This window comes from Schistocerca piceifrons, chromosome 7 (assembly GCF_021461385.2).
Source record: "Schistocerca piceifrons isolate TAMUIC-IGC-003096 chromosome 7, iqSchPice1.1, whole genome shotgun sequence".
Classification (NCBI taxonomy): Eukaryota; Metazoa; Arthropoda; class Insecta; order Orthoptera; family Acrididae; genus Schistocerca; species Schistocerca piceifrons.
This window is the reverse complement of record NC_060144.1, coordinates 17,835,569-17,907,657: the sequence shown is the minus strand read 5'-3', so window position 1 is coordinate 17,907,657 and position 72,089 is coordinate 17,835,569.

Below are 72,089 nucleotides of genomic sequence, written 5' to 3'. Positions count from 1 at the left end.
GTACTAGGTACTGACACAGATTGAGGTTGTGCATCAGGTGTCATTTCTATTATATTCACATTCGGATATTGCCTATTATGATCTCCAAACTTTTGCGGTTGTTGTTGCTGTTGCGCATTATAACTTACCTGTCGGTCGTAAGGTATGCTCCAATTTTGTCCTGGTGGCTGCTGTGGTAAAGCAGAGTTTGAATGAAAGTACTGATCGTTACGAGTCCAACCTTGATGCTGTCTTGGCTCGTAGTTATTATTATTTCTATTTCTGTTTGTGTTTTTGTTATTACCTTTGTATCCGTTGTTACCGTTGTAGTTATTACCGCGGTGCCTTTTGTATGGATTGCCGCATGAAATGTTATTACTGTTGTAACTATTGTTTGTATTGGAATACGCGTGTTGATTTTGATTTCCGTACTGAGACGGCATGTGAGTTTGCTGTTTTTGTTGTACCGCGTAGCCATCTGTGGGCGCGCCAGAATTGTGTTGGCAAGCCTGCATGTCTTGCATACCACTAGTGTAAACATTGTGGCTGCTGTTTTGCCGCGCGAAGCGCTGATCTTCAAGTAACATGTCAACCGAATCTAAAGCTGTTAAAAAATAATCTGAATCGTCATCCGGGATATGTAGAAGTTTTTCCTTAATGTTGAAAGGCAATTTGGCCTTCAACGCTCGGAGTATATCACGCGTTGCGACTGGTTCGTCTAAAAAGTGTCCCATGTTCAAGTATTTTTCAAAATATCTGCGTAAGTTACCATTTTTACTGTTAAAAGTTTCAGGTTCTAAAATTTGTCTTCTGAGTCGCTCCTGGACGGATTGCGACCAGAATTTGTTCAGAAAAGCACGCACAAACTCACTGTACGTGGTACATACGTCAGCTTGACTGTAGGCCCAGACAGCTGCATCGCCTTGGATGTAACCGACAATATATGAAATCTTTTTCCGGTCACTCCAAGTGCGTGGAAATGCGTTACTAAAAGATTTAAGAAAAATCACCGGATGAATGGTTCGTTTTTCTGGGATAAAAATCTGAAATTGCCTGTGTTTCATTAAGCTTTCATCTTCCTTCGCATTGTGATATGGACTTATTCCACTGTAATTACTGGTATGTTCAGCTGGCGAGTAATTACGATAATGTTGCTGTGGTTTACCATGATAATAGCTTGTGTTTGTGTTTCCACATCGTGGTATGTGTTGTAGTCGTGGTGTGTTTTGTTCTTGTGTATTTGTCGTGTGCGGAATGTGTGTATCATACTCGAATGTATATTGGTTTCTGAACTGTACATTTTGACTAATATTTTCGTTACATTCAGACTGTAGTTGATCGGTGAATTGTCTCATGGGTTCAGTGACGGATTGTACTGCGTCACTGATCAGCTGTTTGTTATTAGTAATGTATTGCGCTACGGAGTCGTGCACAATTGTTGGTAAATTTTCACGTAAGCATCTATCAAAATGTTTGTCTTTGTTCTCAACCCAATCATGAAATTCTTTATTAATATTTTGAAAATGAGCTGTGGCATCTGATTGTAAGATGTCAGTCAGGTGTTGTTCAACATTGTCAAATTTATTCTGTACGTCAGTAATTCGTTTTTCAAGATTGTCATGTACTGAAGGATATGTTTGAATTTGTTCAGTAAGAACTTCACACGTGACATTAAGGTTTTTTACTTGTGTCTGTAAAAGTGCTACGTCAGTTGTAGTCTTTTCTTGTCTCGTATTGAGCTGGGAAAATTTAGTACTGAGTTCGGTCATCTGTTTGGTCAGTGTGGCGTCTATAAGTTCCACACGCTTACATAAAGTGTCATTACCTATCTTGATTGCTATGAGATCAGATTTGATTTCGTCATTTTGTGTTTTTAACTGTTCATTTTGTGTCTCTAATTGTGCCTTTAAGGTTGCCATGTTTTCGGCGTTTTGTTTCATTAGCATTTGTAACATGTCGGCAATGTTTACCGTTTGCAAGGTCTCTGCCCCCGCCGCGTCATTAGACGTGACGTCATGCATTAACATGGGCTCTGATTGAGATTTTGAAATTTTTGTATTGGACGGCCTATCGTCAAAATTTTCGTCAACACTTGCGTCAATGTTTGATGAATCGTCACTACCGGTTGCTGTCGTAAAGTCATTTTCTAACACTTGTCTCACGTCCGAGTCGGATTGCGTCTGAATAGTACGTCCTTGCTGTTCCATTTTTGCGTATTGTTTTCTAGTTATTACCATGCCACACGTGATATATGTTTCAAGAAAATTTTTGACACTGATTTTAAAATAAAATGTAGTTGAGCATGAATCGCTCGTAGCAACAATGGCTGTCTGTTAATTTAAAAATATAAACTGAATTTGAAATTATTGGTAATGGCTGCTGGCCATGTTACATGATATCGTACAGAAGTCGGCCATATTGTACACTCGTGTATTGGTATTGTTGCATACGTTATTGTTTAGGGAAAAGTACTGAGAATGAAATTTATCACTGAAACTGTTATGCAGAAAAGAAACACTACAGAATTTACTGAAAAGCTAATACACTGAATTATACGTCTGGTCAAGCCTACCAATGCAAAGATGCTGCGTCTTACCTTATTTTGCTGGAAGCTTCTTTGCGTCTTCCGGCAAAAATTTCAGAATTGGAAAATATCTTCAGATTTTGTTATCTCTCATACATTGACGTCCAGGTCCAGAAAGTTGATTTTTTACATGAAACAAAGAGAACAATGTAACAAATGACAAAATAACAAGTCCGACACGCAGTCGCCAATATAAAATAAATAAAATAAAATAAAAAATGTTATTTTAAATATGTTAATTATTCTATCTGTATGATGGTGATTGTGATTGCAATTGTATTTGCTTATCTGGAACGTGGACGTTTAATTATTCGGTATCAGACGCTTGACAATGGCTTTTTCGTAAAGGCAATGTTACTCGTAGTTGACCGTGAAATAAAACTGAATAATCGGACTTCATAATTAAATCGTTTCCAAAGACTGCTGCGGTAGGTGCGGACTCATAATCTAAATCTCAATATTACAATAATTTGCCAGCCATGCCAATACGTCGTACAGAGGTGATTGTCTACTAAACATAAAAAAGTTACACAGTTAGTTAAATCAGATATATTCAATGAATAAGCCTACAGTTCATAATCCTACTTACTTTTATAAATATAAATTCCTTACAGAATCGAGTGCCTAGTGTGGTTGCAACTCGCAGTATTCTTCTATAACATGAAATATGGCGGTGTGCCAGACAATAAAATAAAATACGTGCTTCTCGCACCACTTCAACCAGAGCTCTCTCTTTCTTAATCAAACATAAGAGTAACGTAATTGTGCTTTTGTTTTATCAGCGACACAGCGCTGCAGTTGTGTGCCATAGGCTTTTTTTATTTGTCACTGATTATTTATTTAATTAATATTTCGCGTTTCCGAGGAAACTCACGCTCGGCATGCAAATGTGCCTTTATAAGCAATTTCTAGGAACTGTTTCCTTAGTTCTAAGAAACCCCTTCTTTGCTTTAACTTTTTGATTTTGCCATTTGAGAAATACTTATCTTTCTTTTGGTGTCATAGTGTCAGTACAATAATACACAGTATCAGAAATTGGTCCAATATAACTTTCGTTTCTTGCGTAGTCAAGAAGTAACCTTTCCTCAGTTCTTTCAAATCTAATGTCTTTGGAAAACTACTAAGTGGACGCTGTACAAAATTACTGCTGTCTATAATTTTTAGACCTAATTGTTTTATCTCCAGTAACATTAATTTCGGTCCTGTGTAGATGCTATGTGTTTTGATGGAATTTTCAACACAGTACTTCAGAATGAATTGTGAATCATAGCCTTTAGTGAAATGAACTATGAATGTATAATTCCTGTTTTGTTCAGATTACCAACCAACTACAAAATTCACCATTTGTCTTACATTTACAAACAGTATCTACATAATAACTGTGAGCTATTATGAGATTCGTAATCTGTATACCTCTTTCCTGTTGAGCTTCATAATGAAACCAGATGTATCTTTCTGTATAGTTACAATTAAATCTTTTTGGGAATCTGTTTCTAAAACATTTATGCTCTTTACATGAACTATTTTATAGCATTCCCAGCATTGTAAAACATAATACTTTTTCAGTTCTTCATTAATACAACAACTGTCTTTATTACAGTTTAGACAACCACTGACTATAAATTCCTCACTAAATTTTGTTTTGCGTATAACGCCCTTTTTGCTTATTTGTATTGCAAGTAACACTTATCATTTTTAATTTTTACTACTTATTTACAGTCTTTGCAAAATTCAAAGCTACATTTATGTTCTTTAGATCTCAAACATAATTCTTAGTGATAGTTCATGCATTCTCATTATTACAGTATCTAATGCAGGTTTGGCCGTATATCTTATTTTCCACACTACTGTGTTCTGCACCACTACACAATATACTGATTTTTCTCTCTATTTTACATCTAAGTTCATTCTTATTTTTGTATTATTTGTTACATTTATTACAGAAATATACTGATTCTAAGAAATCTGCCACATTGTTAACAGCATCAAAATGGTTGTGATTTTTATACAGAAATATCTTTATTGATGTCTGAGGACCATGATACAGCTGCACGGGATTAGCTGAGTGGTCTGAGGCACGGCAGTCATGGACTGTGTGGCTGGTCCTGGCGGAGGTTTGAGTCCACCCTCGGGCAGGGGTATGTGTGTTTGTCCTTAGGATAATTTAAGTTAAGTAGTGTGTAAGCTTTGGGACTGATGACCTCAGCAATTAAGTCCCATAAGATTTCACACACATTTGAACATTTGAAATTCTCAGCACATACAACATTTATTTGAATATCCAATAGTTTCTCAACATTTTTAATATCATCTAAAGGAAATCCTTCTTTGTGGAAAATCTTATTATGTAATACCTCTGTTAACTCTTTTCTTTATTTAAACTTATCTCCTTCTCTAATTTCCTTATCTTTGCATGCAATTACTTCTCTTCCTAAAATAATGTTGGTGTGATATATTAATGCCACTATTACAGCTCTAGGACAACACAGATTACCATTATTATTAATTTTTGCAATACACCTTTTCCACTTTTTGTCTTTAAAAACTCCTCCCAAACAGGCCTTGAAGGGCCAACGATACCGACCGGCCGCCATGTCATCCTCAGATCACAGGCATCACTGGATGTAAATATGGAGAGGCATGTGGTCAGCACACCACTCTCCTTGCTGTATGTTAGTTTACGAGTCCAGAGCCACTACTTCTCAATCAAGTAGCTCCTCATTTTGCCTCACAAGGGCTGAGTGCACCCCATTTGCCAACAGTGCTCGGCGGACCAGATGGTCACCCATCCAAGTGCTAGCCCAGACTGACAGCACTTAACTTCAGTGATCTGATGGGAACCAGTGTTACCACTGTGGCAAGGCAGTTGGCACCTTTTGTGTTTGGCTAAATTTATTATTTTTCTACGTTTACTGCCTCTGTGCATTGATAACATTTGAACATAAAATGAGGTATCTGCTATATCAATAGAATCATCAGATGTTAATTTATCTTCGATTTTATTGCACAAAACTCAAACAGATTGTTGAGTATTATGTGATGATTTATATCAAGTAGAAAATGGGTAAAACATTTATTGATTTGCAGGTGTTACATTCAATTTGTCTTCTTTTTGAGAATTAGTTCTATTTTTAGCCAATTTTCCAATTTGCAAATATTAGCATCATTAAAGACAATTTCATTAGCAACTTCTTCAATTATGAAATCCAAAATGCCTTTTGCAGAAAATTTCTAACACAGGATTTATGAACAAATTTTACCATCAACTCATGAGCATGGACAATACAAAACAAGAAAATAAATATTAGATTCCACTGGAAATCAAACAGAATACAAAAATTATTTTATAAAACGACTACAAGAAAGAAAGAAAGTGGATGAAAAATGAAGAGAAAATTTGAAAGAAACATTTGATATTGCTTCAGAGGTAATAAAGGAAAGAAACAAATGAAATGTTGCTTTTTGGTTAATTGATGAAGTATGACAAAACGTTTAATCAATGCTAAAAGACATTGGGAATAAATTTTCTATGTGTAAATAAATCTGTAAGTAAGGAGGAAAGGTTATAACTTATCATAAAAATGTATTTCTATACTGATAATATAAAGAACATTCTGGAGAAATGTTAACATATAGAAACTTGATAAAAAACGCTCTGTAAAGCAAGTTGAAGGCAGTCACTGTAGTTTGTTTTGATGATATAAAAGCAGGAGCTGTCATCCTTCTCTCTCTCTCGCTTGTTTTTGATTGCTCTGTCATAAAATGTTATTGTTGTTCTTGTATCTGTAACTTTTGGTTAAATAATAACATTAATTTAACGATAACAGCCATGATTGAATTAAGAAACCTGCTTTCACTACCATTAATGACACATCTCAGTTTATTGTGTTCCATTTTAAAACTTTTCCAGGCTGCAGTGAAGGAAAGTTGCTGATGAATCATATGGTGGTCACAGCCAAATGCTACTAGTGTTCAATCGGCATTTACTTTACCAAACTTTTATTTCAGCCTCTGTGAGCTCTCATTTATTGATGTTTTCTGTGTCCAGGCAAGGTAATTGTGGAAAATTCATGATTTTGATATCGGCACTGGCCTCTAGACAAAGCCATCGGTCAACATTCTGATGGAAATCTGATGCTGGCTGGCAGAACGAAAATTCATTATTAAGCAAGAAAATTTCTATGCACCACCTTACCACTTCAGAAACTTTGCCACCTGCAGAAGTGATTCAAAAGTTTTATAGCACTATTTTCTAAATATCAGTAATATTACAAGGAGACATATATCTACATTATTACTCAATGATGTTGCTTGAACAAACAAGCAGAATTTAAGCCCAAGTTTTGTTATTTTATTCTCTGATAACTGTGAGTATAATTATTACATTATTAGAGTAAACACAAGAAATTTGCAAAAAAATTGAACATTACCAGAGGTAATCATCCAAATTTTGAAGAAATATTTAGACTAAATTATGATCCAAATGCAATAAATTAATACCAAAGAATGAGAGAAACTTACTAGTTGGCATAATTATTTTAATCTTATGGAGGCTTAGACACAAGAACAATTGATTAATGATATAATGAATCTTCAACTATAAACGAGGAAATCCAACTGCTTTTTTCATATTTAAATTTTATGTAGCATTCATTACAATTATAATATACAGCTAATAAAGAAAATGTACTGACTCCATCAAATTCCATTAACTGAACTAAAAATCTTCAAATGTTTCCGACTTTCTATAACTTTTGCTAACCGTTATTTTAATATCAAAGTATACTCTGTCATCTTTAATAAAACAATTAGTGAAATCAATATTGTGTTTAATACTGAACATATTTAAATTGACATCTTGGGTTGTCGAGTGTTCTGCCAGATATCAGCGTCGTACTTGCACGATATTTCGGTCATGTAGCTTGTGACCTTCATCAGGTGCGACATGAGACTGCTCCTCGAGTTTTTTTTTTTTTTTTTTTTGCACTTTTCATTCCCTTCTCGGATGGAGAAGGGCGGGCTGTTATAGAGCATGCGTTGGACTCTTTTCAGCCATGGGTTTTAGTTATTCTGTTTTGTCACCGTTTATTATTTTTGTTGCTGGGGTGTGGGGAAAGGGGTGGATATCTCCCAATTGGGAATTTATTTGCAGGAGTTTGTAGGGGACAGTTCCGGTATTTACCTTAGCGGCCAAGGAAAACCTGCAAAACCCGGCCAGAACTGCTTGTCATGGTTCTTCTCTTTATTTACCGAGACGGAGTCGCCATCGTAGTTGGCGCTGTCGTTCACGATGGGCAAGGGCGGCTTCGTGTTCCGCCTCTCGCTCTCTTCTTTTTCTTTCTTCTCTTACTCCGAGGTCTTCTACCTCTGGGGAGGGAGATCTCGGAATGAGAGGTTTGCTGCTCGTTGTCTCGATCTTGAGCAGCTTCCATGGAGACCTAGTGGGCTCCATGGCTGCCACTTCGGTTTGCGTGCCGATGGACTCCGCATCCGCCGTCTCGGTTTGGGCGCCTCGATGGCGCTTGTACCGTTTGGACGACGTCTGGGTGCCCTCATCGACACGCACGCTGGTTTCTGTGGGGATGGTTGAGGCGCTGTCGGTGGTCTGGCTGGCGCGGTTGATCACCATCCTCTTCTTCTTTGTGGTGTCTTCAGTCTGCATGGCCGCGGACGCGCTGGTGTGTGCCGTCGGCCCGTCACGTTGAAGGCGGAGAGCCAATGCTTCCCTCAGCAGGTGGCAGGCAGCCTCCATCTCCGCGTGGAGGGCCATCCGGAAGCGTGACTCCGCTTCCTCCATCAGCGCGTCGATGTTGCCCACACCGCTGCTGCTTGCTGAGTGGCGTCCCTCCTGCTCGCGCGAGGCCCCCCCCCCCCCCCCCCACCACCTCTGCCACTGGCGGGTGGAGGGGCCGGCCGCGCGTTGTAGCGAGGCGCTGCTGCTTTGTTTGCCTGCTCTGAGGCTTCAGCGCTGGCGCGTTTGCGCCTCCTCCTCCTTCTCCTCTTCTTCGATGTCGTCGGCTTCTCGCGGCGGCCGTCTTCTGTGTGGGCAGAAAATGCCCGGCAGCCTCGCCAGCTGGCAACATGGTCGCCGCCACAGCGAACACATGCTGGCTTGTCGTCTCGAAGCAAAGTGCACTCGCGAGTGTCGTGTCCAACACCGCATTTGGCGCACTTCGCTTCGAGTCGGCAGTGCTTTGCCACGTGGCCCTCCCTCTGACACTTAAAACACTGAGGTTTCGTGTCGAGGTCAGGCGGAAGTGGCTCGATCGTCACGTCTAAACCTGCTAGGGTGGTTAACCCGCACATTCCGACGTCTTTGCTTCCTTCCTGGCTGGAGTCTACTTGGGGCGACTCGACAGCCAGGATGAACAGTGGCGGCCTTTTCTTGTTCGTCCTGTTGTGCAGCTTAACTATGGCATCATAGTTATACTGCAACAGGACTTTGCGCACCGCGTCCGTCGTCATGACCCAGGGTAGCCCCCTTAATAGGACCTTAAGAAGCGGCTTCCTCTTCTTTGGTCCACTGTAGGTAGTCGGTGGGTCCATGAGGTACGCTTTCAGCCGGTCGCAGAGAATCTTCCGATCCTCCTGTGAACGTGGCTGGATGGACAGTGCGGCTTCATTGTCCAGCATCTGCACTTGTGGATGGTAGCGCTGGTCCATTGCCACCTCGTCGTATGTCTCCACCCAGTCTCGACCCGTGTAGCGTATGCACACAGGGAGAACTTGGGCGGAGGGCCGACAAGGTGTTGGTGCTACCATCTCTTCTTCTGTGGGGGTGGACGGTGCGACGGAGCAGCTGCGTCGGTCTGACGAGACGCTGCGCTCGTTACTGTCCGACCGGAGAAAGTCTTCGCGAGTTAGCCTCTTTGTGGGTGAGTTGCACTTGCCGCGTTTCCCTTTGCCCATGGCGAGTGCGGCGTCTCTTCACGACAATTTGCTTTCGGAAACACGACAATCTTGCCGAGACGCGCGCACTCACCACGGAACCGACCTCTCTTATTCTTCACGCGGCAGTTGCGGAGCGTCCGACTAAACACACCCGCTCGCCACCGCTGCCTAACTCGGAATGCTCCTCGAGTGGACCTGGTCCAGTATTTATGCCTATGGCCTTCCCCCTCCACCAACGGCTGCAGGCGCTTCCTCTGTGGTCTGCGCCCATTCCCTGTGACCTGCTGGAGCGTTGCTGCTCCGTTTTCCGTCCGCTGCGGTTCTAGGTGTTCCATCTGCGGTCCGCGCCCACCAAACCCGCTCCTGGGGGTTTCATCTACGGTCTGGGGTACCAAGCATTCCCCCTGAGATCCGCGCCCGCTCACCACGACGTGTTGGAGCGTTGCCGCTCCGTTTTTCGTCTGCTGCGGCTCTGGATGTTCCCTCTGCGGTCCGCGCCCACCAGTCCCACTTCTGGGTGTTCCATCTTCGGTCTGGTGCGCCTGGCAGTCCGTCAGGGGCTCGTTTTCCATCTCCATGTCTCTGGTTCTTCTGCTTGTGTAGTGTTGCAGCTGGCCCCGTTGCCCCTTTAGCAATTCCAGAACCGGATCCCAGGCTCTGCTTAGCTGGTACCCTGTGTCACAGTTCATAAGATCATCAGCCATTTTAATTTCTATCGATTCTCTTATAACACTGTCCCAAAATCTGGGTGTTTGTGCTAGAATCTTGGTATCATTTAAAGTGTCAAAACAGCTTCCATTAATGCAAAAGAATTTTTTATTAATAAAATTTTGCAATGAAAATATATGTAGACCCTGGAACCAGAAAATCTAAGTTCTAATGAAAGTGAATTAATCCATTTTATATAAACAGTGTCTGCAGATGGGGTTAAAAGATAATAAAAAATCATCAATACTTATTAATAAATTAAATGAGGTTGAGCTTTCATAAAATAACATTTATTTTTCCTAACCCCACTATTATGTGAATTGTCAAACCCCAACCACCTAATATATACTTTATCTAATTCTTTATTAACACTTTTTGAACTAGACATGCATGGATATTTTGTCTTCTCTAGTTCTTGTGCATAAAATTTCCTTCGATATCTTTCAATTTATATGTGACTGGTTTAGAATAAATAACATCTTCAATTTCAAAAATATCCATTGACCAGTTGGCTGTACATCCTTCCTTGAATAATCCTTTTAATTTACTAATTCTCACTTTATGAAATGCTTTATATTTAACATTAGTATCTTTCCAATTTCTTACATAAACAGTATTCAATAAGATTTTTCATTTTCTTTGGTTACATATTTTGGTTTCAATTTTTGTTATCAAATGCTTCGTGTTATTATATTCATCAACTAGATTTTTAACTAAATCGATCCATTTAAAGTTTCGGATAAAACCAAATTGTTTTCACACTTTTTCTTCCAACGTTCTATTCAATCTTTCAACAACAGATGCTTTTAATTCAGGAAAAGTTGAATGATGATAAACAGTATATTTTTTGTCAGTTCTAGCAAATATTTGATATAGAATTCTTTATGGTTATCTGACCATAAATTTCTTGGACAACAAATTTTGAATATTTTTGGAAAAGAATCAACCACACTCTTAACTGCTTTACCTTTAACTGGAATAGCCCAAGCAAATTTCGAAAAAACATCAATAACAGTTAATAAAAATTTATATCCTTTATCTGTTTTGGAAACTCCCTTTAAATAACCTGAATTCATTTCTACTGGATCTGCTTTCCATAAATTGTTAGTGCTGAGAGAAATGTAATCTCTTATTTTAAAATTTTCTCCTATTAGGTTATGTAATTAATTAATAAGTTCTTCATGTAAATGTCCTTTAGTACTGTACATGTTACCTTCAATTTTTTAATGACTGATGTTCAATTCTCTGTATTCTATCTTTAGTTGTTACTCTGTGTGGATTATGTGTGTCACCAATTTTTTTACATTTACAGTAGATGTGATTGTCCATTTATATAGATTAAATATTTAATAAATATTAAATTTTAATGGTTTGATTATAAATGCTTCAGTATTTCTAGACCTTTATCAACTTTCATGTAAAAACTCATATTAATTAGCTAATCTAATGACTTAAGTTTCTTCCTGGTAAATCTACTTTATATAATCCATGATGAAGGCTTCTTTTCATATTGCTTATTTCTTTATTATGATGTCCCATGATATCATCATAAATCACATTTCTTTGCTTCAAATCAGCAAAAATCTTGTTTTATTCAAGTATTGTAAGACATTCTTTTTCTAACTATTATTTGGTAACAGCATCATAACCACTCACTGGAACTTTTAAATTTAGTAATCAAAAATTAATATATCCATTAGTTACTTAAAAATGCTCTTTAATTCTTTGTGAAACTATTTGATTAAATTTTCTAGTTTTGGATCTATTTTTGCTGATATTTCATTTAAATTTATTTTATTAATTTCAGAATGGTAACTAATGTATTGGTTCTGCCTCTGCAGCTTATTTCCAAAAATGTCCATTTATTAAATTCAAAATATTATTAATTTTATAATTATCAAATATTAATTTTAAACCAATGACCCCAAATAAACTCAACAAAATTTTGTAGGCTCCAAATATTGTACTACAGATCCTTTTTTCCGAAATAGTTGACAAGTTATTTTGGTATATTGCGCCAAATGAATGAAAAACATTTTTTTTGCTTTGCAACAAATCCAGTGAGTTCTGACTTTATCAGAGCTATCTAAATCAACTATTCCACATTCATATTCACTGTAACGAGCAGGTAATTCATCATTCATGAATTGATCATCAAAATATTTAATTGCTGAGCAAGTTTTTTTTTTTACATGAGAATTACTTTTGGCAACAGAATACATATGGATTATTGCAGATTTTTTACTCTAATTGCAGCTTTCTTCTACATTGCTAGGTTGTGTCTTTTTTCCTTCTAATTCTTTATTGCCTTTTTCTTGTTTGCTGCTGTATTTGCAATAGCTGTAGATCAACCAGCTAGTGAACCAATTATTGCTAGGCTAGATAATGCAGCCTATAGTAATGGAAGAACCTTCTATCATTTTTGTTAGATATTCAATAATTTCTTTATGACAGGAATACCGAAAGTTATCGTTAGATTGCCACCTGCTTTTGGACACTGTGCTAAGACAGCTTCAGCTATCGCTGTATCTCTTTCTTTTTTGAACATCAGTTAAAAATCGATCAATACTATGCAGTTGTTCATTATCCAGTTTGCTTTTAATTGATTTTGGTTTTGTCTTGCTACTATGTAACAAATTGTAATCAGTGCTGAAGGTATTCTTGTATATAGATTTAAAAATTATAAGTATGAATTATTTGGGTAGAAGTGAAATGGTGCTACTGAAATTTTTATAATTCCCAACCATTATCATTAACATTTTCTCTTTCCATACATTATTCCTTTAAATACTGTTTTACTCATAATGAAGCATCAGAAGCAAGCATAATTTCTTTTGCAGGTAACTGAAGTTATTTATCTGCTTTGTATCTTTTTCCAAATTTTCATTATCTGTATATGCAATAAAATATTTTTTACAAGCTGCATCTAAGGATTTATTCCTTAATCTCCTCTAGATAATCTTTCTTCTAGTTCCAGGAAGACAATAATTATAAGCAGGAAGATGCATTTCAAAAGGAGGTTTGTTAATTAATGTATTTACTAATCCTTCACCATAGTTTTCCTTTTCCAGAATCTATGAGGAAGATTATTCAATAATATAATCAAACAAGGAATTCCTTTTGGATTGCTGATGATGAAATGACTAAATTTATTAGTTAACATCTGTGTTAGTCCAACTTTTTCATAATGATAATTTTTATTTCAGGGCAATTCTTCTTCATGAATTACTGTCAATCTGTCAGTTAATTGAAAACAACAACATCCAAACATATAAGACTTGCTTTTCTGTACATTTTTTCATTAAACCTAAACCAATTTTTCAACATAACTCTGCATCAAATCATTAAGATTTTTTATCTCATTGTTGGGAAATAATCATTAACGATTTCTTTTATAAAATCGTTATAATGATACCTTTATTGACTTTATTTTACTATGATTCTTTCAGAGTATAATGCTCCTGACTTGAAGAAAAATATTTACATCATTTGTTAAATTAACATCTTGATATAATGTGCCCATGTCATCTACAGTAATATGTTTTTGAGTTATTTATGTCTTCATAGTCTTATTCACCAATATTTGATTCATCTCTGTCAAACTGTACAGGTGTCTTACTGGTATATTTAAAGGTATATCTTCAGTGTTGTTGGTAAATTCTAACACATTTCACTCATGATTTTTTTTTGTGCTTTTCCTTCATTTTTCAACTTTTTTCTATCTCTAATCTTTTCCAATATTTATTTAAGAAATTCTGTATTTCTTATTCACTTAACATACTGTCAAGCTGTGGAATATCATTAAATTATTCTAAATAATGTTGTTGATGATGATGATAATGCACCATTTATTTTTCAACTTCTCTATTTTATTCAGCTGCTTTCAGAACATTACCACCTAAATCTTCAATCAGTTGTTTTACTCGTTCAATTGTGTCGATAACTAGTTGATCTTCTTTCTTATATTTTTCATATTCTGTTTTTGGTTGTTTTTTCCATTTTTTAAATTATAATTTTTAATTGCACTTTTGCTTTTCTGTTTTGTCTCGCTTGTTTAACAACGTCTGGTTTGCATTTTGTAAACATTTAATGAGCATGAAATCATAAAAAAATAATTTTTTAAAATGTTTAGATTGTTAGGGATACAGCAAAGGAAACACTCATGTCTGGCCGAAGTGGCCGTGCGGTTAAAGGCGCCGCAGTCTGGAATCGCAAGACCGTTACGGTCGCAGGCCCGAATCCTCCCTCAGGCATGGATGTTTGTGATGTCCTTAGGTTAGTTAGGTTTAACTAGTTCTAAGTTCTAGGGGACTGATGACCTCAGCAGTTGAGTCCCATAGTGCTCAGAGCCATTTGAAACACTCATGGGAAACCCAGTGGGCAAGAAGATCTGGTTTGGAAAGGAATGTGCAGATGCCCAGGAAAGGAGAAAGGAAGCCAGGAGCAAGTGACTGGAGGGGACGAATCTGGCACAGGGCAAAGCACAATTTTGAGGAGGTGCGAAAGACTACACAAGCAATTCTGAGAAGAGCAACGAGGAAATACATAAGGGATATCATCGTTGAAGCAGAAACAGACTACAGAGGACAAAAGACCAGGGAAATGTTTCTGAAGGTGAAGTAGCTCTGCAAAGGTCACCAGGCCAAGCAGAAATTTGTTAAAGATTCCCATGATAAGATCCTGATGAACGATAGGGACATAGCTGAGAGATGGAAAGAGTACTTTCGAGAGCTGCCAAATTGTGATGAACCCGAACTGCAGTTTGATTTCTAGTTCCCAATTACAGCCGATGCAGACTATCCCCCACGTACCCTGGATGAGATAAAAACCAGAATCAGACACCTTGAACAGAATAAGAGTCCAGGTGAAGATGGAACACAGGCTGAAATGATCCTGGCAGGAGGAGAGAAACTTGCAGAAAAAATACACCGACTGATACAAGTAATATGGACCAAAGAAGAACTACCAGGAGAATGGAAAACAGCTCTGATTTGTCCAGTACATAAGAAGGGCGACAAATGAAATGTGACAACTATCAAGGAATCGCCCTGCTTAACGTCTGTCCAATTGCCTCACACATAGAATTCAGCCAGTGGCAGAATCGGTGATTGGGGAGTACCAGGGAGGTTTCCAGCCAGGACGGTTAACAGTAGATCACATCTTCAGTCTCCGTCAGCTCACTGAGAAACTGGGTGAATATGGTAAAGATTTGGATATTTTATTCGTTGATTTTAAGAAGGCCTATGATTGCATACATCACAAGTGCCTGCTCAACTGTTTAAGGGAGTTTGGCACAGCAGAGAAACTCATCAATCTGATAAAGATCTGTCTGAACGAAATACGTGCAAAGGAGAAGATGGGAAACCACGTAACTGAGGAGTTTGAAATTGTGGCAGGACTCAGGCAAGGAGATGGGTTGTCCCCTATCCTGTTCAACTTTGCCCTCGAGAAGATCGTACACGAGACCTTCCAAGAGAACAAAGGGATTGAAATTGAAGGAAAGAGACCGGCATACTTAGCCTATGCAGACATCTGTTTACTCTCTAGGTCAGAAGAGGAGTTGGAGCACATGACCAAAGCACCAAAGAAGGCTGCCAGCAAATTTGGGCTAAATATGAACGAAGCCAAGACAGAGTACCTAGTTACGACACGTGGTTATTGTCAGACTGCCGATCATCTACAATCACTGCAGGTTGGGGACCAGTCCTACAAGAGAGTGCAGGAACTCACTGAGAACTCATCATGTGAAGCAGAGATCAATGCCAGAATACAAGCAGGAAACCGATCTTACCACATCCTAGCACAACTGCTTCGGTCCAGATATCTCTCCAGACAGTTCAAGATTCGACTGTACAACACCCTGACCCAGCCTGTTGTTCTATATGGCTGTGAGACATAGAGTATCCGGAAACAGGACTTCCATAAGCTCCTTGTTTTTGAGAGAAAAGTGCTTCAGAAGATCTTCGGTCCGGTTCTGGCTGCAGATACAGGGGAATGGAGGATCAGATACAACTAATAGCTTGAGTAACTATACCAGCAGCCCAACATAGCAGGAACTGTCAAAGTCAAATGAATGCAGTGGGCCGGCCATGTGGCCCAGATGGAGGATCACAGATGGCCTCGGAAGCTCCTGGATTTCACACCTACAAGAAAGAGACTGCCACGGAGACCCAAGAAGCACTGGAGGGATGAACTCCATGAATATTTCAACCAAGTGTCAATAGATGTGAACAGATGGCGGATAGCAGCAATGGACAGAAAACAGTGGAGGAGGAAACTTGTAGATGCGTGTGGTTCATTGGGCCTGATCACATAGTAGTAGTTGTAGTAGTAGTAGTAGTAGTTAGATTGTTAGAGAATCAAGAATAACCATTCGTCACACTCATGTTGTTATAAAATTATGTATTTTATTTCTGAATTACCTTAATTTGGTTTACTAGTAAAGTTTATAGTACAAAATCCAATCTGATCATTCCAGCATTTACTACGCATTTCTTTAAAATTATCAAACTTTAAATCTCCACCAAGCAACTCATGGTAAATGTAACTGAAATTTGTGTTATCCTATCTGAAAATATTTAAAAAATTGAGATTATCTCTTATTAATTGTTTGGTATTTTGGAATATATGTGAGCAAAATAGAAACAATCTAATCCTTCATGTCTTTCTTTAGTAAAATCCTTAAGTAATATCCTGATTTTCAAGAATGAATTCATTGAAAACTTCCATCCAATGGAATAATTTCGACATTATTTTTTATAAAAGAAGCTATTTGTTGCTATTTTTATCTTCACTTTTTTGCATTTTTAATTAATTCTGTATAGTTTGGTCGATCCAAACTTCTGCAATAAGCATACAAATGATTAATTTTATCCCAATTTAGTTATCCTGGGGCTATAATATAATCATCAAACATTAATGTAGTTTTTCTGCAACCACTTGGTCCTGTTGTTGCACATAAAATTTTTGGTTCCCAAGCAGGATTCATTTAATTAAATTTTTTTTAATATAAATGTCTGGAGTATTTCAGTCCAGTGATAAAGCATCTACTCTCAAAAAAAGATTTGCTGGACCTGTATGAGACAACTTTACTAATGTAGCACTCGTTTTTTGTACAATATTTCTGGCTCCAAATATTACGCAAAAAAACTATCCTGTCAAGGAGATACGATCAAAATTCCTGCTGGTCATAGTCTAAAAAATATAGAAAAATTTAATCAAACAAAATGCCAAATATCCTTATTAAAGCAGATGTAATTTTAAATACAGTTATTATTCAGAGTGATGTTAAATTGTTCTGGGAGTGTGCTTGGACTTAGTGATCAAACTACTGATGTTAATAAGCTGTTGCTAACAATGATCTGACATTTATTCCATTTGAATTAATCAATATAATTTTTAATTTAGCTGATGGAATGTTTGTGAAGCATAGTCATCATATTCTAGGAGAAACTAGTATTATTGCTTCATTCAAGCCTAATGCTGAATTTAGTGGACCAATAATTCATGAACCACACTACTTGCACATATTATGATTTTTGACCCCATTCAAGATTTATAAATTACTATAACTGATAAAAATGAGAGTTTCGTTGACTTTAATGGTGCTTTTGTAACAGTTGTTTTAGAATTATCTTAATAATCGTTTCCCTAATAAATGATGAAGACAATGATGAAGACAGCTGCAAAATACTAACACGAATTCTTTACAGACGAATGGAAAAACTAGTAGAAGCCAACCTCGGGGAAGATCAGTTTGGATTCCGTAGAAACACTGGAACACGTGAGGCAATACTGACCTTACGACTTATCTTAGAAGAAAGATTAAGGAAAGGCAAACCTACGTTTCTAGCATTTGTAGACTTAGAGAAAGCTTTTGACAATGTTGACTGGAATACTCTCTTTCAAATTCTGAAGGTGGCAGGGGTAAAATACAGGGAGCGAAAGGCTATTTACAATTTGTACAGAAACTAGATGGCAGTTATAAGAGTCGAGGGACATGAAAGGGAAGCAGTGGTTGGGAAGGGAGTAAGACAGGGTTGTAGCCTCTCCCCGATGTTGTTCAATCTGTATACTGAGCAAGCAGTAAAGGAAACAAAAGAAAAATTCGGGGTAGGTATTAAAATTCATGGAGAAGAAATAAAAACTTTGAGGTTCGCCGATGACATTGTAATTCTGTCAGAGACAGCAAAGGACTTGGAAGAGCAGTTGAATGGAATGGACAGTGTCTTGAAAGGAGGATATACGATGAACATCAACAAAAGCAAAACAAGGATAATGGAATGTAGTCTAATTAAGTCGGGTGATGCTGAGGGAATTAGATTAGGAAATGAGGCACTTAAAGTAGTAAAGGAGTTTTGCTATTTGGGGAGCAAAATAAATGATGATGGTCGAAGTAGAGAGGATATAAAATGTACGCTGGCAATGGCAAGGAAAGCGTTTCTGAAGAAGAGAAATTTGTTAACATCCAGTATTGATTTAAGTGTCAGGAAGTCATTTCTGAAAGTATTCGTGTGGAGTGTAGCCATGTATGGAAGCGAAACATGGACGATAAATAGTTTGGACAAGAAGAGAATAGAAGCTTTCGAAATGTGGTGCTACAGAAGAATGCTGAAGATTAGATGGGTAGATCACATAACTAATGAGGAAGTATTGAATAGGATTGGGGAGAACAGACGTTTGTGGCACAACTTGACCAGAAGAAGGGATCGGTTGATAGGACATGTTCTGAGGCATCAAGGGATCACCAATTTAGTATTTGAGGGCAGCGTGGAGGGTAAAAATCGTAGAGGGAGACCAAAAGATGAATACACTAAGCAGATTCAGAAGGATGTAGGTTGCAGTAGGTACTGGGAGATGAAAAAGCTTGCACAGGATAGAGTAGCATGGAGAGCTGCATCAAACCAGTCTCAGGACTGAAGACCACAACAACAACAACAATCGTGAGTTATCAGTTTTACTCATTCCCTGTGAATGAGATACTAAAAATAACCTAAATCTTCCCAACAAGACGTCAGAGATTAATATAACTACTGGAGATGGTCGGGTTCATCCCAATCATGTTCAACAGTACATGAGCTTCAGTATTATTGGCGCTAGTGATACAGACTATTCAACTTATGAAGGAAGATGCAGTAAAAATTTTATTGACAACTATGTGGTAAAGCTGTCAAGGGTTATCACCATAGAGAAATCAAACAATGTTTTGTCTAGAATGGAACATCTGTTTATTTTTTTCATCAGCTCATATTCAATTAACTTTGTCTCTATCTAACAAATTAACTATTGAAGGGCATATTCTTAATAATGGGAAATAAAAAGTATGAGAAATAAAATACTTTATGCATTAGAACTATTCAGGGGATTTTTAAAAATTACAAAGAAGTAATGTGTGAAGGAGATTTAACTGTTTAGCTGTTATTTTTACATCAGTTCTAGTGCAAATTATGTCATTCTTAGATAGGCTGACTGCAATCAGGCCAGTGCTGAAGATGGAGCCACACTTCCTTAAGGAAGGAAAGATTGATCTGGGATCAATGGAAAATCGTATACTAATTGTTAAATACGAACCAGATTATATACTTGAACTAAAACAAGAAAGATAAAAAAATCCGAATATTCCTATACCGGTATCTTTCTTTGAACTACAAATCATAGAGATTGCTGGATTAAATGGAAAAAGAAATTTTGAGTTAGACATCACCAATTACTATAATTCTGCAGAATTTGATGTGCTGTATTTCATCTTCGTTGTTTTCCAGACATAATGGAAAAATAATCAGCTAACTGATTGTTCGATCACGTTAAGCTACAAAATATACACCTTAAAATGGGATAAACAAAGTTTTTTTTCAAGAAATGTGGAATCTCGATCCGCCAAATAATTATCGAAAGGCATATGACGCTTTTCTAAAGTTTAGGAGACTCACGCAATTATATTGATGTTAATGTAACCCCTTTCAATTTCATTGAAAATTATCTTTTTAATGATAAAATTCTGAATGATACAATTGCCTACATAGACATCTATGGTAAGAAAATTTTAACATATGATTCTCAACATAGGGTTCTGAGCGAAAATTTTTAATCTTATTATATTTTTATTCTACCGTGTGATTATAATCAAACTTTTCTAATTTAACACATTGTAACACATAAACTAATCACTGTGTGAGTACCAAACTTGGTAGCGTTAATGTATAGAATATGGGGCTCATGATTTCCACACACCACAGTACCACCGTCCAGTTCCAACTATGGCAAGCAGATGCGGTGGTCAGTCATCGTGATTCATAGTCTCACATGCCTGACCAGTCACAATGCACTTGTTGACGTGTCTAAATGAGCTTGGACAAAAGGAGCGGGGCATTATTGGTGAAGCTCTGTTGTCAAAACAACGGTAATGGTTCAAATGGTTCTGAGCACTATGGGACTTAACATCTGAGGTCATCAGTCCCCTATAACTTACAACTACTTAAACCTAAGTAACATAAGGACATCACACACATCCATGCCCGAAGCAGGATTCGAACCTGCGACCGTAGCAGTGGCACAGTTCCAGACTGAAGCGCCTAGAATCGCTCGGTCACACCGGCCGGGCAACAGTAATACTGCAGCTGTAAATCGAGACTATCGCCGACTGGAAGGCTTACGGAAGGGTCCTCTATCTCCACCTACTGCACGGACCATGATGAAGATCGAATCAACTGGAGAACTGGGAGTCGCTCCAGGAAGAGGCGGACGACCAGTTGCACCACAGGTGGTTGATGAAAATACTGTTGCTATGGTAGGCAATGTTGCACGCAATTCCCAATCGTCGGGCAGTGTGCATACTGTCACGACAGTTGAACATCCCATGATCCACTGTACGGAAGGTGCTTCGAACCATTCTCAAATGGTATCTGTACAAGATCCATATTGTACAGCTGCTTGCACCTCAGGACGCACAAAGACGTGTTGACTTTGTTCTCCAAGGATTGGACGAGGGCTGGCACTGGAGCATCCTACAGACAGACGAAGCTCATTTTTCTCTGTCGGGTGAGGTGAACACACATAACTGCCGAGTGTAGGGGTCTTCACCTCCAGTCACTGTCCATGATGTTCCTCTGTATGGCGGACGTGTCACCGAATGGTGTGTCTTCATGGCTACGTTCATCATTGGCTTATTCCTTTATGAACAGGTTGACGCTGAAGGACCAAAGACGTGCAATGTGACTGGGCAGCGTTACTACGATATGCTTCGCCAGCATGTCATACCCGCCCTGCAGGAGAGAGACGCATTGAACTCAATAGATTTTATGCGACATGGGAATCCAGCATATATCCCTCGTGAAGTTCACCTGCTTCTCCAAAACAAGTCTGGAAACGATCGAATTATCGGGCGATCGTTTGTAAATGCTTGGCTGGCACGATCACCTGGTTGTGGGGTCACCTGAAGGACAGGGTTTACCAGGGGAACACTCACACGTGATGCACAGCATGTCAAGGGAGGTAGCCAGCGTACCTACGGACATGCTTCGTTCTGCTGTGCAGAACGCAATCCTGCGCTGTCAGACTCTTCTGGACACTGATGGGCGCCATATTGTGCCCCTTTTGTAGCAGTAATGGTACCGGTATGTAATTTTATGATGTACTGCAGAAGCACATTAAAAGTGTTTCAGTTGAATTCATTCTGCATCACTTCTCTTCCCCATGTCCTTGACATTAATGCTACCAGATTTGGTACTTATACGGTAATCAGTTTGCATCTTAGAACGTGTTAAATAGGGAAAGTTTAATTGTAACCACCCGGTATATCAATAGATACTCTAGTGAAGAACCTTAATAAAGCGAGCAATTCTAATTTGCTTATAAAGATTACTGAGTTGCAAGTAAATGTTTTGTATAACATTACTGGCTGTGAATATTTGAATACCAGATATGATGTAAAAATTTGTGTGGAGCTTAGTGAAGAATTTAAGATGATTTTACCACATAGACATCGTTAATTAAATAGTGGTTGGGATTTTCGGATTTTTGAAGATGATAATACTAAATTCCTCCCCCCAATGCGGGTAAGCTACTACAAACAGCACGGCGAGCGCATTGTTGTGGCCAAGATAGACACGAAACCCACGCCTACGACAGTAGTACTAGTCTATATGCCAACTAGCTCTGCAGATGACGAAGAAATTGAAGAAATGTATGATGAAATAAAAGAAATTATTCAGATAGTGAAGGAAGACGAAAATTTAATAGTCATGAGTGACTGGAATTCGGTAGTAGGAAAAGGGAGAGAAGGAAACGTAGTAGGTGAATATGGATTGGGGGTAAGACATGAAAGAGGAAGCCGCCAGGTAGAATTTTGCACAGAGCACAACTTAATCGTAGCTAGCACTTGGTTTAAGAATCATAAAAGAAGGTTGCATACATGGAAGAAGCCTGGAGATACTAAAAGGTATCAGATAGATTATATAATGGTAAGACAGAGATTTAGGAACCAGGTTTTAAATTGTAAGACATTTCCAGGAGCAGATGTGGACTGTGAGCACAATCTATTGGTTATGAACTGTAGATTAAAACCGAAGAAACTGCAAAAAGGTGGAAATTTAAGGAGATGGGATCTGGATAAACTGACTAAACCAGAGGTTGTGCAGAGTTTCAGGGAGAACATGAGGGAACAATTGACAAGAACGGGGGAAACAAATACAGTAGAAAAAGAATGGGTAGCTTTGAGGGATGAAGTAGTGAAGGCAGCAGAGTATCAAGTAGGTAAAAAGACGAGGGATAGTAGAAATCCTTGGGTGACAGAAGAAATATTGAATTTAACTGGCGAAAGGAGAAAATATAAAAATGCAGTAAATGAAGCAGGCAAAAAGGAATACAAACGTCTCAAAAATGAGATCGACAGGAAGTGCAAAATGGCTAAGCAGGGATGGCTAGAGGACAAATGTAAGGATGTAGAGGCTTATCTCACTAGGGGTAAGATAGATACTGCCTACAGGAAAGTTAAAGAGACCTTTGGAGAAAAGAGAACGACTTGTATAAATATCAAGAGCTCAGATGGGAACCCAGTTCTAAGCAAAGAAGGGAAAGCAGAAAGGTGGAAGGAGTATATAGAGGGTCTATACAAGGGTGATGTACTTGAGGGCAATGTTATAGAAATGGAAGAGGATGTAGATGAAGATGAAATGGGAAATATGATATTGCGCGAAGAGTTTGATAGAGCACTGAAAGACCTAAGTCGAAACAAGGCCCCTGGAGTAGACAACATTCCATTGGAACTACTGACGGCCTCGGGAGAGCCACTCCTGACAAAACTCTACCATCTCGTGAGCAAAATGTATGAGACAGGCGAAATACCCTCAGACTTCATGAAGATTATAATAATTCCAATCCCAAAGAAAGCAGCCGTTGACAGATGTGAAAATTACCGAACTATCAGTTTAATAAGTCACGGCTGCAAAATATTGTGATGTCACCGCCAGACACCACACTTGCTAGGTGGTAGCCTTTAAATCGGCCGCGGTCCGTTGGTATACGTCGGACCCGCGTGTCGCCACTATCAGTGATTGCAGACCGAGCGCCGCCACACGGCAGGTCTAGAAAGACTTCCTAGCACTGGCCCCAGTTGTACAGCCGACTTTGCTAGCGATGGTTCACTGGCAAATTACGCTCTCATTTGCCGAGACGATAGTTAGCATAGCCTTCAGCTACGTCATTTGCTGCAATCTGGGATGCAGCGTCGGCTGTTTTACAAGATATGCTTCAAAACGTATTCGGGTCTGCACATCGAAGATGGTTTAATACTTCGAAACAGACGGAGACCATGTTAAAGAGCGATGAAAATGCATACATAGATTGAAAGAAGCGTATTTATTTACTATGTAAATGCATCCAACATTTTTAACAAACCGATAGACACTATATTTTTTTCAGATTGGTAGGCTTTATGACCACCTCAGCATTTCAAATATTTGCTTCATTGTGTATTTTCCTGTACGGAAACTTGTCTGTAGAACACGATATTGCAGCGCTTGTGTTACGACTACATCGTATTTCGAAATAACACAAGCACTGCAATACCGTATTCATCCGCCGAAAAATGGACATGCGACTTTCAAATAAAATGTCTCCACCGTACGGGAATATACGTATGGATGTACAAATACATGTTGTAGACACATGGTTGACGACATAAGGAAGTTTGTGCCTGGTCGTGAGTCGTGCTCGGAAAGCCTACTGGTCAGGCGAGCGCTCACGATAAGCGCGGGAACTCCGGGTTCGAGTCTCGGTCTGGTATAAATTTTCTTTGTCATTATTCATTACACAGCTAGTGGTTATCCATATTCGTAACTGTGAATACATTTCATATGTCCTGTAATCTGTTCAGTCATCTGCTTTTGTTTATCTAAAAGATTTCGTGAAAGGACTTGTTGAATTAGGAAAAAAGCAAGTGTGAGAAATATTATACACGTCATCTAAGAGAAATTTACACCAATATACCAAACACAGTATTAACAGAGGGAAAAAGTTAAATTACGAGGGATGTTTATTAAAGGCTGACACTAAGTTCAGAATTGTTGCTGGTTGGAGGGGAGTCACGTGTCGGCGTCAGAGAATGCTACATAAAGTACAAATACTGCAGATAATACTACAGATACCTGGCAGTGCCGTCCTTGCCTCTCTCTTTGTCGGCTGAGGCGGAAGTGGGTGTACACTTCCACTTTCAGGCCTCTAAGACTTCAACAAGTCTGATTGTGAGTTTCATTAGTAGCGTTGAGCGATAAACATATTGTGTTCGCTTGATTCTTCGACCTAAGACGAACTGAAGACAGCCATTACTCCCAGAGAGCTGACACTATCAGTTTCAACTGAACTGTCGTGTCGTCGCTGTTTATATCGTCCATGAAGAAGCCATCCAATTACGATGGGACGAATGTGACAGCTGGCTGTGGGCAATGCTTCATTATAATTCAGTGTGTTTCGCTACAGTCAAAAGGAGGGGGGGGGGGGGTTAACGCTGTCGCTAAAAGGACTAATCCTAAAACAAATATACATATATTCCCAAAGCCTTCGGTCACCACAGACAAATTAGCGAAATGAAACGGAAACTCAGACTCCTTGCTCAGGCCCTGGCGCGCCCATCGGTACTGACCGCCGGGCCGTGGCGACAGCACGCCGCTCTCTGCCAATCACCGTTGTCAGTTTTAGCGACCTGTAGCCGCTGCTGCCCCCTCAAGCATCTCCTCCACTGGCATCACGAGGCTTAGTGCACCCAATTCCAGACCTCCCACCAAGAAGGAACTATCGGAAATCGAACTCGGGTCCTCCGCATGACAGTCATCCGCGTTACCCACTCAGCTATGGAAGTGGGTAACTGAGACATACGGTGGGCAAACAATTAAAATAAGGAAAAAAGATTTAAACAAAATAGCTTAGGACAGTAATGCGGGATGAATCACATTATTTAGTATTCGAGGGAAGTGTTTGTTTCAGAAATTTGCGTATGGATATATGAATGGTGGCCTTACATAGACGAAACAGACAGATCCTTTAGGTACTTACAGTCGCACATTAACCCATCAAACAACAGTAACAAAATATTGAAGTTCTTCAGTACGGCATCCCACTGACATTCACAACGAAAGCTGAAGTTCATTAATCATCAATGATATCGCGACAAAGAGCTAACAAGTTCGTCGTGCCATTTGGAATAATGTTGTTGTTGTTGTGGTCTTCAGTCCTGAGACTGGTTTGACGCAGCTCTCCATGCTATTCTATTCTGTGCAAGCTTTTCCATCTGCCAGTACCTACTGCAACCTACATCCTTCTGAATCTGCTTAGAGTATTCATCTCTTGGTCTCCCTCTACCATTTTTACCCTCCACACTGCCCTCCAATACTAAATTGGTGATCCTTTGATGCCTCAAAACATGTCCTATCAACCGATCCCTTCTTCAAGTTCTGCCACAAACTTCTCTTCTCCCCAATCCTATTCAATACCTCCTCATTAGGTATGTGATCTACCCATCTAATCTTCAGCATTCTTCTGTAGCACCCCATTTGGAAATGTTCTATTCTGTTCTTGTCTAAACTATTTATCGTCCATGTTTCACTTCCATACATTGCTACACTCCATACAAATACTTTCAGAAACGACTTCCTGACACTTAAATCTATACTCGATGTTAACAAATTTCTCTTCTTCAGAAAAGCTTTCCTTTCCAATGCTAGTCTACATTTTATATCCTCTCTACTTCGACCATCGTCAGTTATTTTGCTCTCCAAAGCGCAAAACTCCTTTACTACTTTAAGTGTCTCATTTCCTAATCTAATTCCCTCAGCATCACCCGACTTAATTCGACTACATTCCATTATCCTTGTTTTGCTTTTGTTGATGTTCATCTTGTATCCTCCTTTCAAGACACTGTCCATCCCGTTCAACTGCTCTTCCAAGTCCTTTGCTGTCTCTGACAGAATTACAATGTCATCGGCGAATCTCAAAGTTTTTATTTCTTCTCCATGGATTTTAATACCTACTCCGAATTTTTCTTTTGTTTCCTTTACTGCTTGCTCAATATACAGATTGAACAACAACATCGGGGAGAGGCTACAACACTGTCTCACTCCCTTCCCAACCGCTGCTTCCCTTTCATGTCCCTCGACTCTTATTACTGCCGTCTGGTTTCTGTTTTTTTTTTTTTGTCATCAGTCTACTGACTGGTTTGATGCGGCCCGCCACGAATTCCTTTCCTGTGCTAACCTCTTTATCTCAGAGTGGCACTTGCAACCTACGTCCTCAATTATTTGCTTGACGTATTCCAATCTCTGTCTTCTTCTACAGTTTTTGCCCTCTACAGCTCCTTCTTGTACCATGGAAGTCATTCCCTCATGTCTTAGCAGATGTCCTATCATCCTGTCCCTTCTGCTTATCAATGTTTTCCACATATTCCTTTCCTCTCCGATTCTGCGTAGAACCTCCTCATTCCTTACCTTATCAGTCCACCTAATTTTCAACATTCGTCTATAGCACCACATCTCAAATGCTTCGATTCTCTTCTTTTCCGGTTTTCCCACAGTCCATGTTTCACTACCATACAATGCTGTACTCCAGACGTACATCCTCAGAAATTTATTCCTCAAATTAAAGCCGGTATTTGATATTAGTAGACTTATTTTGGCCAGAAATGCCTTTTTCGCCATAGCGAGTCTGCTTTTGATGTCCTCCTTGCTCTGTCCGTCATTGGTTATTTTACTGCCTAGGTAGCAGAATTCCTTAACTTCATTGACTTCGTGACCATCAATCCTGATGTTAAGTTTCTCGCTGTTCTCATTTCTACTACTTCTCATTACCTTCGTCTTTCTCCGATTTGCTCTCAAACCATACTGTGTACTCATCAGACTGTTCATTCCGTTCAGCAGATCATTTAATTCTTCTTCACTTTCACTCAGGATAGCAATGTCATCAGCGAATCGTATCATTGATATCCTTTCACCTTGTATTTTAATTCCACTCCTGAACCTTTCTTTTATTTCCATCATTGCTTCCTCGATGTACAGATTGAAGAGTAGGGGCGAAAGGCTACAGCCTTGTCTTACACCATTCTTAATACGAGCACTTCGTTCTTGATCGTCCACTCTTATTATTCCCACTTGGTTGTTGTACATATTGTATATGACCCGTCTCTCCCTATAGCTTACCCTACTTTTTTCAGAATCTCGAACAGCTTGCACCATTTTATATTGTTGAACGCTTTTTCCAGGTCGACAAATCCTATGAAAGTGTCTTGATTTTTCTTTAGCCTTGCTTCCATTATTAGCCATAACGTCAGAATTGCCTCTCTCGTCCCTTTACTTTTCCTAAAGCCAAACTGATCGTCACCTAGCGCATTCTCAATTTTCTTTTCCATTCTTCGGTATATTATTCTTGTAAGCAGCTTCGATGCATGAGCTGTTAGGCTGATTGTGCGATAATTCTCGCACTTGTCAGCTCTTGCCGTCTTCGGAATTGTGTGGATGATGCTTTTCCGAAAGTCAGATGGTGTATCGCCAGACTCATATATTCTACACACCAACGTGAATAGTCGTTTTGTTGCCACTTCTCCCAATGATTTTAGAAATTCTGATGGAATGTTATCTATCCCTTCTGCCTTATTTGACCGTAAGTCCTCCAAAGCTCTTTTAAATTCCGATTCTAATACTGGATCCCCTATCTCTTCTAAATCGACTCCTGTTCCTTCTTCTATCACATCAGACAAATCTTCACCCTCATAGAGGCTTTCAATGTATTCTTTCCACCTATCTGCTCTCTCCTCTGCATTTAACAGTGGAATTCCCGTTGCACTCTTAATGTTACCACCGTTGCTTTTAATGTCACCAAAGGTTGTTTTGACTTTCCTGGATGCTGAGTCTGTCCTTCCGACAATCGTATCTTTTTCGATGTCTTCACATTTTTCCTGCAGCCATTTCGTCTTAGCTTCCCTGCACTTCCTATTTATTTCATTCCTCAGCGACTTGTATTTCTGTATTCCTGATTTTCCCGGTACATGTTTGTACTTCCTCCTTTCATCAATCAACTGAAGTATTTCTTCTGTTACCCATGGTTTCTTCGCAGCTACCTTCTTTGTGCCTATGTTTTCCTTCCCAACTTCTGTGATGGCCCTTTTTAGAGATGTCCATTTCTCTTCAACTGTACTGCCTACTGCACTATTCCTTATTGCTGTATCTATAGCGTTAGAGAACTTCAAACGTATCTCGTCATTCCTTAGTACTTCCGTATCCCATTTCTTTGCGTATTGATTCTTCCTGACTAATGTCTTGAACTTCAGCCTACTCTTCATCACTACTATATTGTGATCTGAGTCTATATCTGCCCCTGGGTACGCCTTACAATCCAGTATCTGATTTCGGAATCTCTGTCTGACCATAATGTAATCTAATTGAAATCTTCCCGTATCTCCTGGCCTTTTCCAAGTATACCTCCTCCTCTTGTGGTTCTTGAACAGGGTATTCGCTATTACTAGCTGAAACTTGTTACAGAACTCAATTAGTCTTTCTCCTCTTTCATTCCTTGTCCCAAGACCATATGCTCCTGTAACCTTTTCTTCTACTCCTTCCCCTAAAACTGCATTCCAGTCGCCCATGACTATTAGATTTTCGTCCCCCTTTACATACTGCACTACCCTTTCAATATCCTCATACACTTTCTCTATCTGTTCATCTTCAGCTTGCGACGTCGGCATGTATACCTGAACTATCGTTGTCGGTGTTGGTCTGCTGTCGATTCTGATTAGAACAACCCGGTCACTGAACTGTTCACAGTAACACACCCTCTGCCCAACCTTCCTATTCATAACGAATCCTACACCTGTTATACCATTTTCTGCTGCTGTTGATATTACCCGATACTCATCTGACCAGAAATCCTTGTCTTCCTTACACTTCACTTCACTGACCCCTACTATATCTAGATTGAGCCTTTGCATTTCCCTTTTCAGATTTTCTAGTTTCCCTACCACATTCAAGCTTCTGACATTCCACGCCCCGACTCGTAGAACGTTATCCTTTCGTTGATTATTCAATCTTTTTCTCGTGGTAACCTCCTCCTTGGCAGTCCCCTCCCGGAGATCCGAATGGGGGACTATTCCGGAATCTTTTGCCAATGGAGAGATCATCATGACACTTCTTCAATTACAGGCCACATATCCTGTGGATACACGTTACGTGTCTTTAATGCAGTGGTTTCCATTGCCTTCTCCATCCTCATGTCGTTGATCATTGCTGATTCTTCTGCCTTTAGGGGCAATTTCCCACCCCTAGGACAAGAGAGTGCCCTGAACCTTTATCCGCTCCTCCGCCCTCTTTGACAAGGGCGTTGGCAGAATGAGGCTGACTTCTTATGCCGGAAGTCTTCGGCCGCCAATGCTGATTATTTATCAAAATTCTAATCTAAAAAATATCTACTCTGAGATGAAGAGGTTAGCACAGGAAAGGAGTTCGTGGCAGGCCGCATCAAATCACTCAGTAGACTGAAGACCAAAAAAAAAAAAAAGTGAAATGTGGACCAAAACAATAAAAAAAGTGTTCAGTAAATATGGGCTCTAAAGTGTATACCTTAAGAGCTAAGAACAGAAGAACAGTTCTTCAGCTACAATAATGTGAAACACATCACTTGTACTGAGCAAGTCATCATAAATCTTACGGTTGCATCTGAGAGCCCATGTTTAATAGACGTTTTTGCTTCGAATGGTCGTTCCTGTCATATCCCTGAATACAAATTATTCCTCCTGGGACACCCTGTGCCGGCCGCTGTGACCGAGCGGTTCTAGGCGCTTAAGTCGTGAACAGCGCGACCACTACGGTTGCAGGTTCGAAGCCTGCCTCGGGCATGGATGTGTGTGATGTCCTTAGGTTAGTTAGGTTTAAGTAGTTCTAAGTCTAGGGGACTGGTGACCTCAGATGCTAAGTCCCATAGTGCTTAGAGCCATTTGAACCACTTTGGACACCCTGTATACTCACAGTCAGATTGATGAGAAACTTCACGAGCCAGCCACGCGTAATATTACACTCTTCCAGAAGTTCAGCGTTTGTGACAGGATGCAATCAGTGACACTTGATCAAAGCGTGAGCAGGTTTCGTCACTGCTACACACCGCATGGACTGGGGTAGGACAGACCTCCAGAGGAGGTGCTTTAGAGTCCATTAACTGCAGTCGAACACTGATGGCAGAGTCAAAATCCTGCGGGTGTACAGGAAGTCGAGACGAAGAATTCGGCAGAGTCCAGTGGAGGGGAGCGCTGTCATACTTACGACGCCAGCAGCAGTGGCATAGCCTACGTGGTGGTGTTCTGCTTGAGTAGGCCGCCCCAAGGCAAACTGTGTCCCCACTGTTGAGAGGCCCGTTACATCGACATTTTCGTATGTTCCCTGGTGACTAACTCGCTTGGTTGACGATCAAGCGCTGTAGTTACCTCCGCTTGTGGCGGAGCCGCTAAAACTTCGATGTCCGTGGTCTCTGCCATCAACGTATGGTAGAACATCGAGGGCAAGATGCAAGAAAAGCAGTATCATGACGATGTTTGTCGCTATTGGAAAGTGTGATACAGAGTGGCAAACGTCAGTATGTTGTTATTACCCAGAAATGAAACAGAATAGCAAAGAATAGAAGCCGCGCGGAATTAGCCGAGCGGTCTAAGGCGCTGCAGTCATGGACTGTGCGGCTGGTCCCGGCGGAGATTCGAGTCCTCCCTCGGGCATGTGTGTGTATTTGTTCTTAGGATAATTTAGGTTGAGTAGTGTGTAAGCTTAGGGACTGATAACCTTAGCAGTTGGGTCCCATAGGATTTCACACACATTTGAACATTTGAAGAAAGAATAGATCCAACATGGGCAGTTACCCTAAAAAGAGCACGCTTACATAATTCTGTATATATGGCCACTGTCATCATATTCTTCTGTAACACAGAGTGCACTGCTGCAGTTCTAAGATTATCATGAACTACAGCCGCAGCAGCTTGCTGCAGACAGGTCTTGAGCCATGTGATGAAGGATTCAATTCTAAAAAAAATGGAAATAGCTTGTTGGGCGCTGGAAGCTTCTTCAGCATTGTTTGGTAGCTCAGTGGCCGGGTGCAATTCAACTGCACGCTACTTCCGCGTCTAGCATATATCTAATATAATGCAATTATCCGAGCGGGGAAAGGTCATCTACAGCTTAACGTATCGTTGCAGGTGACTCCGCACAATGCTGACAAGTGGAAGTTGGATTAAAGGCTGACTGAAAACTTTGGTGGTCCGCCTGGGATTTGGTCTTGCGATGTCTCGGCTTCCAAGTAAACGCTCTATCGCTAGACCAGACTTCATCAGGACAATACCAGGCCTCCCATTGCCCAAACTGTGATGATGTTTTGAGAAGAAAACGCATTTCTACTCTACACCAGCCCTCTTACTGTCCATAAGGACACTGTGTGACATTGTCTTCTAAACCCATTGCCAAAAATGACGTTAAGGAACCTCGGTTTTACACCGAAGCGCTAGCAGTGAAAGCTTTAGGGGCGATTCTGGAGTGCAGGATAACAAGCTGCTGTCGCTACGTATTCCAGGAGTGGTGAGGCGGATGCACTGGCTGAGTATAAGCGAAAGTTGGAGTTTGTAAACTACGTGCTCTTGTCGAGTATCCCTCTTACACGTGCGGTCGTCCCGTTGTGATACTCTTCTGCGGGTGGGCGTGCGGCTGCCCCGTGCCCTCTCGTGCAGGACGCCGCCTCGCCGCCAGTGTTCAAATATTTATCCCCGTTAGCTGAGTGGCATCCCCAGGGGCTGGCCCACCACCCCTGGACGAGACGCCCACGCCGCCAAAAGCTACGGCCGCGAGTCGCCCCCCATCCGGCAGCGCGCCGCCCTGCCTCAAGACGAGCCACCGTCTCACTGCGGCCCACTGCAGACGCTGCGCTCTCGACCTCCGCAGCCGCTGCGCTCTGTTTACTTAATCCTACACGTTTACTCCACACGGTACTGTACGCGGGGTTCTCATCAAATTTCACTTACCACCTACGAAAGAATCGAGCTGCGACCCTTAAACTCAGTGTTGGTCTGTCTCCAAATGTTTATCCCTCACAGCTTTACATTTTTCCCACCGATGTATGATTTGCCGGAGGCCTTACTTGAAAAAGTTTGCGATATGGCTGTGCAGGAGACGTCTCACTTGGAAATTCACCTAGTTATCGTTCTGGAAACGGCTGCCAGGTAATGATTTCCTCACCAGAATGAACAGGAAGAGATTACTGGGTGCCGTGTCAGGAGAGGAGGAACCAAAATTTGATAACCAAAGGTTGGAGCACGCGTGACAGCGTGTAAGGTACAGACCTTATCGTTGGTATCGATAGTTGCGTTAGCGACGCATTTGTGTTGGCTTGCGACCAGTGGAGGTTGGCGCTCACAGAGATCGAGGTGATAATCACTGTCAGACTGCCTCGCCCGCCGGGGCCGCGGAGCACGATGTGACGCCGCGAGGGACGAATTTTGCGTTAAAAAAAGTACTTATTGGTAGTGCATGTACACATGTAAGAGCATCGACGGTTCGCGGAACGCGAAGTTAAGCCCAATCGTGTTTGAGATGAACTCACAATCGCGCATACCTGTCGCGTCACGTGGGCGGAACCAAGAACGCGATAATTATGCTCACGAATAGACGACCGGTAGACTGGGGCGGCACATCATTCAAAGAAAGGCATTTGTCGTTGCGGAGGAATTTTCTCGCGAAATTCCAACTTTGTCCTCGGAATGCGAAAATATTTTGTTGACGTCGGCTTACATAGGGAGAAAAAACGATCACCATTATAAAATAAGGGAAACCATCGGCCGTACGGAAAGATATAGGTGTTCGTTCTTTCCGCGCGCTATACGAGATTGGAATAATAGAGAATTGTCAAGGTGGTTCGATGAACCCTCTGCCAGGCACTTAAATGTGATTTGCAATGTATTGATGTAGATGTACAAGGTGTACAACTTTGCTTCCGCCGTTTTTCCCGAACATTTGAGGCGTTAATGAAACAAATTGATTACACATATATCATTCCAAGTATTTTACATCGTTGGCCACTACTTTCTCCCATCTTTATGGCAGTGTACGAATCTCGCGTCGAAAAAATTGTTCATCTTTTGAAGCGATCCACGAATCGATCCAGTTTGTGACTTCTTCATGAGATCGGAAGTGTTGGTCAGCTAGGCCATGCGCCATTGATCCAAACAGGTGATAGTCAGAAGGAGCAATGTCTGGAGAATACGGAGGGTGGGATAGGACTTCCCATTTTAACGTTTCCAAGTACGTTTTGACCTCTTTCGCAACATAGGGTCGAGCATTGTCGTGCTGGAAAATCACTTTATCGTGCCTCTCGCTGTATTGGGCCATTTGCCTTTTAATGCTCTGCTCAAACGCATTAATTGCGTTCGATAACGAGCACCTGTGATTGTTTCACTTGGTTTTAACACCTCATAGCACACGACACCGAGCTGGTGCCACCAAACGCAGAGAATGATCTTGGAGCCGTGAATATTCGGTCTGGCCGTCGACGTGGAAGCTTGGCCGGGATATCCCCGTGATTTTTTACGTTTAGGATTATCGTAATGAATCCATTTTCCTCCCCGGTCACAATGCGGTGCCGAAATCCCTTCCGTTTTTTCCTCTCAAACAACTGTTCGTAAACACACAAACACCGTTCAACGTCTCTTGGTTTCAGTTCACACGGGACCCAAGTTCCTTCTTTCTGAATCATGCCTATAGCCTCGAGAAGTTTTGAAATGGCTTACTGTATCACTCGCACTAATCGTGCCAATGCCTCCAATTATGCAGCTACGAAAACATTCTCTCTTCCACCACAATGCCTGTCTACAATGTTGAAATCACCGTTCTTGAAGCGTTGAAACCCGCCACGACTCGGTCTTTCACTAACAGCGTCCTTACCATACGTACTTGAGAGTATTCGATGAGACTCAGCCGCTGTTTTCTTCATACTGAAACAAAACAGTAACACCTCCCGCAAATAACGAGAATTGGACTCTTAAACTGACATTTTTAATCAAGAACAACTTAATGATGCAGACATAAATTGACTAATGTTTGAATGCGGTTATGTTGACCGAGGCCCAAGCTAACTGCCTGACGTCTGCGATCTGTTTCTTTCGACCACTACTTACCGTTGTCGCCACCTATCGGCAAACGGCGGAAGCAGAGTTGTACACCTTGTAGATGTAGATGTAGGTAGTGAATAAGCGTGCACACATTTTCTCCTTCTCACTCTCTTTATCCTTTAATTCAGTAGCCTTCTTCCTACTTCTCACGGCAGCTGTAGTTCAGCATTTAGTTGCAATGAACTGGCTCACAGCAGAGCAGACTGTGCCGGGGCTGTGTGAGGAGGCAGGTACCACACTGGACGACCACCAATGGAAAGCACACAGGTTCCAGGTAAACGCCTTTACAAAGCCGGCGAGGCGAAGGCGCAGCGAGGGCGACACCACCCACCAGCACGGAGGGACGGGCGCCGCGGTTCTGCAAGGGACCACGCAGCCCTTGGACGGCCGCACGCAGGGGGCACTCTGTGCTCCTCAAGTATGCGACAGGATTCGGGTTCTGCGAAAATTCTGAACGAACTTCCTCGTCACCGTTTTGCTGCACTCCAGGAGGGAAGAGCGTTCCACAGCCCACACTGGGGAGGCGGCTCCCTTATAACTCAAGATCGTAAGAATTTCGGCAGGGGAATGGTGGAATTCCTGCCACGATCACTACTGTTTGGTTTTGCTCCTTTCAGAGAAACTCCAAAACGAGCGTGAGAACGCTGTGGCTGTAGTAACGTGCAGAAAGAGAAACGGTCATTAGCTTACACGCCATGAAAGGTGATACGAGACGCTTCCCTGGCTAGCATAGAATGTAGGAACATGCGTGACTGGACAGATATATTTTTTCATTTTGTAATACAAACTCTTGGCACTGTGCTGTGCCCTGTGACTGGGTGACGTACGCAAGAAACAGAAGAAACTCGGAGAATGCCAAGTTTCGTAATTTCCTTCCTTATTTCACTCTTTTTGAGTCAGGCGGACTGATTTACGAGTGTAACAGGCATCTCCACATCTGGCTGCCCTGTGTCCTGACAATGGGCAGGAAGTACTCTGCTCGGTAATTAGCAAATGCTGACCGGCCATCTCTTTCAGCACACAACCAGGCAGATAATTTTCTGTTTAGCCTTCAGTTGTGACAGGTTAAGGACTATTCGTACCTGCAAAAGTGGACGGTCTGCTGCTTATGATCGCGGAAAGTGGAAAGAACTCATAAAAATTTTCGGTTGCTGATCGATGTTACGGGTGCTTTTGCTCTAAGTTTTTATTCAAGAACTTCAGTCGGCATCATATGTTTTACTCTTCCGTTAGAAGTTTTTCTTTACTTTCCGTAGAACTTTTCACAAGTATAAGATAGGTTTTGCTTTTGTTCTTGACGCATACCGTCGTTCCCTTTAACTTAAATTGGGGTAGGATTTTTTCGGTAAATTATTTCAGCGTAGGGCAGGTTTAGTTGTGATTGAGTCACCGCCAGACGCGTCTGTGGGCACAGACGCGATATGCGGGACGCATGCCGACCAGCAGCAGTCGTCGTGGCCACCAGGCCACAGTACAATCACTTGCTATGGTAGCTATGGTGAAGTATCGCTCAGCTCTGGCATGGTAGGGAAGACAGGTGGCAAGACTCAGGTAACTACTTTCGGTTCCATAGCTTTTTCTTCTGTTCAAGGCATGGCCAATGTCGTCAACGTCAGTAACGCACACTCATTGTCATTGAGGAAGGACAATTTGTCTTGTGAACGAGGAGTATGAAATCTCTTGGTTTCTATTTCCTCCTTTTTCGTATTCAAACACACGTCAGCTAATTCAATTAAATTCATTGATGTTTAGAAAAACATGGAGCTGGTGGTTCATGTTTAATGTGATCAGCAGTTTTTGAAGTCACGTTCAGAGTCGCCGGCTGGTGTGACCGAGCGGTCCTAGGCGCTTCAATCTGGAACCGCGCGACCGCTACGCTCGCAGGTTCGAATCCTGCCTCGGGCATGGATGTGTGTGATGTCCTTAGGTTAGTTAGGTTTAAGTAGTTCTAAGTTCTAGGGGACTGATGACCTCAGATGTTAAGTCCCATAGTGCTCAGAGCCACTTGAACCATTTTTTTCCTTCAGAGTCCTTTTTTTAAGTGGTGCAAATAAATGGTATTCACTGAACGTAGCATTTCGTTTCAAGTAGTAGTACCATTCATCCCCGAAATTGTACGTGATGAATGCAGTTTGAATGAAGTACAAATTCCAAGTCACGTAAATAAGATGAGGTTATGAAGAAGTACTAAATTTAAATTCACGCAAGTCAGGTACATTATTAAGAAGTACCATATTAAATTCAAGTAAGTCAGAGGCATTGTTAGAAATAGTTTGGAGCAGGAGAAATTTGTACTAAATGTCGGACCTTAAATTGAATGCCACAGAATGAAATTCATTCTTTTTGAATTCGGTTTCGAGTTTCTTGCGTGGGTTTCTCAGACATTTGATGATAGTAGTGCGGCATTTCACATATGCACACAGAAGTCGGAAGACTTTTTTTCGGTATTCTGATTAAAACTTCACGACCGTCCCTCCTCCGTATGTGGCGGAGGAAATGTGGTCTACCATAATCTTTTTCCTCTTTCCTATTCTATGCGCAGATGATACACAGCACGAAAAAATGTTCACTGTCGATTTGAGTATGCCCCAATATGTGCAAATGACATAAGTGAACAAAATGGTTCAAATAGCTCTGAACACTATGGGACTTAACATCTGAGGTCATCAATCCCGTAGAACTTAGAAATACTTAAACCTAACTAACCTAAGGATATCACACACATCCACGCCCGAGGCACGATTCGAACCTGCGACCGTAGCTGTCACGCGGTTCCAGACTGAAGCGCCTACAACCGCTCGGCCACTGAGGCCGGCATAAGTAAGTTTTATTCATTCGAATTGGAACGTTCCCTGTGAAGTGTTACACTCAAAATGTCTTGAGAACTCGTCCCCCAAGCTTGTGCTCCGTGTCTAACCAGCTGATACAAAAATAAAATGGCTCTGAGCACTATGGGACTTCACATCTGTGGTCATCAGTCCCCAAGAACTTAGAACTACTTAAACCTAACTAACCTAAGAACATCACACACATCCATGCCCGAGGCATGAGCGCCTAGAACCAACTGATACAGACCTGGTGTAAAGCTCCGATTGGAGAAGGAAATAGGGCGCCATCTGACGGTTTAGGGGAATCACAGGGAGGCTATACCTCTATAGCCGGACGGGGATTTGAACCGCCGTCGTCACGAGTTTGAGCCCATCCAGTGCCTGACCACTGCAGTACGTAGCTCTCTAATTGACCCTGTACGTGACAATACATTAAAGTCTAGCCCTCCTTCGTTCGCCGTCTGTAGTGCGATCGGAGTTAAATATTCATGCATGAAATCATGCAGACGTCGACTGGTGACAACACAGTACCAGCGAAGCCAAGACTGCTGAACACTGCTAGGAACTGCGACACAGAACCAATACAACACAACAGAGTGCGGAACCTTATCAGTACGTCGAAGAGTTCTGTGTAGAATGTAAGATTTTAGCTAGTACTGTCGCTACTTCATCATTTTTCATTTTTCTTCTTTTTAATTATTATTATTATTACTCTGCGAGAAGTCGCACACCGACAAAATTTCGGACGTTGTTCAGTGTTTTTCTTTTTTTGCATCTGTTTGTCTTATTTCGAAACAAAGTTGTTCCACTCACCCACGGTACTTGCTGTTGAGCACAGTAATGGCCACTTTTGCTCTACGCACTGCCGTTTGTTTTTGGTACTACTCGGTTATGTCTCGGGTTTGTTTCACCGACGCTGTGGATTGTTCGCTAACGATGATACACAGCGGTGTGAGTACATTTACTGATGAAGAATTGGAAAAGTTATAGATGCAGGAGTACCGTGCCGTCGCTGCAGGAATAGCTCGTAATGGCCACATTTGCCGCTATTCCATTGCATTCCGTGAAGCCATACATGAGATGCGTATCGGGTAATTCACATTGATGGATAAACAAACCCGAGACGGAAATAAGCAGCGCTGAACGCATGCCTAAGGGCGAAGGATAAAGTGAGAATTACTGTTGTCCGTAGCAACTACCATCGGACAACAATATTATTGCATTTGACCTCCGATGGCCATTACCGTAACCGCAAGGTGACGTTACGGTAAACAAATATAGTGGTGATTAAGGAAATCGCTCCGCATTGCGAACCATTTCAAGACAATTGTGCGTATACTACCATGTGGTTCAACTTGTCCTCATGAAATATCACGATAAAAACTCAAAATAAGCCGACCGAAATGCCTTTATTCCCAGGTGGAACAATATTGTGGTCGACTAATACCCTGATCGTTAGGAGCTGTGCAGGATTCTCACGAGTGGTAATTTCAGTACCGTTTTATGTAGACTCAGATGGAAACGAACTAGGTCCTCAGTACGTCACGATTCACTTCATGCATCGTGAGCCTTCTTAACTGTCATGATTGTTTTCGCCGCGAATCATAACCCGGCTTTGACGATTCAGTTATTAATGGGAAGTGTTGAATTTTACTTTTGACTATTTCTTGAGCTTAAAGATCGTGTGACGAATTGCACTTCAAGTTGAGTTTCCTTTGACCACCATATCCTTGCTGACTAGCGATGACCGGTACGTTACTCTGTTCATTCGCATGGAGCCATAGGATCAGTATATTTATGTGTCTTCCACGTAAATGCTGTTTCAGGAGTATATGATGTTTCAGGAGTGCAGGAGTACGCTCGATCTGTTAAATAAATGTGATATAAGCCGCTACTTAGTTCGTTAAACTTCGCCACAATGTACAACCAGCTTGATCCTTCTCCTCCTGTGATCTTTAACCTCATGACCAACTGTAAGAGTAAGTTGTATGAAATGTTTATTAGAGTGAAAACCCTGATCGACAGCTCTGGAGTCCCCTAATTGAATTTCTGTTGCACAGTTTTTCGGTGGTATAGAAACTCGGACAGAGAAGCTATTAATATTCATGGAAATTTGGACGATTTGGCACTCAGGGGCAGGCAGATAATGTTAAGCACTGTATTTGTGTAACAGACAGCTCTCAGTTGCGAAAAGTCCTTGGTATTACGTGACAGACCTTCCCACCATGAAACATGAAGAATCATTTACATTCACGGTAAACATTTGTTGAGAGGATCGACGTACATGTGTGAGCGGATTTTCGCTTTCTCGTACATGGATATTTCTACTGCTGAAAATGCGCTATCGTGCAAACAGGGCCTCGTCTGTAAACAATACGAATGTGAGACAGTTGACTGTTTCTGTGCGTTGCTGTAAGAACAAATTTGCAAGCATCACTCGAAATGGGAAGTCTGTTTGCTCCAATAATTGTACCTTCTGTTGGATGATACGAATGCAATTGTTCTTTGTGTAATGTTCTCAAAACATCTATTGGTTTGTGCCCAGAACTCGCGCAACGCGCCAACCACTGGAGACAGGATTGCCACCAGTCGTGTGTAACACGTTCTCTTCCACAACGGGTGCTCTAGCACGCCTCACGTATCCACTACCTTCCATTCTAACACTGGATTCTGTTTCACGTAGGAGCCTACGTACAGATTCAGAAGTACCGAGACGTGGTTGTAATCGGTGCGGGATCAGCTCGGTATAGCGACGTTTTGCCGTTCACTGCATTGAGGGAACCCACATGGCGGCCATCTCTTCGCTAGTAAACCTACCCACTCTATTGCTGTCAGCGTCTGCCGGAGAAAAAAGGCCTCGAGACAATTAGGCGATACTGAAAGGAAACACGGGAGAACGACGTGAGGAGGGAATTAATGACGTCAACAGCAGGTATCACGATACACAGCGCATACCGTTGACACTTGCACTGTTGTGGCATATTTTCAGTGCAATACAGACCACAGAGCTAACTGGAGCATGAAACAATACGAAATGCAATAGATCTGTAACGAGCCGCCGAGAGACCGTGGGTCACTTCTAGCAAAATGTTCAGGAGATATCCATGAATAATCTTTGAAAGTTTGTAGGTGGAGACTTGTTTCACCCAGTAGAATAAGAACAGCGGAGGGCCTATAGCACTTCCTTGGGGAACGTCAGATATCGCATCTGTTTTCCTCGAAGAGTTTCGGTCAATCACTACTAACTGTAGCAGGAAATCCCGAATTCAGTCTCACAACTGCGACGGTACTCCGTAGATACGCAATTGACTATGAGCAGAGATGCCAGAAGCATGGTGGAAGTCTAAAAATTTGGAATCAGACTGAAGTTCCAGATACAAGATTCCTTAGTAGTACCACACTTGCACAGCATATCTTAAATACCATAAAAGAGGAAGCGGGATGGAATCATGGCTGGTAGTCATACTTTACAATTAAGACACTAATATGGCATTACGCCAAAAAAAATAATTTGAGAATTGCAAATTGTGGACGAGCCACTAGATAAAACGTTGCAAATACAATTAGAAACCCAACGTACTCATTACTCTAACAAACAATTCCAAATTAAGAAAAGGGGGTTACTGACAAACTTGAGAACTTCAAACTCCCATATAGGACTTCCCTCAAAACAGATATAACGAAAGAATTACAGGTAAAGGTGACTTAATAACACTGGAGCACTAGTGCCAAACTAAGATGCCGTTACATAACATGATAGAATCAGTTAAAGAAAACTAAAACAGAGATACTGATTTACGTACTCAGATGTGTTAATAAAAAATTACTAGAAAAACTGCACAAGGAACTCAGCAGATGCTATGCAGTTTAAGGTTTAGCCAGTTGCCAGTCCGTAATATTTAAGGAAACAAGTTCATATACAAAAAGGTTACATAAATATATGTTTATATATCTACCAGCTCAACCCGCCTTGACGGAAGGAAGATAAATACTAAACTTTGGAAGGCGATATGTGAACAACTCCGGTAGTGGCCAGGTTCCTAAACACTGCCAGGCCTAGACCTCGGATGACATTTCGCACCCCGCCAAGACACTGGCACAATTAAAAGTTACTGCCCGAATCACAAAAACAGTCCAATAATTCTGGGCAGAACCTTTGGCTCACTTACACATGGACAAGTGTATTAATAGAGTGCAGGCTTTAAAAACAGCAACATAAAATCATTTGACTCCAAGAGACACAAAAAACTTCTGTGAAAATTTTCAAATAACTACTACCATTTAACTAGGCCAAGAAAGTCTCCCACAATAATATTAAAGTTTAAAATCTCTGAGTGCGTTGGTGAACAAACAACGAATTACTCCATATGAGGTACACAATACGAGGGAGCGGGTTCCACAGCTTCACCGCTTCCCTTCAAGCTTTGTTCCCAGCGAAGTCACAGAACTTGAATCTCCAAGCTGCCCAGTTCGGCAAAACGCCCAACCAATGTCACACCGCAACGTGTAACGGTCATCGCACTCGTTCGGCAGCCGTTGAAACTCGTCTCCATCGCGAATGACACGAGACCTCGAGGGTTACCCGTCGAAGGCTAACAATCAACTCGCTTCGCCTGCGAAGCCGCAAGATAAGACACGCGAAAAGCAAAGATAGTTTAACCACAATCGACCTCAACGATTCATGAACAAAATTAGACTTGCGCCAGCCCGTCACGGCTCAGTTCCTTTCCGGTAGCAGTCATTTCTTCGCGTATCCAAACAGTTTAGTTTCAAGAGAATGATGTTTTCTGAATCTTTGTTTTGTCTCAATAGATCGTTTCCTTCGAGGTATTTGATAATATTCGAACAGAGTATATGTTAAAAATTGTACTGAAAAATAATGTCAGCGGTTTTCACGAAGTTCTTTTCGTGTCCTGCTTTTCAATAGATCTGAGTCCTGACGCTTGTAGCGTCTTTTCGTAATTTTCATTGCAAAGGAAGTTTCTGCGGCGATACATTACCTCCTCAACCATGATAGCACCATATATTGTTCGCTATGTCACACGTGGAGAGCTATTTCGGCTGGACTCTAAACCCCAAGAGGTCGGCCTACCTCGCATTTCCTACTGACGTCCCGATGACTCATTGGTTATCTGCTCCATTGGTAGTAGTTTCTTAGTTCACAAACAGTGAAATGTAAGGTAGCAATGAGGATCGCTGCTTTTATGTTGAATAACGAATTTCTAGACTTTTGATTTAAGAGAAGGGATGCCATCTGATTTTTATTGGTGCAATGAGAAAACACATTTTAAAAGCCAGTAGATCGCGTGGCGGATTACCGCCTACTGAACTGTGTAGCTGGTTCATGTCGCGCCACTGCACAGCCAAGCCGAATCGGTTTGTTTTCCGGCCTCGAGTGCTTGTTGATTTGTGATGTATTTCTACCGGACTTCGCTACGTCGCAGGTTTGTTAGTGCTTCGTTCACTTCGTGAACTCAATGTATTGAGGAACTATAGGAACGTCTCTTCGTTCGCTGGTGGTTTGGTGTACCCACCGGAGCAACTGACGATAAGCAGTCTACTTACGGCAAGCAGGATAGAAAAGATGAACATGACTGTTTGAATGACGTATGACGGAAGCATAAAGTAGCTGGTGTTATGTGAAGTCGCAAGGGTTTAATTTTGTGTTAAAAAGTGAAGGGAAGGGACAAAAATATCGAAGTACAAAAAATAAAATAAAACATAACCATTACCATGTCTAATACGCTGTAGGAAAAGCATTGGTATTCAAATCACGTTCCAGTCGCCTCGGAATGGGCAAATTTAGATCCTGTATGGTTGTCAAGGGCATCTTAGACCACTCTTCCCGCAAAATAGTGGCAAGTTTAGATAACGATGATGGAGATGGACAGCGATTACGAACCCTTTTCTACAGAGTAGTGCACCAAGGCTCAGTAATATTGAGTGCAACCGAAACGTCAATCCTTGACCGTGCCCAGCCGGCCACGGTTGCCGAGCGGTTCTAGGCGCTTCAGTCCAGAACCGCGCGACTGCTACGATCGCACGTTGTAATCCTGCCTCGGGCATGGATGTGTGTGATGTCCTTAGGTTAGTTAGGTTTAAGTAGTTCTAAGTTCTAGGGGACTGATGACCTAAGATGTTACGTCCCATAGTGCTCAGAGCCATTTGAACCATTTGAACGGTGCCCAGAACGCGCTTACTATGACGAAGTCCGCGAACGTCAGTGTGGCGAGGACCGGAGCGCGGGAGTGCAGAGGGTAAGCAGAGATACGGAGCCGTGAGCTCGGACGGGCAGCCGATGAGCGGCGGCGTGCCGTAGCTGCACGGTCTCACGAGGCCCTGAGATCGTGGGCGGCCAGCGTGCAGATGCTGTGAAGCGGTGCCCTCGGCGGCGGCTGACGGAAATCCACCGTCGTACGGTGCTCTCGACGAGGGTGAGACGACACCGTCCGATGGACAGCATCAGTGGCACGCGTGGAATCGGTCGGTCTGAAGCCCGGGGTGTTAAGTGGCAGCTGTTGGGGCGAACGGCGAGCAAAGTGCCTGTCAGCGGGGGGATACTGGTGCGGCGTTGTGACGGCGCGGTAGCGAGTAGGCGGCTGCGCAGCGGACCGCTGGCTGCGGCGAAACGAGCGCCACACCTCTGTGACGCGGTTGCCGGTGTGGCAGGCTCAGATGTAAACAAAACGACGCCTCGTGCCGATGCCTTGCGTTACTAGAGATCTATCGGCAGTAACCAGCTGGACCACGATAAAAGTCTCCAAGTGTTGTGGTCGCGTATGCAGAGGTGCAGCGTGCTCCAGAAACGCAAAGATTGTGGGAGTGACGTCGTCAGCATTCTGTGTATAAGGAAACGTTACGCAGTGTATTTCTCTTTATGTGAATGTTGTTTGTCAGAAGAGCATGTTATGGTTCAAATGGCTCTGAGCACTATGGGACTCAACTGCTGAGGTCATTAGTCCCCTAGAACTTAGAACTAGTTAAACCTAACTAACCTAAGGACATCACAAACATCCGTGCCCGAGGCAGGATTCGAACCTGCGACCGTAGCGGTCTTGCGGTTCCAGACTGCAGCGCCTTTAACCGCACGGCCACTTCGGCCGGCGAGCATGTTATGACTTGTGTAAGAGGGAGGGGGACATCTGCAGCACCTCTAGTACCTTCCGCCGCGGAAGTCGAACACGCGGCAGAACAAATGGACGTGGTCAGCCCATAGAGGGCTCCGCCTCCGCGGCGGCTATTCCGCACAGCGAGGGCGCCACCGCTACGCCACGTGCAGACAGCGGCCAATAGCCGCTGCCTCCGGTTTCGTATATAGGGACCCGCTCTGCCCTAGTCCAGCTTCATCTCGCACATTGATCGCACCTTCTCCACCTATGTGATTGCCGCCGACCTCAACGTCCATAGCCGCACTCCTGCTGCCCTTCGGCGGTGGCATAAGTTCCTCTCCGCGATCCAAGGTGACCTTGTTCCCCTTCCCCAGCACACCCGACCCGAAAGTGACACCACCCCCGATGTTGTCATTGCCTCCGCCAACCTCCTTGGGCGTATCGCTGTCACCGTCCTTGACCCCACAGGTAGCGATCACCTCCCTGTCCTTCTCACCATAACGTCTGCTCACCGCCCCCCTCCGGCACCGCACCCTGCACCCCCTCCCAAGGTCATCCATGACTATCACCGTGCCAACTGGGATGCCTACCGGGACTCCATCTCCACCCAGGTCGAAAGCCGCCCTCTTACCTATCGCCATCCTGACGACATCATCCACGCCTCGTCCTTCCTTCAGAAGGTAATTACTGACGCCGTGGAGTCCCATGTTCCCACTAAAACCATCCACCACACAGTCCCACTCTCCCTCCACGGGCTGTCCTCCTCCTCCGTGAATCCCGCCGCCTCTATCGCTCCTTCCTGCGCACTCGTGACAGGGATACACTCCAACGCCACCGGCAAATACAGCGACACGTTCGGAACCTTATTACAGCAACGAAACGCGAGACTGGCGCCAGACCTGCACACAACTCAACGCCACCCTCCCTATCAACTCCTCCAAGTACTGGTCCGCCTTCCATCGCCTTACTGGTTCCCTTTCCACTCCCCACTACCCCCTTCTTCATAACGATCGCCCCCCTCCTGACAACCTCAGTTAGGCCAACCACATCGCTTCCCACCTTTCTGAGGTCTTCTCCATCCCTGATGATCCCCACTTTGCCACTTTGATTATTCTCTTTTCCCCACCATCATGGAACGTGCCAATACCTCGATCGCTCCACTTGCTCCTAGTCTCCAGTACTTGGGGCAGTTGCCCCCCTCTAACGTAAACACTCCCATCACAGCACAAGACATTATTATCCTCCAGTCCAAACGCAACATGGCCCCTGGTCACGACTGTGTCACCTACCGTCACCTTCGAGAAAGCCTCTATTCCGACTGTCCTCGCCCATCTCTATAATGTCATCCTCTCTACTGGCTTCTACCCTGACCTGTGGAAGACCTCCCGCATCCTCTTATTCCTCAAACCCAACAAGCCCCCTTCTGTCGCCTCTTCCTATCGTCCCATCTGCCTCACCTCCATCTTCAGTAAAGTCTTTGAATCCATCCTCTCCCACCGTATCCATCAGCACCTTGCTCAACACCACCTCCTCCCCCTTATCCAGTGTGGCTTCTGACCCTCCTTCTCTTCTGTAGACCAACTCCTTAACCTCGTTCACCTTCTGTCCCTCCAGCTCAACTCCCATCGCTCAACCACTTTTGTTTCCCTTGACCTCCAAAACGCCTAAGATCGTGTATGGCATCCCGGTCTCCTCTTTAAACTCCAAACCTACGCCCTGCCTATCAATTTCGTCCGTCTGGTCGCTTCCTTCGTCTCGCACCGTCCTTCCTATGTCACCCTCCACAACACCAACTCCCGTATCTTTTATCCCACGGCTGGCGTCCCCCAGGGTCCTGTCCTCTCCCCTCTCCTTTATCTCTTGTATACTGCTGATATGCCCAAGCCACCCCCACCAGTCCACCTTCTCCAGTATGCTGATGACACCACCTTCCTGGCTCTCTATCCTACCCTTCAACGGTCTCAACGTACCCTCCAAACCCACCTTAACCAGTTCACCACTTGGTGTAACCAGACGTTCCTCCCCCTCCAAAACCCAGACAATCATCATAGGCCACACCACTCGCTCCTTTCGCCTCCATGATTTCTACCTCATCCTTTATGGTCGTCCCATCCAGCTCACCCCCACCCTGAAATACCTTGGCCTCACCCTCGACCGACACCTCACCTAGACCCCTCATCTCCAGACCATCCAGCAGAAAGCCCATTCCTGCCTCCGCCTTCTGAAACTCCTGTCTGGCCGGACATGGGGATTGCATCCTTCTTCCATCCTCCACACCTACAAATCCTATCCTCTGCTATGCCAGCGTTGCCTGGATCTCCGCCCCACCCACTTTTACAAGGCCCTCCAAATCCTTGAACGCCATGTGCTCCGCCTTGCCTTCCGTATCCGCCTTCCTTCCCCCACACGGCTCCTGTATGTCCTGATCCCCTTCCCCCACCTCCTCCTGTTCCTCCAACATCTCTGCATCCTTTACATTGTCCGCAGGCTTGATCCCCCCCACCCTCTGGTTTCCTCCTTCCTCTCCACCCCCCCCGCCCGTTGCCACGCCTCTATCGATGTATCCCTCCCTCTCTCCACTTCCACACCCACCATCTCCTTCATCAGGGCAATTTCCAACGCCTCCCTCTCCCGAATGACGAACTTCGCCGTGATATCTACCCTTCCTTCCAACTATAACCTAGCCTTGTTCCCCCCCCCCTCCCCAGGGCCCCCTTTTTCCTCTTCCCTCCTCCTCCCAGAGCGGATTTTCCTCCTTCCCCCCCCCCTCCCCTGAGACCCTGCACCCCATACTTGCCTCTTTCCTTCCCACATCCCTCCCTACCTGGCCCTCTTCAGCGCGCCCCCCTCTCATTTCCCCCATCTCTTCCCCTCCCTCCCTTCTTCCGGCCTCCCTCATCTCCTTGTGCCTGGCAGATCCTCCGTTTTGATCATCGGCAGTGTGCCACATCAGTGTTGTGTTTAGTGCTGTTTCTCCTGTGCGTCAAGAGGTGTGATTTTAATTGTGTACTGCCTTGAGGTTCGCCGTCAGTGTTTGTTATGTGCTACGTCATCCATCAATACCTTTTACGCTCCAGTCATACTGTGCCTTGTGTTCTTTTAATTGTCGCAGTGTGTGGCCTTTTGTGTGTGCTACTTTTAAACAGTTTTTTGTCTCCAGTTTACAGTCACCCCGTTTTTTTGTCTATTGCCTTCCATGATGTTCCCCCTTTTTTATATCTATGTTCACCATATTCTCTCCTTTGTTTTTTTTAAATGTCTTCTATTGTTTGTTCTATGTCTTTCGGCTGAAGAGCAGCGCATATGCTGCTGCCAGCCCGCCCCGATGGGGAATTGAAATACAATAAAGAAAAAAAAAAGCCCTAGTCCAGTCAGTCTGGTACTCGCTCTGGATTGCGTTTCTATCTCGGCAGTACTGCGTTGTGGTCGTTGCTCGTTGATCGTTGTTGACATTTGCCTGGCTCTGGTTCCGAGGGGATTTTCTGTTGGTGTTTGGTGTTGTGGTTTTCACAAGCCTCCGTTGTTTATCTCTTCCTGGTTGTGTCGGTCATAGTCGGTCGTGGCCGGTTGTTGTCAGTTGTCGTTGGTCTGTCGTCCGACTCGTCCTGTGTTTACCCGGTGGTGCGTGCTCCACCGCCGGCAGCTTCCCCGCCTGGCGGCTCCGATCCGCAGCCCAAGGCGTTCCCGCAGTTGATTTTTGGTTACTGCAGCCCCTGTCGGGATTCACCTGTGGTAGGATCGCGGCATGTTGTGGATGCTCTTTGTCGTTCTCTCATATTCCATTTCGCCTGGTTTGGATTCCATGATTACGCCAATGCGGGTTCAGGACGGCCCCATGTGGTGAGCGCCCGAGAGGACAGGCATATCGTTTCCTCAGTCATGCAGGATCGTGCAGGTGAGCTATCACGATGCACATACATAATCGAGGAAGCTCCGAGGACAAGTGACCTGTCAGACAGCGTTCTTCATCATCATATGGGCACAGTGACGGTATGGGGTGCTACTGGGAAACAACACGATCGCCTCTGATTCACATAGTCACTAATGTGGGCAACAAGCCGTACTTTTCTGACACGTTAAGGACTGTGCCTTGTCTTTACAACCTCTGTGACATCTTCCAACATGATAACGCAAGACCGCATATTGCTCCTGATGTCCCAACTCACCTGCATACAGTCAGTCATCAAATGTTACTCCCTGATTACCACATTCTCCAGATCTGGCACCCACTGAAAACACCTCAAGAGATTGGCCCGCCGCCACTCAAGATTTTAGTTCAGTCAACATGGAATGACGTATCAGTATCTGTTACGTAAGGCCTGTTCGACAGCGATTGCTGCTGTCAGGAGTCGCAGCTCTGTGAACTACAGTTCGTACCTGTGTTTCACCAAATCACTTAGAAATCTAATCGTGTATTATTCATGCTACATTGCACAGGCTGCAGCTTTAATGGTCAGCAGTATATTTAAATTACATTGAACAAGTGATTCGAAGACTGAAAGTTGCGACCGAAAGAGCTGGAAGAATGCAAACATATCTTATCTCCACTGTTCTCATTTCCAGATCATCAGGTCATCAGCAAGCAAGGTATTTACTTGGGTTTGAAGCCTTATTGTGTACGTGTTTCCTTGCAAATAAGTTTGTTTCTCCACAGGTTCCACCTTGAGCAAACTTTTTTTTCTAACTAGAAGCTTCGCCTTAAGTTACACCATCATCAATTTTTTTTTTATTTTCTTTCTATCAAGTAACAGGAGAAATTGCTTTTTACTGTCTGTACATATACAGTGCGTTTCATTAGTTAAAACTTCCGGGCTGAGAGGCCGTGGCCGATCTATAAAAACTTCTTCTTCCTGACGTTTCGTTGCCAACTGCGGGTGACTCACCTCGGAAGATGGGCCCGCAGCTGGTAACGAAACGTAGTTTAAGTTTCTATATGTTCATCAGTGTCTGGAGCCGGGCGTCGCGGTCCAGTGATTGACTTCTCATTCTCGAATCTGCTGAGGGCTGATCCGTTTATATCGTTCTTAATTGGTTCTGGTTGCATACGACCCTCTGCTCCTTTGGCGAAGTGACAAGTATTGTGCTTGAGCTGGCGTACTACGGTTAGCCTTCTACCGATAGCTAGCGTCCAGCTACGTCGGGACGCGTTTTCGTTTCCAAATATCCGCGCGGCCGTCTCGTCTGGGCACATACATGGGGCTGACTCGTCTGCAGAGCCCCGTTCAATCTTCTATGATCTGACATGTAATTAAAATACTAAAACCTTCTAAGGTCGCAACACAGTCTACAACAACAAAAGGTCTCGAATATCTTGGACAATAGCGGCACTCGGACACTCACCACAAAATACAGCAGAATGTGAGTCTCGAGAAACGGAATAAACGCCTGGATGTGGTTTATAGGCCGTTTTACACATCCCACTAGGTGAATACCGCTCTGGTATCCAAGTCCCGCCTCAGTTACGCGGTTCACAAACATTTAGAAAAAAAATTCGCCCACTTTCACACGAATTACACTGCACAGATGGGGCGCGTGTATTCAGTAGCGGGGGGAGGGGGGGGGGGGGTAACGGGATGCCGACAGGAAGGGTGTCCGGCCACCCCTTAAACTAACGGTGCCAAATTCCGTTAATAACTATGCCGCCCCTGGGTCGATACAGGACAAAGGCACAAGCAAAAGAAGAAAAAAGGAGATGTAAGTTGCACAAAATTTTTAATAAATTTTTCACGAATTTTGTCTTTCTATTGGCAAAGAATGAGACGTTCGTACGAGACACCATGCTTACACTGGGCAACACCGTGTCGAGCCGTGATGATGAGGTCAGAAGGACCAGTAAGGGAGTCCAAAAGTGTCCTGAGGTACACCGTCTCCAGGTGAGGCCGCTGGCTGATGATTAGCTCGCCTAGAGCTACCGAGTAGAGGGGATGTTGACTGCTACCCCAGACGCTTTCTGAGGATTTAAGATCGGGTGGTTTCGCGTGTCAGTCGAGGTGAAACCAGACACGTGTATGTACAGCCATGCGAACAGTGCTGTTGTCATCTCGAAACACGAGAGTATCCGCAGCGAACTTGCCGTGGAGATAAGTAAGAAAGTGCAACACTTGGTCGCCGAAATGCGTGAAACGAGCATCATGGTTAAAAGTTCACGATAAACCGTACGAATGGACCCAACTCATCTACGAAGAACATCACAGAAACACCGCTGGCATGCACCAGACCGTCCGAATGCTGCGGCGTAAGTACCTCATCGAGTCGTCAGCGCACTCCACGGCTGGTGTCATTTGACAAGAGAGAAAATCACGACTCGTCGGACCGTGCTACATGAAACCAGTCAGCTCTCTGTGATGTTTGACCCATCGAAGACTTGCACCTTGATGGCCTTTCTGAGGTACTTATCACGGTTTTGAACTATTTTTATCGGTCCTCGTGTCGTCAAGACATAATTTTACCGTTCCACTTTATTGTAACAGAAGCCAAGGCGTGTAAGATAAGTCAAGGAAAATGACGTTATATTTATCGTTTCACGATAACTTAAGTCTATGTTGATGCATCGTCGTCGTCGTCGGCTGATTCTCGTATCCGACTTTTCATTTATCTTCTGAGATTTCCTTTGTCACGATTCAGGCGTGGAAGTGTCGTTGGTGGCTTAGCAATCCAATCCTAGCGTGGAACAGTCGGCCACAGACATTACAGCTGATGGAAGGGGAAGGACGTTGCTGAGCCTGGAGGAGTTTACGTCTCCGGCGTTTGTCATTCTCCATTCTTCGACGTTCCAGCTCAAAGTTTTGAAGAGCATTTGAGGTAACTGAGCGCCAGCGATTTCTGCTATTGTGGACCAGTTACTCGGATCGATGTTCACGTTTTTCAGATTTTTCTTGTGCTGATCCTTATAACGCTTGAGAGGGGCACCTCGTGACCTTTTAAAAAGTCTGTCATTTTTCATCCGGTGGACATGTCCGACCCATCTGAGTTGATGCCCAATGATAAGAGCTTCCATACTATATAGTTTTGCTTTTTCAAGAACAGCCGTGTTGTATATGAAGTCATCCCATTTCAGGTTCATGATATATCTTAGCTTCTGTTGGTTGAAGCGTTCTAGTTTCTTCACATCACAGCAATATAACGTCCAGGTTTCGCAACCATATAGCAGGATGGAAATGACTACAGCTTTGTATACCATCAGTTTGGTGTACCATATTACGTCTTTATTCAGGAAGACACGCTTTGTAAGACGTCCAAATGCTACATGGGCAGCACGTAATCTATTTTCCACATCCGTGCATCATTGGCCGACGGCAGAGCTTGTGAGCGCCAGAGATTATCCTGGGCGAGCTGGTTGCCAGAAGAGCAAACGTCAGCCACGGAATTTCTCTATTATGATTGCTAAGAAATAATGGCAACGCCCTTCATTTGTCTGAATTAATGATTGTAGTACTGAACGGGTGTTTCAGTCAGTCACTATTGAGGAGCTGAGTAGATGGAAGCTTGGGTCGCTAATATGACTTCTGCGTTACTGCGTGTGGATTAGAACACGTTTACTAGTGTCGTAATCGATACCTGCCTGGTGGAAATTGCATCGATTATTTTATCAGTGTGGAATTCTCCGCGATTTTATTGAAAGACAATAGGAAGTTGTTCTTGGACTAAATTGCGTTTAAAATGCAAGGTCTGAAGATTGCTCTAACTGGTCTGTCAGAGCCATATTTAGTATTTAGCGTGATATTTGACAAAACGGCAATGAAATTAAATTAGTACAGGCTTCTTCAACTTTTGTAGTCCTGTCTTCCTCAGTTGCGTGTAATATTACGGTATATTGAGAAACCAAAGCATTGCATTGAAACAAGCGTTCAGTTCATAGTGCCGTGGAATGTGGGGAAAAAAAACCGCAGATTGGCATTCATAAGAAGAAGAACAACAACACCAAAAATGCAACAGGAGCGTAATATGTAAGAAATCGTTCACGCAACTTGCCACTGATGATGCCTTGCAGAAAATAAAGGCGAAACGCGTATGGCACTAAAATTGTGTTTTTTTTCAGTTACTGTCAGACGGTCCATACGTAAAAATTATCAATATACCGTAATAGTGCAAGATTAGTCAAGAGTCTGAAAGTATTTGTATGGAGTGTACCCATGTATGGAAGTGAAACATGGACGGTAAATAGTTTGGACAAGAAGAGAATAGAAGCTTTTGAAATGTGGTGCTACAGAAGAATGCTGAAGATTAGATGGGTAGATCACATAACTAATGAGGAAGTATTGAATAGGATTGGGGAGAAGAGAAGTTTGTGGCACAACTTGACCAGAAGAAGGGATCGGTTGGTAGGACATGTTATGAGGCATCAAGGGATCACCAATTTAGTATTGGAGGGCAGCGTGGAGGGTAAAAATCATAGGGGGAGACCAAGAGATGAATACACCAAGCAGATTCAGAAGGATGTAGGTTGCAGTAGGTACTGGGAGATGAAGAAGCTTGCACAGGATAGAGTAGCATGGAGAGCTGCATCAAACCAGTCTCAGGACTGAAGACCACAACAACAACAGTCAAGAGTGGCCTGTACGCCGTGCCAGTATTTGATAGCAGAATTCGTGAGTCGTTAAAATACCAGGATACTAAAGTCTTGACCTCAGTAATTTTATCTGAAGTGGTCGGTGCTGTGTTGCCTATGATACTAGTGCATACGTCAGTCGATTTGGGTGATTGGGTGATGGAAATGGTTAGGGGAGGTTTATGAAGGCACATCCTACGGAAGCTGAGTGTCAGCAATGTGAGTAATTATTTTGGAGCGTAGACTCGTACTACGGGGCAGTAACGTTGTTGTGGAGTAATTGCTTACCGAGCATTACTATCGAAGCTTCTCTGGATAAGCGAATCGAGCACAGGAAGACAGGGGTCGAAGATCAATTATTACAGATTTTGCTCTATGTGTTATTAGTGACGTAATCATTGAGACGACATTATCCTAGTTCAGCCATTTTAAAGCGGGAATTCCAACTACTACCATTATTTCTGTAGTAAAAGTGATTGAATTTTAAAGAAAAGCAAAAGTTATGGTTCTGGCATTTAGTAATTAGCGTAAGTGTGCTCAAATCAAATTGAGAATAATCAAACCAAAGAAGGTCATTTCAAAGACTAGTGCCTTATGGCTTAAAATATTAAAACCATTTCACATGAGGCTAGTATTGAAATACTACCATTAATTAAATACTGGAGTTAGCGAGAATATTTCTAAATGGTTTACCAAGAAAATGAACTGATATGTGTCTAAAGACTACATTAAACATTAATGAGTAGCAGAAAAAATAACCGGGGGTGATGCTAAAGAAGTTTATTTACGTTGTATTAGCAACAATTTGTATCTCTGAAATTGCATTTCAGAACGTATAACGAAAATATTTTGATTCTGTAGCTTTTCAACACTTTACGGATTCGTAAGTAACTGATGATATATAAATGTTAAAGTCTTAATTATCATGTTAGTGAAGTTCGTATATTCATGTGAGAGTAGCTATTTTAGTTATTTACTGTGCTAACTTGCATATCCATATGATATATATATACTAAGTGAATTCTTCACAAAAGAGAAATATAGCTGCTCAAGAGCATGAATAATTTAAATGATACAACTTAATATCAATTACTACGTTGTTATTCTTGAATTTCTCCCGGCGTATTTGATAATCAAAATATCCACGGGTGTACTGCCGGTCTACAGTGTCCAACGGGCACAATATTTCGGCGATCATACATGTCGCCATCATCAGGTGAACTGACGCACTGAGCTCCTGTGAACGTGCCGGCACGGAGATCCGTACGCTATGGCTGCTCAGGGGTGACTGGGTTCGGTCGCGGCGGCGGCCGATTTAAATACCCTCCGCCCGCGACGCGCTCTCTCCGCTGTCCGCGCCCCGCACCGCCGCCGCGACCGAACCCAGTTCCTTCTGAGCAGCCATAGCGTACGGATCTCCGTGCCGGCACGTTCACAGGAGCTCAGTCCGTCAGTTCACCTGATGATGGCGACATGTATGATCGCCGAAATATTGTGCCCGTTAGACACTGTGGACCGGCAGTACACCCGTGGATATTTTGATAATTACCACGTTATTTACAGCTGAATAGTTTTTTAAAGTATGTTCAAATATCACTGACGAGTTTTACAGTCAAGCAGATGCTTCATTAATAGTGAGTTGGTTTGTGCACTCGCTCCAGTGAATGTTGATAGGTTTTTTGGTGAATAAGTATACACTAAATAAGAGCCATTTGATCAAAGGTGTGCTGTAGTGCTGGGAGGTATAATTACTAATTCTATCAAGCATTCGACTGCTTATTGGTCTCATAGTTGCTCTTACAGCTTTGCTAGGAATATACGTTCTTCTGAGAGGTTGGACAGAATTCTACTGCGCCTCTCCACGAGTAATTACTAGTTTTATTTCATTTGATTTTTTCTTCGTTTCTCTCGTGTACTGGACGTGGTGGTGCCTGAATGTTCTAACAGGGCCTAGTTACGTGGACACTCGTAGGTTGCAGTTCCGGCACGGTGCTTACTTGACTTTAAATGTTGATATTCTGTTGTTCCCTTAGCAATGTTCACTCGGAAACTGGTTGAGATGGACCTACGCTCACCGACAGCAACAGTTACTGTCGGCTTTGAAACCGATCCTATTTGGCAATGCGTGGTACTCGATTCCGGACTCTGTCTGTTAGTGTCTTTTTACTAACCACTGCTCTTGTGCATTGTTACATTGTGTACCATTACTTGTGAACACGCTCGGCTGTCAGCATTTGCACACCAACAAATCAGGTAACTTAATTTGTGGTGTTATGTTGGACATGTCAAAACATGGCTGCTCTTTCTGCCGTTCTGCCACGTATAAGTTGACCAATGTGTTACCTTAAGTCTGTGAGTAATATTTTGCCCTCTGAGATTTTGTAGCTGTGAAACCCAGGTTTTTTCAAACTTAGTGTCAGCACCGTGACGTACTGCGAGGCCTTCTTTGTCGCAGATCGACATGCGCCTGTGTACGCGACTACGCTGGATGCAGGTAGAGGTCTGTATGGATCTTCTCCCTATAAAATGCATGGTCGGCTCTTACATCTGCATTATTCTTCGTTAGTAAATTCAAGAAACCGAGGCAACCATTCTCCTCTACTTCCATACTGAATGCGATGATTTAGTAGACGCTATTAAGTTGGATCAAAAAAGCTATATCCGCGGTCAGCGGAGAAGAATAATTCTCGGGACGTAAAGAAACAAATTTCATCTCCTGCCAGTAAACAAAAATTTCTTTTTAGTGGAGGTAAGCATGGCTAAAGTCTGAATAGCAACAGTAATTAGCTGACGGCCGAGTTACAACAAAAAACAAATAATTTCTGGCTGACAGACAGACAACAATTTGATGATGGCCAATTCTAATAGAACAACAGTTACACCTCCACTAAGTAGTGTGTCAGAAGACCGGTCTTGAAAACTACTTAAGCCAGTTTGAATTAGACTGTCAACGAAATTCAATTATAGATAAGTATGTCGTTTCCTGGAGTTGGACATCAGTCACTGATAGCGATTGTCCACAACAGGTGAGAGGTCTCAGACTTTGCTGCCACCAACACCAGTATAATTTACAGGTCCACACTATTGATACTGCGTAGTAGGCCACACGTAGACTGGTAATGACCTAGAGCCTCGCTGTTCCCCCGGTAGAACGATTCGGAGTCGTAACTGTTGGTGGACTGCGACGCGTCTTCCTGCGTGCAACGCAGTAGCCCCTGATTGTGGAATAGCTGTTGCTCTCGGCGCCTGGCCCAGCGGCTTACTCGGCGAAGACTGTGTGTGTGTGATTTCATTCCCCTGTCCCATATGGGCGGGCAGTGGAGGGCTATCAGCGGCACAGTCCCCCGCTCTTCAGCCGAGTGACATGACAACTAATACAAGAATAAAATGTTACATGTTGTTCTTGTGGTCTTTAGTCCTGAGACTGGTTTGATGCAGCTCTCCATGCTACTCTATCCTGTGCAAGCTTCTTCATCTCCCAGTACCTACCGCAACCTACATCCTTCTGAATCTGCTTAGTGTATTCATCTCTTGGTCTCCCTCTACGATTTTTGCCCTCCACGGTGCCCTCCACGGTGCCCTCCAATGCTAAATTAGTGATCCCTTGATGCCTCAAAACATGTCCTACCAACCGATCCCTTATTCTAGTCAAGTTGTGCCACAAACTTCTCTTCTCCCCAATCCTATTCAATACCTCCTCATTAGTTACGTGATCTACCCACTGTATCTTCAGCATTCTTCTGTAGCACCACATTTCGAAAGCTTCTATTGTCTTCTTGTCCAAACTAGTTATCGTCCATGTTTCACTTCCATACATGGCTACACTCCATACAAACACTTTCAGAAACGACTTCCTGACACTTAAATCTATACTCGATGTTAACAAATTTCTCTTCTTCAGAAACGCTTTCCTTGCCATTGCCAGTCTACATTTTATATCCTCTCTACTTCGACCATCATCAGTTATTTTACTCCCTAAATAGCAAAACTCCTTTGCTACTTTAAGTGCCACATTTCCTAATCTAATTCCCTCAGCATCACCCGACTTAATTTGACTACATTCCATTATCCTCGTTTTGCTTTTGTTGATGTTCATCTTATATCCTCCTTTCAAGACACTGTCCATTCCGTTCAACTGCTCTTCCAAGTCCTTTGCTGTCTCTGACAGAATTACAATGTCATCGGCGAACCTCAAAGTTTTTACTTTTTCTCCATGAATTTTAATACCTACTCCGAATTTTTCTTTTGTTTCCTTTACTGCTTGCTCAATATACAAATTGAATAACATCGGGGAGAGGCTACAACCCTATCTCACTCCTTTCCCAACCACTGCTTCCCTTTCATGCCCTTCGACTCTTATAACTGCCATCTGGTTTCTGTACAAATTGTAAATAGCCTTTCGCTCCCTGTATTTTACCGCTGCCACCTTCAGAATTTGAAAGAGAGTATTCCAGTTAACATTGTCAAAAGCTTTCTCTAAGTCTACAAATGCTAGAAACGTAGGTTTGCCTTTTCTTAATCTTTCTTCTAAGATAAGTCGTAAGGTCAGTATTGCCTCAAGTGTTCCAACCTTTCTACGGAATCCAAACTGATTTTCCCCGAGGTCGGCTTCTACCAGTTTTTCCATTCGTCTGTAAATAATTCGCGTTAGTATTTTGCAGCTGTGACTTATTAAACTGATAGTTCGGTAATTTTCACATCTGTCAACACCCGCTATCTTTGGGATTGCAATTATTATGTTTTTCTTGAAGTCTGAGGGAATTTCGCCTGTCTCATACATCGTGCTCACCAGATGGTAGAGTTTTGTCATGACTGGCTCTCCCGAGGCCATCAGTAGTTCTAATGGAATGTTGTCTACTCCCGGGGCCTTGTTTCGACTTAGGTCTTTCAGTGCTCTGTCAAACTCTTCACGCAGTATCTTATCTCCCATTTCGTCTTCATCTACATCCTCTTCCCTTTCCATAATATTGTCCTCAAGTACATCGCCCTTGTATAAACCCTCTATATACTCCTTCCACCTTTCTGCCTTCCCTTCTTTGCTTAGAACTGGGTTGCCATCTGAGCTCTTGATATTCATAAAAGTGGTTCTCTTCTCTCCAAAGGTCTCTCTAATTTTCCTGTAGGCAGTATCTATCTTACCCCTAGTGAGAAAAGCCTCTAAATCCTTACATTTGTCCTCTAGCCATCCCTGCTTAGCCATTTTGCACTTTCTGTCGATCTCATTTTTGAGACGTTTGTATTCCCTTTTGCCTGCTTCATTTACTGTGTTTTTATATTTTCTCCTTTCATCAATTAAATTCAATATTTCTTCTGTTACCCAAGGATTTCTATTAGCCCTCGTCTTTTTACCTACTTGATCGTCTGCTGCCTTCAATACTTCATCCCTCAGAGCTACCCATTCTTCTTCTACTGTATTTCTTTCCCCCATTCCTGTCAATTGTTCCCTTATACTCTCCCTGAAACTCTCTACAACCTCTGGTTCTTTCAGTTTATCCAGGTCCCATCTCCTTAAATTCCCACCGTTTTGCAGTTTCTTCAGTTTCAATCTGCAGTTCATAACCAATAGATTGTGGTCAGAATCCACATCTGCCCCAGGAAATGTCTTACAATTTAAAACGTGGTTCCTAAATCTCCGTCTTACCATTATATAATCTATCTGATACCTTTTAGTATCTCCAGGATTCTTCCAGGTATACAACCTTCTTTTATGATTCTTGAACCAAGTGTTAGCTATGATTAAGTTATGCTCTGTGCAAAATTCTACAAGGCGGCTTCCTCTTTCATTCCTTCCCCCCAATCCATATTCACCTACTATGTTTCCTTCTCTCGCTTTTCCTACTGACGAATTCCAGTCACCCATGACTATTAAATTTTCGTCTCCCTTCACACGTGAATAATTTCTTTTATCTCATCATTACACTTCATCAATTTCTTCATCATCTGCAGAGCTAGTTGGCATATAAACTTGTACTACTGTAGTGGGCATGGGCTTTGTGTCTATCTTGGCCACAATAATGCGTTCACTATGCTGTTTGTAGTAGCTAACCCGCACTCCTATTTTTTTATTCATTATTAAACCTACTCCTGCATTACCCCTATTTGATTCTGTATTTATAACCCTGTAATCATCTGACCAAAAGTCTTGTTCCTCCTGCCACCGAACATCACTAATTCCCACTATATCTAACTTTAACCTATCCATTTCCCTTTTTAAATTTTCTAACCTACCTTCCCGATTAAGGGATCTGACATTCCACGCTCCGATCCGTAGAATGCCAGTTTTCTTTCTCCAGATAACGACGTCCTCCTGAGTAGTCCCCGCCCGGAGATCCGAATGGGGGACTATTTTACCCCCGGAATATTTTACCCAAGAGGACGCCATCATCATTTAATCATACAGTAAAGCTGCATGTCCTCGGGAAAAATTACGGCTGTAGTTTCCCCTTGCTTTCAGCCGTTCGCAGTACCAGCACAGCAAGGCCGTTTTGGTTAATGTTACAAGGCCAGATCAGTCAATCATCCAGACTGTTGCCCCTGCAACTACTGAAAACGCTGCTGCCCCTCTTCAGGAACCACATGTTTGTCTGGCCTCTCAACAGGTACCCCTCCGTTGTGGTTGTACCTGCGGTACGGCCATCTGCATCGCTGAGGCACGCAAGCCTCCCCACCAACGGCAACGTCCATGGTTCATGGGGCAGAAAATGTTACATATAAGGCGATAAAAAAGGGGGACATGAAACAGAGTAAGGGGAGAAAATGGAGGTAAAAATAGACTGACATGGAGACGTTCATGAGGGGGCAATTAAACCTTCTGGGGTCAGTGCGCGGCCTTAAAAGGGCTCCTCGTGGCAGAATACTCTGCGCATTTTCTGCAGTCACGTGTCTGTGCGCAATAAGCTAGTGTGCGTACGTCGTGACCTGTAGCGGCGGGTCTGCCGGTGTGGTCTGGACTGTGCCTGGCGGCTGACAGGCTGGCCCCTGCTGGGTCCGGGACCCGTCTGACGGATTTGTTGCACAGGTGGCCTCCACGTGTAGGCGCTCGGTCAAGATATGGTAAAGAAACGTATCCAGCGCCTGTCTGCCATGTTCCCACACTGCAAGTCTAAAGTGTTTCGGCTTCTGGCGAACAGTTTGAATTGGAAACTACCGAAAATGTCCAATGATAAAATGAATCACGTAACCTTTTTTTTTTTTTTTTTTTTTTTCTCGAGGTGCTGATTAAAACTTTGTGACTACCCCTCGTTCTCTCAGCAAGCTGCCACAGGCTTCGTTATGGCTGTAGGTTTTGTTCTTGAGCGGTTACTGGGCGGCGCCGTTCTTGGAACTGGTGTTAGGCGCTGCGACAGAGAAAAGACAAGAGACTCGATTCTGACGTAGTTCCGCCTTGATTGTAGGACTGCGCTGATATCGGCATAGCACGAAACGGAACTGCTTGATTTCCAAAGAAATGTACGTGTCATTTAGTCAGGTTGCGTTTTTCCGCCAGAGATCGATCACGTAATTCCAGAACATGTTGTTGTTGAGTTGTAGTCTGCGTTCTGCAGGTTTGACTGGATTTGATACCGCTGTCCACGCTGATCCTTGTAAGAAGTACAGGGACATCGGAGAAGCGAATCACACCAACGTGCTTACAGATGAAACAATCCACGTTAAATCAGAAATACTGAACAATAAGGAAAATTAAACACTTCAACTTACAATGTTTCATAGGCAACACGTGATGAATTGGGACGAAGCAGACGAGTCAGAAATGACAGAAATGTACAGCCCAATGAAAGACTCCACGGATCCTTAGACAAAATAAAAGACTCCACGGATCCTTAGACAAAATAATAAGCATTCTAAAGAAGCCCTTATATTATTGCATCAAATGCTTATCTATACAAGACAATGTATGTTACGATGATGTATATTTATGACATGTTGAGATTCTAACTCATTGTCACGGAAGTCACTGCAAATACAATGGTTATAAATGTACAGGTACCATAAAATGTAATATATAAAACAATATCAAAGTAAACTTTTATGTCATAAAAGCACTGTAATCTGTAATGCACATTTTTAGATTATAATTTTTGCATCTATTACATAATTATGTATTAAAATAATTTCTACGTATTTAAGTAATTTGTGCATATATCACATATGTATTTAAGTACTGCACATTTTTAGGCCATTGCTGTAAAATCTTTTAAAAATGATTGTTGAGAGTTTTGTTTTTTTAAAATAAAGTGTATGAGTTTTTGTGCACCCAACGGTACCGGTAACTGATTAGGCCCCATCCACACCTTCCCTGCTTTCCCTAAGTCCCACGTTTCATGCGTTTAGCAGTTTATTGCGAATAGAAGTAGTAGCACAGAAGTAATAAACTTAAATGTTATCTATGATGCGGCAGTTTTTCAAGCATCTTATTGTTTATGACGACATATCTCCTGAACTTTGGTCGGTAGGTAGTTCTTACCACCACAGCGATTGAAATTGGTCCATTCGTTAAGGAGGAGATGTTTAACACACAGACACGCACACACACACACACACACACACCACACACACACACACACACACACACTCACCTACATCCTACATTTTATAATACGTATGGATTTCAGAGTTTCTCAGCATTTTATTTTTCGTGTATTTTATTTGCTGATGAGTCCATTGTTAGAAGGAATATCACGATTTTTGATACCAATGTATTAAGACAGGTATGATGCGCTAAGACGATCTTTTACTGTTTCCTCGTTGCGCGTAATATCACTTACATATAATAAATGGGAGGAGTCACACCATGAACACCATGAGCGAACACTACCTCACTGATGCTTCAATATTTTCATGTGTGTCAGATCTGTTGATTAAAATTTTATTATTATGCGAGCATATTTTTGCAGAATGAGACCATTTCAACAGATCAAGAACTTTGTGAGTAGATGATGGTTACTGGGTAAGTCTAACGGTACTGGAGATTTTTTCAGGCAGAGACCATAACACAGTACTTCCAGAGGACTTCTACGTATCACTATGTTTCGGAGTCTAATACATGTTGAATCTGTGGCATGAAGAACATGCGGCATCATACAAACAATTACTACAGACACTGCAGAACTTCACGAACGGATTACTGGAATCTGCGCCCAGATCTCCAGCTGCTTCACCTCATTTACCACCGACACTATGTCACACATAACAGAGACTTGCGTGCTGCAGAGCCAAAGTCAACTGGGACACTGAGTGCCATAGACGACTTGTTGAAACGCTGCAGGAAGCTGTGATTCTAGCGACACCATAAACTCTCCGACTCCTGGATGTGACAACAGGACTGATCTAGCAGTTGTCTAAGGGAGGCTGAAAGCTCACCAATATGTGGCTCAAATGGTTCAAATGGCTCTGAGCACTATAGGACTTAACATCTGAGGTCATTAGTCCCCTAGAACTTAGAACTACTTAAACCTAACGAACCTAAGCACATCACACACATCCATGCCCAAGGCAGGATTCGAACCTGCGACCATAGCAATCGCGCGGCTACGGACTGAAGTGCCTAGAACCGCTCGCCCACTGCGGCCGGCAATATGTGGCAACAATGATAAATCCTGAAACTTTCTGGCAGATTAAAACTGTCTGCCGGACCGAGACTCGAACTCGGGAACTTTGCCTTTCGCAGGCAAGTGATCTACCACCTGAGCTACCCAAGCACGACTCACGGCCCATCCTCACAGCTTCAGTTTTGCCAGTACCTCGTCTCCTACCTTCCAAACTTCACAGAAGCTATTGCACACAGCTTTAATCTTCCAGGAAGTTTCATGTCAGCATACACTCCGCTGCAGAGTGAAAATATCATTATGGTAAATCCTGTTGACAAGTCATTCATGATCGAGGTGCCTCCAAATGGTAGATCCAGCAAGATAATGCAAGGCTCTACGCTTCAATTCACACCAAAGAAGCATTGAGGGATGTGCAGATCCTCGGATGGCTTGCTCGGTCCCCTTATTTGCAATCCACAGTGCGGTAGGGATGCGATAGGAGATCGTACTTTCATACCAGTCTCTAGTCAGCAATCCCCATAACTGACAAAGTTTATGTTTCACGGATAGCACGGAATTCTCAGTTCTACATTTGGAGACTGTCTGCTTCAGCACCACAATGAAGACAAAAGTTTATTTGTGCAAGTGGGTGTCACACCTCTTACTGCTGTTGATGCTGAAATTACTCACGAATGAAATGAAAGATTAATAATTTAATATTTGTTAATGATGAGCATCTAAAAAAATATGATATATACCGGATAGTGCCTTACAGTATACGTCTTCCCAAGACCTTCAGCATATGTGCCAGCAATGCCTTTCATTCCCACTTTTCTCTCGTCATCATCTAAGAGAAACGCGATACTAAACTATTTCACGCACACATTATGGCCACCTACACAAGTGTGATATTCACTCACGACACCTCGCCTGGTGTGTCCTTCGAGGAATGGAGTTCGACAACAGCCTGGGGAAATGAACTCCAAAATTTCGTGGATTCGGAGGTTTCCCTCTTTTGAGTCGAAAAGCAGTGACGATAATTTATAAAGAGAAAAATCTCTGACCGGTAAATGATGATTAAAAGGCAAACAGATGGACATCCAGCCTCTTTAACCGTGACTGAACAATTCGGCAGGTAAGCTCACGGCACGCTCAATCTAATCTTGGTTAAGTGACCTGCCACTTCAGGAAATGGACGCTAAACGGTCGATGTGACGCGTGCTCAACGGAGGCGCCCCTCTTCAGAAACACCGCTTTCACGGAATCGCTCAAGTCGATGAAATTTAGTTATTGATGCCGCAGCAGAAGGCCCGCCTTCCTCACGTAGCGCCTCTCTGGGGACGGAGGGGCGGCCGGCGGCGCGCATTACGTTATTAACGGAGCAAAGGGGGGCGGGGGGCGGAGGCGTCGCGCGGCGTCGCCACAAATTGCCGGCCCGCGGCGGCCGCAGCCGGCGACCATCACGTAATGAGGGCGTGGCAGATCGCCCACCCCCGCCCCCCACTGCAGCTGCGAGCGCTCGTCTGCTGACTGCGCTTCCATTTCTTCACTTCCTTGGCTGGAGAACAGGTCGGATCGAAACTCTTTACGAGTCGAGTGACATCTGGCGAGAGAAAGAACTGCGATACCTGATAGAAAAAGGTGAAGTGCCCAGAAAGGGGTATAAAATTAAATGAAGCTTCACGGATTGAGAGGGTATGTGGGGTCATTTCGGTGATTACAAAATCTAGCCAAATTTACAAAGAACTTGGCAGTATGAGCCCACGTATCAGTATCTCACTGCTTTCCCGCTACCCCGCATGCATGCACCGAGATTGCGAAAGGTGTGATAAAGCCGTTGTATGCTCCCCTGAGGCGAGCAGGTCCACAACTATTGTAAATGGTTCTCAGTGCCCTGGATTCCGGCAGGGGGACAGAGCTGATGGCCAAGCTGGTCCCAGGCGTATTTTGTCGGGGACAGCTCTGTGGATATTACTGCCCACGAGAATAGCTCGATATCATGCAGACAGTCCACAGAGACACACTCGATGTGGGCACGAACATTGTCCTGTTGAAAAATGGCACCACAGTGCTACTGCACGACGGTTAACACATAATGATTCAGGGTGTCTATCACGTACCAATGTACCATTAGAGTCCCACCAATCTCTGCCAGCCATGTCCAGGAGTCGTTCCCGATGGCTCCCCACACCATGATGCTAGGAGTACCAAGACATTACGAGAATGGGACCTCTTCAAAGGTCGTCGCCATACTCGCTGACGACGGTCATCCAGGGTGGTGGAGGACCACGATTCATTGCCGAACACGGTTGGACGCCATTCAGCAGCAGTCCATGACAGCATCCAAACTCAGCTGATTTCGTTGTGATGTTAATGGCAGGCTACCCATGGAACCGTAATTCCCTAATCTGGCTGCTACTGGTTTTCGATCAATGGTGTGTGAAGACACAGAAAGTTGCAGTGTCTTGTTCTCGTATTGTAGGTGCAGATGTGAAGAACTTACAATGTGCTTGGTGCACAACCGGCGATCCTCCCTCGCGCTTGTAAGACGTAGTCAACTGGAATCCTGCCGACGAGTATGCCTGCTCTCATGTTCCCATGCAGTCGAGCACCAGGCCACTGTCACATTCCACAGAAATCTGGATATTGAATGATTCGACCAATCAGCTGTAAAAAGATCCCCAACAAGGCCACCTTCTAACTTTGTCAGAGCCGATACTACTGTCTCACAAGAGCTTGCAGCATCTCCATCTCCTTCACAGTGATCACTCAAAACCTAATGCTGTTCACAGCCCTTATATACCTGCCCAGGCCTGGTAACAACACTACTTCACCATCCTGCCTGTCACAAAGAATTGCAATGCTATTACACACCTGCTTGACTTCCGAATGCCTCACTTTTCTTTTATCAGCTTATGTACAGAAACTGTAACCCCTTGGTTTTACTACTACTGGAGAGGACAGAGAGCAAATAACGAACTTGTATGGGTGCAGTATGGTAGAATGAGTACATTACTAAATTTATAGACGATATGGGAGTGTACAGATTGCGAAAACTAATACAGAGATCTACCACATCTGGCAGAAACAACTACCGCAACCCGTCTGGCCATCGAGTCGAAGTGAGATTGAACGACAGATACCATTACGTCATTCAATGCTGCTTCAAATCCCTGTCAGATCTTACCGATCGTAGAGGCTGGGGACTGATTCCGTGTCAGTCGGCCAGTAAACTGTGACCACGTGTTTTCAGTGGGTGAGGTATTAGGGCAGCAGTGGAGCTCTCTCTCTTTCAGTATGAGGCAGGACGGCGCGGGGAAGATAGGGCAAATCTACCCATTCTTAACAAGTCAGAAATGTAACGTCTGCTGTTCAAATTACCAGCAAAGTGAACCAGTGGCGACTGTCTTGTACACTCAGGGGAACTTCATTTCATAATCCCAGATGCTGGGCCAGCATGGCGATGATGAATGGAAACTGGCAACGTCCGTTCTCCTCAGACCAACTACATGTAGATATGTCCAACATGATACTGTGCCCAGAACTGGGACTCTTCTGAACAGACGACATGCTACACTCCTATGTCCAGTGTAGTCGTTGGGAGCGTACATGTCGATGCAGCTCTCTTTGCTGCTACTCACAGATACCTAGATGATCCATATTTTCTCGTGCTATGCTCCGCAAACTCCCAAGAAGTTACAAAGATTTCTGTGAGATGCTACATGAAAGTAGTAGGGTAACAGGGGTTATGGATCATTTTGTCGGTGCGAGTTGCAGCGGGAAGCATACGTTCAGGGGCAAACCTGATTGATTTATGACCCCATCCTCCTCCCCTTAACCTATTGCTCTGCTAAGTGGATTATTAGTCTCTTAATTTTAGTTATACAGTTTTTATTGAGCACATAATTACACTGAAGGGCCAAAGAAATTGGTACACCTGCCTAACATCTTGTAAGGCCCCTGCGAGCACAGAGAAGTGCCGCAAAATGATGAGGCGTGGACTCGACTAATGTGTAAAGTAGAGCTGGAGGGAAATGACACCATGAATCCTGCAGGGCTTTCCGTAAATCGGTAAGAGTGTGACGGGGTGGAGATCTCTTCTGAACAGCTTGTTGCAAGCCATCCCACATATGCTTAATAATGTTCATGTCTGTGGCGTTTGGTGGCCAGCGGAAGTGTCTAAACTCAGAAGAGTTTTCCTGGTGCCACGCTGTAGCAATTCTGGACATCGGGGGTGTCGCATTGTCCTACTGGAATTACCCAACTCGGTCGGAATGCACAATGGACATAAATTGATGCAGGTGGTCAGACAGGATGCTCACGTATGTGTCACCTGAGAAAGTCGTATATACGCCAATCACGAGTCAAATATCACTCCAACTGCATACGCCCCACACCGTTACAGAGTTTCTACCAGCTTGAACAGTCCACTGCTGACATGCAGTGTCTATGGATTCGTGAGGTTATCTCCATACCCGTACACGACCATCCTCTCGATACTATTTGAAACGAGACTCGTCCGACCAGGCAACATGTTTCCAGTGATAAACAGTCCACCGTCTGTGTTGATGGGCCCAGGCGTAAAGCTTTGTGCCGTGCAGTCATCAAGCATACACGAGTGGACCTTCGGCTCCGAAAGCCTATATCGATGATGTTTCGTTGAATGGTTCGCATGCTGACTTGATGATGGCCCAGCATTGAAATCGGCAGCAATTTTCGGAAGGGTTGTACTTCTGTCAAGTTGAACGATTCTCTTCAATCGCCGTTGGTCCCATTCTTCAAAGACGCAGTGATGTCGGAGATTGGATGTTTCACAGGATTCCTGATATTCACGGTACACTCGTGAAACGGTCGTAAGCGAAAATCCCAACTTCGTTGCTACCTCGGTGATGCTGTGTCCCATCGGTCGTGCACTGAGTACAACACCACGTTCAAACTCACTTAAATCTTGATAACCTGCCATTGTAGTAGCAGTAACCGATCTAAGAACTGCGCCAGGCGCTTGTTGTCTTATACATGCTTTGCCCACCGCAGCGCCGTATTCTGCCTGTTTACATATCTCTGAATACGAATGCCTGTAGCAGTTTAGTTGGCGCTTGAGTGTAGTTTCTTTTGGGATTTAATTAGACTCATTTTCTTTATTTCGAATTTTCCTTTTCGTGAAATTGAAAGTTTTATGTCATGACACTGTTCACATACGCAACACAGGGATAACCAACAGTCAGTTTTGATCAGCAACTGAATACGATATCTAAAGTATATGTTATATGAGAAGACAGTTTTTGAAATCAGTATTTTCAGTTTTCTCACATACAGTGATCCTGTGATTATGTTGTTAGTTTGTAACACAGATTCTCGAAAGCAAAATATATGTGTATATGTGCTAACATTTGTGTTTTGTCTTTCAGATGTATTAATTTCGTTGTCATGTTTTTGTGTGATTTTGTGTAGAATGTTTTTATCTTTCTGAAAAAAAAAACACTGAGTGTGTAGACGTTTGTTGCGTATGGAGATGACAGGACAAACTGTATAAAGTATTTGAGTGTTTATTAGATTTTTCGCAGATATTTCCTTGCACAAATAAAAATTATTACCTTCGGTCATTTTACTACAAATACAAATTTTGTTTGATAATTAAGTTGTTATATTTCAACATTAAGACTAGCAACACAGTATTTCGTCGTTCTCCTAGGTCGCAAAATATATCGCAATGTAATGAATCCGTTGCTAATGAAACAGAACAAGCACAACGGTCGATACAAATGAGTAATTTACTTGATATTGCAGAGAATGCAGATAAATGTCCAACACAGGTGAGTTCTTTATTAGGATTTGCAACAGAACAAATATCCAACAGTGAACAAGAAATTCAGAAAGCGAATCGATAGGCGAAATGTCCTCTCAGCTATGTGAAATTTCGCTACAGCAGTTTACTGAGACAGTCGATTAAGCCTTTACTTCCATTTCTTTCAGTCAAACAGTACTACCTGATCCAATATATTTTACTAACGATAAGCACTCAGTCGTTGCAAATCCAGTAAACATTAATGCAGAATCCAATAATCCAACTTTGTTACACTTGCTACAAAACACGAATAAAACCCTGAAAGACACAGATGAGGCACTGGAACAAAACTCAAAAGCACAAGAAGAAATAGGTGAATCACAAGGAGATATAAGTAAAGATATCAGGAAAACTGAGAAAGAAACAGCAAAACTTTTCTGTAGGAATCCGACAGAAGATTAGAAATGACTTAAATCAATTGTTACGATGTTAGGGGCAAGGCTACGAAGCCTTGAAACTGAATGAACTGATTCAAAAACTACACGGCAGAACGACAAAGAAGAGCTCCTCGCAGCAGTAAATACCGCTGTACTGTGCGCAGTAGTCTCGCAACTCACAGACCGTCACGACCCCCTTTAATATCGATGTTGAAACAATTATTGAACAGCTAGACGCATTAAAACGGAACCCTGACAAACGAAAAGAACCACTTTGTACGTTGACAAAGAATGTCGAAGATTTGACAACAAAGATGGCAAATTTGACTACAAATACCGACCATGATTCTGATGCTACACGTCCTGTTCCATTTTCAGACACAGCATTATATCATGGATTTAAGAATTTTAGAGAAAGTCAGATTTAAGTCAATCGTCATCATAAAAAAGACATAAAAATGCGCGAAAACAGTTGACATGTATCGAAACTAAATGTAAGGCGATAGCAGTGACCTCACGCACACACACTCTCACCCGCGATCTGAAACTAACAATTTATTACATCTTTGTGACTTTCCCAGGGAAAAAGACTTTTGACCAAATCACGATGGCGAGCCGCCCTTCATGTGGAATAGAGAACATTCCGGCTCTCACTGAAACGACAATTTTGATTACGAGAACTTTCTTACTGTTCGTAATTGTAAACGTTCCGAAATTTCGGCGAGGACATCCACTCAAAGCCTGGTTGGATCAAGTATTGTTTCCACTACCACCAAACTTGCCTATGGGCCATAAACTGCAGTTAATATGTAGGTATCTCGAAAGCGAACCAGCCATGAGAGATTGTCAAAGTGAAGCTCATTTTTACCACGCTTCCTTGTCTGGGTATTGGTCGCAAGTTACTCAGGATCGAGTAGAGCATAATATAATTATAACGAAAAATTTTCGTCAATTCGAGTTTTCTAGCCTAGTCAGATATTTTGGTGAGATGTTATACCGGAACTAATATCTCGCAAACCCTTCGATTCGTATTTGCTTCACAAAATTGCCTTCACATTTGCGTCAAGTAATACTGGCAGCAAGATGCAAGGACGACCTAGATACTTTCCAAGGTTTGATGCAAGAACTGGAACTGGACACAGACAAGTGTACCAATAGAAAATACGATGACAGACATCTGCACTCGCGGCATTCATTTCCGCCGTACCATCACAGAAATGACGAACGCTCTCGCAAAACTCATTATCACAGAGACAATTGCAGACGAGAAAACAGGCACTATCCGTGTGATTCACACTAGGTAAACCGAAACCATTATCGTGAGAGAAGCCATTAACGTAGTGATGATCTTGATCGCGGTAATCGACAGAACAGAGGGTATGAAAACGAACGCAGACACTATCACAGTAATCAGAACAGCTCCAGGTGCAATTCTTATTCTAACGGATACAACTCTGGTAGATCAAGTACACAGAACTCATATCAATACAGAAATTGCAGAGACAGTCACCAAAACGGGGAACACAGTCAAAACAATAAAAGACAACAACCCAGCCAACATTGTCAAAACGCAAGTAGACACGTTGAGATAGTTGAAGAGAGACTGCCTAACCAGACCAAAAATCAGCGTAGTGAAAAACAACACACAGCAATGACTCGCTACGCCGGCAGTTGACGACACTATAGATGGGACTGAAAACATCACTGCCGAAACAGTGAATTATGTACGTCTTGAAGACATTAGACATATTTTGTTACGGGAATCAGATAATACACGGAATGCTATTGCACATCCTATGGTAAGTGTTTCTTTACGTAACATCACTTTGCCTGCTGTTCTTGACTCAGGTAGTCTCTTATCTATGATTAGTGAAATTGAATTCGAGAGGTGTACAAAGCCGACAGGCTGTGGTACACTAACTTTACGCAAGATCAAACTATAATGTTCTATTTCAGGCAAAGCCGTTGCTGTACGATATGAAACTTGTTTGGATTTCACATGTGAAGGCCGTAAATTTGTGATGAATTTCTTAATTGTACCGCTTTTCTTGACAGCAGTGATATTGAGAGTAGACATTTATAATGAATGCAAAGTAATTTTAAACTTTAATGATGCTGAGATAATCATAGAAGCTGAAGGTACGCCAGTAACTCTGAAATTTGTAGATTATATGTCAAGACAAGATTGAGCCGTGTGTCGGCTCTAAACATATATCGCGCTGTAAAGATTGTTCTGAGTCCTTCCATTCCATCGTTAATGGATTCTTTCATATTTAACGTTATGCTGCGTACGATTCTGTTGAGATTCCCCTCTGGCGGCGTGTCTGTTCTTATCGATCTTCGAGTCGTTGCTTCCTGTTAGCCTTGTGTAAGGGAATAACATCTTTGGGGGGATGGCCGGTTGGTTACCTAGCGGTGACGAGTCGGTCGGTCGGTTTTTAAAATGGGGAATTAGAGAAGGTCGTACGAGGAGACCGCGGCGTGGCGGTGGAGGGTTGACTGTTGTTCCGTGAAGCCGCGTGGTCTATCTTGGCGGTGCGAGACGTGTGTGTGGGACGAGTTGACGGGACAAGGCTGTAAGCTCCTGCTGTGAGCACCCCGAGGCCACGGCTGTGGTTCCGAGTCACTACTTGATGGGAGCGGCAACGGATGTCTTTAAATTGTCCGTCTGGAGGCGGGAATGATGGACTAGTAACTCGCCTAACCTGAGGAGTGGTACTTCGCCGCCGTGGGTGCAGAGAAGACGAGGGGTCGTGTGACAGAGCGCGTGGCTGCGTGACTGTCCAGTTGGGTACGCTGGCGACGTGGACACGGTCGGGTGTGAGGAACCTTTGCATCTGAGTTCACCTGCTGTTTCTCTGATAAACTGCAAGTTAAGTTGGTTAAAGGTTTAGATGTTAACTGAAGAATTTTGGTTTGTGCAACCAGCGTCTTTTCTGCCTTGTGGCCTCCTGCGTTCGGGTTTCCTGTCCCTGTCCCTGTCCCTGTATTTATAGACAGTGATCTTTTCCGCTTCTTATTAGTAC